Genomic DNA, 71,101 nt, shown 5'->3' with positions numbered 1-71,101 from the left:
AATCCTGTCTGCTGAGGAGATTGAAACCTGAGGATCTCGGTTCAAAGCCAGGAAAGTCAGTGAGTCTTACTTCTAGTTAACTACCAAACAGCTAGAAGTGGAGCTCAGTGGTAGAGTGCCAGCCTTGAGCAAAAAAAGCTTAGAGATAGCACCCAGGCCCAGAATTCAAGCCCCAGTACCAGTAAACATAGACACACACACACACACACACACACACACACACACACACAAAACAAAGTTTTGCTTGAATAAACTACCAAAAACACATCTACAAAGAGAAAAGGTATACAAATTAAGTGCAAAAAAGAAAGGAGAAAAACCACAACATGGGGACAAACCACAGGAGTGTGATTGCCCACTAACTGATGTGATTTTAAAACTTACATAAAAAGTTCCCTTTCTCGTAGAGGAGGAAGGAAGGGGAATGTAGACAGTTTAGGGGAATCGTAAATGTGTGTGTATTTTTTTTTTTTTTAATGAGAGAACATACAATGGCCTGGGACAAAGTCTGCTGGGTCTGAAAAACAGACAATGGATTGTAAAAGATTCTCTTTGGGACCAAAATAGAGTACAATAGAGTGTGACAGAAGTCTGTGGTGGAGTGTTGACAGACTTCAGTCTTTGTTCCTGCAGATATGAGCCTAGTCTCAGGTTAATAAAATTTCAGTAAGAAAACCAAAGGCAATTGTGTAAGTGCAGAAATCCTCTCTGTGCTGGTTCAGGAGAAACAAGGCAAGGTCAGAGGGCCTTTGATCAGGGGCTAGAATCTAAGGCCTCTTAGCATGCCAAAGCATCAGTCTTTGGAGTAGTGTGTGTGTGTGTGTGTGTGTGTGTGTGTGTGTGTCTGTGTGTCTGTGTGTCTGTGTGTGTGTGTGTCTGTGTGTCTGTGTGTCTATGTGTCTGTGTCTGTCTGCCAGAACTTGGGCTTGAACACAGAACCTTGTGCTCCCACAAGTTGCTCACTTCAGGCTGGTGCTCTACCACTTAAGTCACAGCTCCACTTCCAACTTTTTGCTGGCTAATTGGAGATAAGAGTTTCACAAATTTTCCTGTCTATGTTGGCTTCAAACCCCAAGTCTCACTTCTCAGTCTTCTGGTAGCTAGGACTACAGCCATGAGCTATCAGTACCTGCATTTGGAGTCATCTTTTCTGAGTCCCACTGTATCTACTGCTTCTAGGCTAGTCTGGGCTATATTTATCACCTGCTTCAGGTCCTGCCAACCTCTACTGGCCTGTAGCACCAGTTTTCCTACCCACAGACCCCAGTGGAAGAGAGAGTGGGTCATGCCAACTGTGGCCAAGTGCTGGTTAGTAGGGAAAACCACTAATGGGGAGATCAAGAGGCCTATATTTAAATCTTGCCTCTGCATTGACTCATTACACTAACTTGGCCAAGTTGGTTAGTCTCTCTAGATCACAGTCTTCTTTCTTTTTTTATTTTCTTCTTCTTTTTTTTTTTTCTTCATTGGCCAGTCCTGGGGCTTGGACTCAGGGCCTGAGCACTGTCCCTGGCTTCTTTTTGTGCCACAGCGCCACTTCTGGCCATTTTCTATATATGTGGTGCTGGGGAATTGAACCCAGGGCCTCATGTATACGAGACAAGCACTCTTGCCACTAGGCCATATCCCCAGCCCACAGTCTTCTTTCTATCTTGCCAAAGACCCAGATCATAGTGCATGATTTTTCCTGGCTCTTTCAGTTCTGACTTTGAATGACCAGATGAATAGAAGAGCTAAGGAAGAAGGAAGAAGATCATCAATGCTTAGAGGTACAAATGCTTGGTCTGATAAGTACAGTTTGGGTTTTTCTCACTGATTGTATGAGAAGTAGCATGCTAGGTACCAAAGCAAACCTCAAGGTACAGAAGGAACATGAGATGAGGGTTGGAGGTAAACATGAGAGGGTCCCATCACAGTGCCTGCCCTCATGATACCCCTTTCAAGGGAGATAGTTCAGTCCATAACCCCCACCATCAGTGTAAGTACATTGGGCTGCGGGGCCTTTTCTTCCACTGTGGTCTGAATTGCTTGTGTCCAAATTGGTATATTGGAATCCTAATCACCATGTGGTAGTATTAGATGGTGGTAGCACCTTGGAGAAGTGATCATGAGAATGTGCCTGGGATCCATTCCCTTAGAAGAGAGTCCAGAGTGCTAGGTGACTCCTTCTGCAACATGAAGGCATAGCAACAGGAATCAGCCCCAAACTAGACACTCCATCTTGCCATGTGCCATGATCTTGGCCTTCCCAAATTCTGCAACTATGAGTAGTAAAATTCTGTTGTTTATTAACCCCTTAGTCTAGCAATGTGAACTGACAGAGATATTTCTGTGGATTGAAACAATTAGATGAACATTACTCAAAAACTGTCTGACAACCAATGCATGGAGGCAAAAGATAAGTAGATTCTACTCCTTTGGAATTTGAGTTGAGAAAACATGGTAGGACAATGGAGGCAAAGAAGTCATGATATGGAGAGAAGTGCAGAGATCTGAGCCTGCTCAAGACATTAAGCAGGGAAATTAAAGAAAAATGAGTCAGTGCATGAAGGGAAGCAAAGTCAGATGTTAGTTAGGAGTTGTATTAAGGTTGGGCTCTGGAAGTGAAAATCTATACACTCTTGCTGATGATGGTCCTAAAAGTTTCTGACCATCAGAAGAGAGAGAACACAAAATAAAAATTTCTAAGAATGTTTTTTCTTCATTTATTTAGTATTTGGGGGCGGGGGAGACAATACTGGAGTTTGAACTCAGCACCTCACACTTGCTAAGCAGATACTTTCTACTATCAGAACCACACACCTAACACCCCCCCTCCTCCTTTTTTTTTTTTTTTTTTTTTGCTTTTAGTTATTCTTTCAGATAGGGTCTGACATATTTTGCCCAGGGCCAGCCTCAGACCAAAATCCTTTTACCTCCGTCTCCTGAGTAGCTACGATTACAGATGTGTGACATCATGCTTGGCCCAGAATTCTAGTTTTAAAAGTTCATTAAAAGAAGGAGAGTACTTATTGGTAGGGTTTGGGAACTATCACACTAGTTTTATGTTTTTTTTTAACATGATAAAAGTATAGGCTTCTAAGCTTCTCCAACAGTTAGTGAAAAATAATAAACGAGTTTAGCAAGGCTATAGGATAAAAAGCTGATATTTTTCCAATTATATGTCTATATAATAGTGACACACAATCAAACTTGAAATTTAAAAAAATACCTTTAAAATCATATGTAAAAATGTTTATTAATATTATTAAGGTGATATACATAGGTGTTACAGTTACTTTTTGGATAATGTCATGCTTTACCTCACTGTCTCCCAGTTTTTCCCTCCCAGCCTCCCACACAAGTTATATAGTCCATTTTCAACAGTACTTAGTGAGTACCACAGCTGCATTTGTTCACCTTTTGTCCCTCCATTTCTGTATCCCCCTTACCCTCCCACAGACAGATAAATGAACCAATAAGACAAAACAAAAACAGTGACAAAGAATAAACCTCTTGTTTCCATTTAAAATCATATTTTAAAAGCACCAAAAACTTAGAGATATATTTAACAAAAAAAATCTATGGGGGCTGGGGATATGGCCTAGTGGCAAAAGTGCTTGCCTCCTATACACGAGGCCCTGGGTTCAATTCCCCAGCACCACATATACAGAAAATGGCCAGAAGTGGCGCTGTGGCTCAGGTGGCAGAGTGCTAGCCTTGAGCAAAAAGAAGCCAGGGATGGTGCTCAGGCCCTGAGTCCAAGGCCCAGGACTGGCAAAAAAAAAAAAAAAAAAAAATCTATGATGTGTTAGGTATTGTGGAGTAAATTATTCCAAATTACTTCAAATGAGCAGTTTTAAATAAGCACTTACTACCTCCATTCCCATAACTCAGAATCCAGGGACCGTTTCTCAGAGTGATCCTGGCTTGGGATATGCTGGGAATCTGCAATCCAAGTGTTGACCTGGACTTTAGTCAACCACACCTTCAGATGGCCGGAACTCCTCACTACGCAAGCCTCTCTCTTCACTGGGCTGCTCTCAAATAAGATTCTGTTAAACATCCTAAAATACAATTGGTCCTATGTACCTGTTACATACCCACAAATTCAACCATTCAGGAGTTCAATCATCCAGGAATAAAAAAACATTCAGGGAAAAAAATCACAGCTGTATTGAACTATGCAACGTTTACATTGTGTTAGGTATTCTAGGCCATCCTGAGATAATTTAAAGTATATGGGGAAAGCTGCGCACTGGTGGCTCATGCCTGTAATCCTAGCTACTCAGGAGGCTGAGATCTGAGGGTCACAGTTCAAAGCCAACCCAGGGAGAAAAGTCTCTGTGAGGGTCTTATCTCTAACTAGCCACTCAAGAACCAGAAGTGTGACTGTGGCTCCAAGTGGTAGAGTGCTAGGCTTGAGCAAAAGAGCTCAGGGACGGTGCTCAGGCCCTGAGTTCAAGCCCCACTATCGACAAATAAAATAAAGTCTATGGGAAGATGTGTATTGGTCATATATAGATGCTGTACTAGAAGATTTTATGGAAGGTTATTTGAATACCAGTGGCTTTTGAGTGTCCAAGGGAGTTCTGAAGCCAATCACCATGGATATGGGAAGACAACTATAATGCATAGTAGCTTACACACACACACACTCACATAAGCAGTTGTCTAGGCAAACATCAATAGTGCTAGGATTGAAAAAGTCCAGGCCAAATAAAGAAAAGACACAAAAGGCAGAAGCCATAAAAGAAAAAAAAAAGTGACATATCAGACTTATCAAGTTGAAAAACTGCTCTTTTGACAGACACCATTTTAAAAAATGGTTTTGTTGGGGCTGGGAATATGGCTTCACAATAGAATGCTTGCCTGGCATGCTGAAGCCCTGGGTTCGATTCCCCAGCATCACATATATAGAAAAAAGCCAGAAGTGGCGCTGTGGCTCAAGTGGTAGTGTGCTAGCCTTGAGTGAAAAGAAACCAGGGACAGTGCTCAGGCCCTGAGTTCAAGGCCCAGGACTGGCAAAAAAAAAAAAAACAAAATGGTTCTGGGTGCCCTACACTGAGGAAAGAAGGAGGGAAGGAGGGAGAGAGGGAGGGAGGGAGGGAGGGAGGGAGGAAGGGAGGGAGGGAGGGAGGGAGGGAGGGAGGGACGGAGGGAGGGAGGGAGGGAGGGAGGGAAGAAAGGAAAGAAAAGGAAAGAAAGAAAAGAAAACAATCAACTTTTAAAAAATAGACAAAAGATTTGAATAGCTTCTTCACCAAAGAAGATATATGAGTGGCCAATGCATACATAAAATATTCTTAAAATCAATCCTTAGAGAAATGCAAACTTAAACCATATGAAACAGTGTTAGACATATGCTGGAATGACTCAAATGACAATTATGGACCTTGAGAAGTTCAGCGAAGAAGTTGAAAATACACAGAGCACTTTAGTTGTTTTTTTTGTTTTGTTTTTTTTGGCCAGTCCTGAGCCTTGGACTCAGGGCCTGAGCACTGTCCCTGGCTTCTTTTTGCTCAAGGCTAGCACTCTGCCACTGAGCCATAGCGCCCCTTCTGGCCGTTTTCTATATATGTGGTGCTGGGGAATTGAACCCAGGGCTTCATGTATACAAGGCAAGCACTCTTGCCACTAGGCCATATCCCCAGCCTGACACAGAGCACTTTAAATCGGCAATTTTGTTAAATAAATTAGTTGTAATGGTTCTGGTATTTGTCCAGTCGAAAATAACCTATTTAAGATACAAAGATAATTACAGAGTTTGTCAAAGAAATAAATCATTTAAGGATCTCTGTGTTATTTGGGACTTTTGATTGGCATTTTGAACCTGTGACATTAGTTCATAGACACCCTAGACATCTGCTGATTAGGGGGAAATTGAATCATTCCACATTAGGGGCCTTTCTGTCCATCCTTCATGGGGCCCATTGTGAATCAGCTCTTTATGAAAGCTCTGGGATTTGACTTGGAGCTCTATGCATATTTTATACTAATCCCTCTTTGACTGAGTCAGGGTGAATGCTCAGTCCTTTGTTTCTTGCCACTAGAACAGGGTCTCTAGCACAGATTCTAGTTTCTGGCTAAGGATTAGGTTTAGGAAGCTTGGGTAGTGATGTGCATTTGTAATCCCAGCACTCAGCACAAGGGAGGTAGAGGAAGGAGAATTTCATTCCAGGCCAGACTGGGTTACAGAGTAAGGCCTACACAAAGCTCATGCTTATAATCCTAGCTACTCGAGGAAGCTGAGATCTGAGGATCGCGGTTCAAAGCCAGCCTGGGCAAGAACATCTATGAGACTCTTATCTCACATTAACCACCCTAAATGTCAGAAGTGGAGATGTGGTTCAAGTGGTAGAGCACCAGTTTTGAGTGAAAAAGCTAAGGGATAGCATGCAGGCCCTGAGTTCAGGATCAACAGAGAGGGGGGGGGGGGAGAGGGAGAGGGAGAGAGAGAAAAGAGCTGAGGATTGCAGTTCAAAGCCAGCCTGGGCAGAAAAGCCCCTAAGACTCTAATATCCAATTAACCATTAAAAAGATGGAAAGTGGAGCTGTGTTTCAAGTAGTAGTGAGCCAGCTTTGAGGAAAAAAAGCTAAGCGATTACTCAGGCCCTGAGTTCAAGCCTCAATACCAGAACACCCCTCCCCACCACCTCCCACAGATTATGGAAAACATAGTTCAAATTACTCCTCAAATGTGCCTAACAGATACATAGTAAGTGGTCAGTATGCATTGGTCAAATCTATGAATGAAAACTGGTTTAAACAAAAGGAATGTGCTCTTTGGATTCAGGTGGCTCAGGAATGTCACCAAGGATGTTTGGTGAGGCCGTAAAATGGTATTGTTTTTAAAGTTGTCCTGTGATTCTTTCATGTTGACAGGTAAAAATTCCCAGGTAAGCACTCCCAAGCAAGGCATCCCCAGCCCTTTAAGATCCAGTCCCAGGGCCCCCTGTGCAGCCATGTACCATGCCCCTTCCCCTAGATACACGGCCTCAGGACACTGCTCAGTGCTGCTTGAACATACTGAAGTTCCCTCACAGCCAAGTCTTCACACGAGTTCATCTTCCCATCTTCCCCCTCCTTTCCCAGGGAATGGCATCACATCCTAAAGGGCCCCAAATAAAGGCTGTTATCCCTAGGAAGCCTTCCTCACCTTCCTTTCACCCAGCCAGGCTGAACTCTTTCCCAAGTCTCCTTCCAGTCCAGCACCTACCATCACCCTGTAGCAGAGCACCTGTCACCCTGCCCTGTCATTATTAAGTACCATGTGCACCAGACAATTTGTACAAGCTGCTTTGTCAAAGCCCCCCTAAAATCTGTTGGGGTAGGCAATGATGATGATGATGATGATGATGATGATGATGATAGCAAAGACGTATCAGAGAAAGTCAGCACTATGCCTCTACCTATGTTGCTAGACCCTTTTGTCTTTACCGCAGTCCTGTGAGGTAGGAATGATTATCATCATTATTTTTTTTAAGCTTCGAAAAATTTTGTTCATGATATTTTCTTTGTTAATTATTACCAGAATTCCCCCCCCCCCGTGTGTGTGTGTGTGTGTGTGTGTGTGTGTGTTGAGAACTGGACTGTGTGCTATCCCTAAGCTGTTTTGCTCAATCAAGGCTAGCCATTTACTGAGCCATAGCTCAGATTCCAGAGTTTGGGTGGTTGATTAGAGGTTAGCGTCTCTGGACTTTCCTGCCCCGGCTGGCTTCAAGTCATAATCCTCAGACCTTAAGTCTCCTAAGTAGCTAGGATTCCAGGTATGAGTCACAGGCACTAGGCTGTAAGGCATTCTCCTGGATGAGGACACAGAGGCTCAGAGAAATCATTTGTATGAATTCACCCTACTAGTCAGTAGCAGAGCTACAAGCTACACCCAGAGCCTTGGACTCCAGGGCTCCCCGGACACTCCCAGATGGCCTTGGTTCAACCTTTGCTACTAACCCCTTATCCTTTTTCCACAGCCTTAGGATCTGGATTGTTTACAGAGTTTAGCAACTGCAAATAAGGTTAAGTTGCTATAAATATTTGTGTACACAGTTTTTGTAATGTTTTCATTTCCTTTGGGCAAATTCTTAGTCATGAGTTAGCTAGCTGGGTCATATGATAGATGTATGTTTAACACTGAAAAAAACTATCATATCACCTTTTCCAAAGTGGTGAGTTGGAGATAAGCGTCTCACTCAGCCTTATGAGTAGCTAAGATGATAGGTGTGAGCCACCAGTACCAGCTCCCTTGTGAATTTTCACTTATGTGCTCTACATTTTTGTCTTTCTATAAAGAGTGTTCCATTTTGTTCTGAGAAGTAACAAAATAAGGAAATTGTTTAAGTTTCTAAAATTCCTTACGTTTCTTTTTTGCCAGTGCTGGGCCTTGGACTCAGGGCCTGAGCACTGTCCCTGGCTTCTTTTTGCTCAAGGCTAGCATTCTGCCACTTGAGCCACAGTGCCACTTCTGGCCATTTTCTATATATGTGATGCTTGGGAATCGAACCCAGGGCTTCATGTATACGAGGCAAGCACTCTTGCCACTAGGCCATATTCCCAGCCCTTTAGGTTTCTTAATCTTTGGTTAGGTGGGACCAGAACTGCATTGAACAGTTCCTTTTATCCCCCTTCTCATTCAGTACCTTCAGGTACTGTTAAAGAAAAGACATTACCCAGATGCTGATGGCTCATGCTTGTAATCCTATCTACTCAGAGGCTGAGACCCCAAGCATTGGGGTTCAAAGCCAGTCCAGGCAGAAAAGTCTGAGAGGCTCCATGCTCATTAACTAGCAAAAGCCATAGTGGAAGCATGACTCATATGGTAGAGTGTCCCCTGTGAGCAAGGAAGCTAAGAGAGTGCAAAGCCCTGAGTTCAAGCTGTGGTACTGGCACAAAATAATGTCTCATGTTATCCTCACATCAACCACATGAAGTAACATCATTATCTCATTCTACAGAAGTGATTCTTGTGGTTGAACAAGAATTAAGTGATTCGTTCAAGATCACACAGTTGGAAAATAGGATTCAAACTTAGGTCTGTCTGTTTACAAGGCCTACGTGCATCCCACCGACCTTGCTAGGCAGATTACTGATTGAGCTTCAGGCCCAGAGGCAGATGCAAGCCAGGTAGACAGTTAGGAGATCAGGCCAAAATGAAGGAAGAGACCCAAAGTCTAAGAAAGTTCCCAGGATTCATTCTTGACAAGCCATCCATTAGATGGCTGAAGGTAAATCCTAAATCCTGATCTTCCCCTTTCCAGCTGTAGGATAAGCTATGTTAATGCTAGTAGACTCTGATTCTTAGTAGGTAACTTGGACTTAGAAAATGATAACTGCTCAAAAAAAATTCCATCTTTGTTTTTGGTAGGTAATGGTTGTTTCAGCTGGGAGGCTACAGGTGTTCATTTACCTCAAGCCCTTGCTAGGTAAGGCCGATAAGTGGAGAAAAGGTCAGAGGTGTCAGAGGACAGCTCCCTGACCACAGCTAGGGGAGGAACTGGCTGGGAGAGGCAGAGGCCTTAGAACCTCTGTGAGGAATCATCCTCTGACATTACAAAGAGATAAACCAGCTCAGGCTGGCTTCCCCTGGGCCACGCTGGTTATATTCTTTGCCTGACATCTGACCTGGTCAGTGCTGAGTCTGAGAGCCTGAGAGCACAGGAGGACTGCCCCAATTCTACTGATTCTCCACTGGAGCCGGGCTTGCTAACTATTGTAAAGGAGGAAAAACATAACAGCTCTAGCTTAGAGCCAGCCCTGAAATTTCCTAACAAGATCAGAACTCAAAAATAGCTATATTTTCAGAGCCAATTTTTCTGGGGTTTTCTAAGACCCTAATTGGCCTAGTGGAAGAAAAGTATCTGACTCCAAACTCTGGACTCACATTTTGGAGAAGGGAACATGCAACTCCAGCCCCGTCCAGCCGTCCTGCCTAAGAGGAAGGAAAACCCAGGACATACAGCTCAGGGTCTCAGCTCAGCCAAGCACTGAAACCACACCATAGAACACTTTCCCCTCTCCCACACCTTCCCCCTACATCACTGAAGACCTATTTTGCTAGAATTCCTTTTACGAAGCATATCATGCACAGTTTTCAATGTAAAAATCACCAGACATGCTTAAATACAAAAATCAGTTTGGAGAAACAGCAAGCATTAGAGTAAACAAGGAGAGGAGGCTGGGAGTACTGGACTGAGATTTAAAACAATTGCAATCAATACAATACATTAGTAGCTCTAAGGAAGAACAGTAGACCCCATGCAGCAACAAATGGGCAATGTAAGTAGAAAAGGAAAATTTAAGTGTGTGTGTGTGTGTGTGTGTGTGTGTGTGTGTGTGTGTGTGTGTGTGTATTGTGGGTACTGGGGCTTGAATTCAAGGCTTGGGCACTGTCCCTTAACTTTTTCACTCGAGGCTAGCCCTCTACCACTTGAGTCATAGCTGTGCTCCAGTTTTTTGGTGGTTACTTGGAGATCAGAGTCTCACAGATTTCCTGCCCAGGCTGACTTCAAACTGTGATCTTTAGATCTCAGCCTTCTCAGTAGCTAGGATTACAGGTATGAGCCACCAATACCTGGCCCAATCTTATTATATTAATAATCTTTAAAATCAATGTCCTAGATATGCCAATTAAAAATAGATAATCAGATCAAAAATTATAATTTATAAACATAATTACTTAATTATATTAAAGTGGTGAAAGAATGTACATTGTGGAAATATCACAATGTGATATCAATGTGTAGAACTATCACAATGAAAATATTCACACTATACAATTAATATGTGCTATAAAAATAAGGGTGAAAAACAAGGAAAAAATAAATGTCCTTTTATGACAAAAAATATAGCACTCGATTATAGGTTTTCTTCATGACACCCAATTTAACATGTAAAGAATAGAGAAAGATAAACCAAGCTAACACTAATCAAAAGAAAGTAGGTGTAACTATATTAATTTCAAAGCAAGGACAATTGTTGAGGACATTATATAAGGATAAAGAGGTTGATTGTACAAAACAAACAATAAAACCTACTCGTAACAAATATGTGTCTCACAACAGAACATCTGACTGTGGGGTAAAAACTGAGAACTCCCAGGAGAAAAAGATGAATCTACTATTACCTTTGAAGACTGTCACACCCTTCTGTCTGAAATGGACAGGTTCAGAAAACAAAAACAGAGTAACAGCATAGTTGAAATCAACAGCATCATAAATCAACTGGCAAAGACGGGAGGTTATAAACTAGTCCATCCAACAACAGCAGAATACACATTCCTGTCAAGCCCACATGGAACATTCACTAAAGTATACCACATTCGGGACCATAAAACACAGCTTAACAAACTTACAGTAGAGGGCTGGGGATATGGCCTAGTGGCAAGAGTGCTTGCCTCCTATACGTGAGGCCCTGGGTTCAGTTCCCCAGCACCACATATACAGAAAATGGCCAGAAGGGGCGCTGTGGCTCAAGTGGCAGAGTGCTAGCCTTGAGCAAAAAGAAGCCAGGGACAGTGCTCAGGCCCTGAGTCCAAGCCCCAGGACTGGCCAAAAACAAACAAACAAACTTACAGTAGAAATCCAATGTCTATTCTCAGACCACAATGGAATTAAACTAAGATAGCAATAACAGAAAGATAGCTTGGGGGAAAAAAAAAATCCCCAAATACATAGAGATTAGACAATGCATGTGAAAGCTCAAAGAAAAATGTCACTATATTTTGAAGTAAATTAAAAAAAAAATACAAGCCATGGATACATGGTAGCCACCACCATCATCGCAAGAATTATTATATCTTATTCTCTCGCCAAAGCCCTAATTCAGACATAGCAAGCACACCCTAAATTACCACAGCTTGGGTGACCCAGGTCCCAGCTCTTATCTAGCCAGGTTATGGAATCTTGGCCTTCTGAACTGTCATTATTCCAAAATCTCATCACACCTCAGGCTGGAGTCCACTGAGTTATCTTCGAGTATGGAAGAAATTTTAGGACCTTCTTATCTCAAGCATTTCCCCAAGGAGCTGATTTCATAACCACACAGTGAAACCAATCACCTGCAAGTGCTAGTCACTTTTAAACAGAAGCAGTAGGGAGCCAGCAGCCAACAATGTTGTTAGGGGGATATCTCTGCTCAACCACATGAAGACTCAGTGATCCCTCATGGATTCTTTCAAATGTTAAGATTTGGGAGATTCTGCAATTCTCCAAGATCTTAGGTCTAAGGATCCTTAGGTGAAATGATCCCCAAATTCCTACTTCTAAGGTTGTTTTATTATTGTTGTTGGTGGTGTTGGTAGTGGTGGTGGTGGTCCTGGAGTTTGAACTCAGGGCCTAGGTGCTATCCCTGAGCTCTTTTTGCTCAAGGCTAGTGCTCTACCACTTTGAGCCACAGCTCCACTTTCAGTTTTTGAGTGGTTATTGGACAATCTTATGGACTTTTCTGCCCTGGCTGGCTTTGAACTACAGTACTCAGATCTCAGCCTCTTGAGTAGCTAGGATTACAAGTATGAGCAACTACATTTGTCAGCTCTGGCCCCTGACATTTTAGAGGAAATTTCTCTTTGATCTGAAGAGACAGGCACATACCAGTACCCCCCCCACCTCCCACCCCCACCCCCCCGCCCAACTTCCTCCTCTATCTAACATTTAGGCTCTGTTTTGTTTACGTACTATGTTTAAGTTTGTAAGATCCCAGGGCACTGTGATTGTACAGTTCTTTGACTCCAGGAATCGAAGCGCATAATAAGATTTTATAATTCTAAGTTAACAGTCACACGGCCACTGTGTTTACTGCATACCAGACACTGTGCCAGGTACTTCAGACACCATTATTCTCTCCATGCTGCAAAATGTGGAAACTGAGGTTACTAAAAGTTCAGTCATCATCCCAGGTTTAGAGTAACAGGACAGAGCTGGGTGGCTGATGGTAGAACCTTACCCCTTCCTCTACTGCTCCCATTTCAATCAGCAGTGCCCTCTTGACTAGGTTCTCACAACCAGAAGCTCAAGGCAAATCTGCAATTCCATAGTGTGTTAAATCACATGACTTGTGCTGTGCTGTGTTGTATTAGGCAGTACTAGATGTGTTGTGTTGAATGTGCCATGAAACTATGAACTTTTCCTGTGTGTGTGCTGGTCCTGGGCTTGAACTCAGGACTTGGGCATTGTCCCTGAGCTTCTTTTACTCAAGGCTAGCATTCTACCACTTGAACCACAGCCCCACTTTTGGCTTTTATGGTTCTTGATTGGAAATAAGACTTTCATAGACTTTTCCTGCCCAAGCTGGCTTCAAACCGTGATCCTCAGACCTCAGCCTCCTGAGTAGCTAGGATTACAGACATGAGCCACTTGCACCCAGACACTGTGAACTCTTCTAGCACAAAGACTGAACCTGATTCAACTCTCTATATCATTCAAGGACTGACGCATGGCAATGCTTAAAGAATGACTAATTGGCCAAATGGGTTATAGGGAATGTGCTAGATTGTCCATGCACTCCGCGATTGCCATCCTGAGATTATGTCCTTTGGAGAGCTGGCAAGGTAGGCATGATCCTGAGAGTACCCCAGCATGTGGAGCCAAGCCAGAGTTCATTCTTGCCAGGAACTTGGAAACCAGGAGCAGAAAAGGGACTGGAGCAGCCTGAAAATAGGATCACAATGAAAAGCCTGAGGAGAACCTCCCATGAGAGAGGACCAGGCACAGTAAAAAAAAAAAAAAAAACAAGCCCCAGAGGTCCTTGGGTATCTGACTCATCTTTACAAGCAGCCATAAAAGGGAGGTAGTTATGAACTTACAGGCACTAGTCAGCCAGCCTCAGTCCTCTAGTGTGTAGTCCAGTGGCCCTTCTGATACCTTGCATGTCTGTGGGTTTTCCCCCAGGCGGGCCTTTATCCTGCTTCCTATGTGTAGGCAAGAGTCCTGCTGTGTACCTTCTAGAACCTTACACACAAATCCAGCTGCATTTGTCTTTGAGCTTGTTTTAAACCAAAGCCCACTAGTTCCTACCTGCCACAGCCTCCTTTTGGAGGCTGGGTGGCTATCAAACTACCCAGATGCCTTCAGTGGAGCCATCCCACAGCCCAGCTGCCCTCTCTACCATAGCCCCCCCCCACACACACACACACATTGAGAGGGGGACCTGTTAGCTGGCTGCTCTGCCAGACCTTTCCCTTACCAAACCTCCACATGACTATTCCAAAATGCAAATCTTGGGCTGGGGGCATAAGTCAAGTGGTAGAGTGCCCTCTATGAGCTAGAAAGCTGAGCCAAAGCCCTAAGTTCAAGTAATAGATAGAAAAAATCGAATAATTAATAGGTGGATGAATGAGTAAATAAAGAAGTGAATAGATAAAACAAAATGCACATCTTAATGGGTTCCCTCATAGCAATGGCTGTCTATTGCCTCGAGCAGAAAGTTCTAGTCTCTTTCTCCAGTACACAAGGCCCTTCATGAACTGCCCTGCTAACCTCTTCAGCCTCCCTTCCCTCTGCACCGTTGAACCTCACCTGTGCTTCATTCACTGCATACCACCAGCTCAAATGATTGTGCCTTTGCCCTTGCTATTTTCTCTGTGGCATCTTTAATCCCCTACTCATTCTTCAGGAGTCACCTTCCCAGAACACCCTGCTGCTGTGCTGGAGTTGTTTGATTATGTTAGTTTCCTCATCTAAGTATGAGGTCTATGGAAGGATTTATTTTGCCTTCAGCCTTATTCCATGGTTGGCTTATAGGCCCTACCTGCTGAAGAAAGGAAGAGATGAATGAAAGGTAATGAGTGGGCGAGAGAGATAATGGCATCTGGTGAGGATGTGGGTGGGGTTGGAGTGGACAAAGGAACATCAGGAAAGAAAGCTACCTTCCCAGGCTCTAAGGGCTGATGGCTCTAATCTTCTCTACCAGGGAGGCTGTGAACTGGGGATCAGGTCCAACATCAGCCTGGGCAGGAAAGTTCATGAAATTCTTGTCCCCAGTGAGTCACCAAAAAGTCACAGTGGATCTGTGGCTCAAGTGGTAGAGTACGAGCCTTCAGCAAAATTGCTCCAGAAAAAGCCCAGGTCCTGAGTTCAAGCTCTAGGACACACACACACAGAGAGAGAGAGAGAGAGAGAGAGAGAGAGAGAGAGAGAGAGAGAGAGAGAAGAAAAGAAGAAAATAACAGAACGGGCATGAAGACACAGGGCTAGCTCCAAGAGGGATGCAAGGAAGCTGCTCTAGATCGTCCAGCCCAGCTCTCTGCGGGGTCCATCCTGTACCTGAGCTCTGTGCTCTGAAATCCCCGGAATCCTTGTCATTTCCTCGTGTTTGTTGTTTCTGCTTCTCCTGTGAGGAAATGATCCTTGACCCTGCCTTTGGGAAGAGTTGCTCGGGCCTTATCCAAGATGGTCATCTTCTTGGTTGGCTAGGGGGTGGAGTGTGGGGCACCAGCTCCCTTAGGCATTGGGACCCTCAGGGCCTGGGAGCTAGGGTGGTAAGGCCTGGGCCAAGGCAAAAGAGATTGGGTCTATTGGGGTGAAGGAACAGGAAGCTCTAGAAGCAGGACCAGAGGCCCTCATGGTGCTGCTTGAGTCCCCTGGGTGGGCTTCCTGTCCTGGCCCTCTTGTACTTAGCCACATTCCTGATCACAAAGCCCTTCTTGCTCAGGGAAGCTGAGGGAGCCAGGACTGACTGAAAGCTTTGGGGGATGGGAAAGAACTGTGACTTTGCTCGCTAGTGTTTCTCCATGGCCAGGAAGGAGCTGAGCTGAGCACATGGTGGAGAGGCTCAGAAGCAGAAGGAAGGGAAGGAGGAGGGAAGGAAGGGAGGAAAGAAGGGAGGGAGGGAGGCAGACTATCTTTTATTGGAAACAGGGCTACAGAAAAGAAACGTCTCAAAGGCCAAGCTTGGTGGTGAAAGAGGCCACTGAAGCATGGGACTTCCCAAAGAGAAAGAGGAGGCTGTGATTAGAACCTCATTCCACACTTGTCAAGCTATCTGCTCATGCCTTTGAGGCCTGTGCCTTCTGAGACACCCCATTCTCCAGGGCAGGGTTCCCATCCCTGATGGGCAGCAGATTTTCCTGGGATGCTTTAAACAATGAAGGTTCCCAAGTCTCACTTGAGAAGTACTGGATCAAAACGTTGCTGGGTTAAATCTGAGACATGCCCCTAGTGATTCTGCCATATTGGCACATAGGAATTCCCCAGCGCTTTGTGGTCTGATCCCAGTGCCTCTGTGTAGCCTTGCACCTGACCCCTGCCCTCAACATCAGGAAACTTCTCTGAGTTCTTGAGACACACTCTCAGCTTCCTTTCTTATCATTTATCATCTAAATGATCCTTCTACCTTTCTCTTCTCTCCCAGAAACATCTATGGATCCTCCAAGGCCCCACTAAAGTATTGCTTCCTCTTGAAAGCCTTCTCCAACCAACCAACCAACCTTGTTTCCTTCCTTCCTTCTTTCTTTCCTTTCTTTCCTCTTCCTCTTTCTCTCTTTCTTGGTTCTAGTTCTGGGACTTAAACTGAGGATGCATGTGCTGTCCCTGAACTTTGGTGCTCAAGGCTAGGCTTTCTACCATCTGCACCACAGTGCCACTTCCAGCTTTTTTTTGGGGGGGGGGGGCTTGAACTCTGGGCCTGGGAGCTGTCCCTGAGCTCTTCAGCTCAAGGCTAGCGCTCTACCACTTGAGCCACAGTGCCACTTCCTGCTTTCTGGTGGCTAATTAGAGACAAGCATCTCACAGACTTTCCTGCCCAAGCTGGCTTTGAACCGCAATCCTCAGATCTCAGCCCCCTGAGTAGCTAGGATTATTGGCATGAGCCACTGGCACCTGGCTTCAACCTTTTTTTTTCTTATTCAGTCAGGTAGAGCTCTCTCATCTTTCCATCTCCCAGCACTTCTCATCACCCCATACCATACTTGTCACTCTGCCTCATAATTGTTTAATTACACTGTACTTTGTACAAGCTGTTATGCATAACCCTTAGTCTTTTCAGATAGACAGTGGTGATGATGATGATGACGATGACGACGATGATGATAAGGATGCGGATTATGATGACAATGAACGCTGACAATGATGGCAGTGGTGGTAAGGAGAAGAATGGTAGCAAAAAGCCTGCTCTAAGACTTCACCACCTGGGCTGGGGATATAGCCTAGTGGCAAGCATGCCTGCCTCGGATACACGAGGCTCTAGGTTCGATTCCCCAGCACCACATATACAGAAAACGGCCAGAAGCGGCGCTATGGCTCAAGTGGCGGAGTGCTAGCCTTGAGCGGGAAGAAGCCAGGGACAGTGCTCAGGCCCTGAGTCCAAGGCCCAGGACTGGCCAAAAAAAAAAAAAAAAGACTTCACCACCTGCCACTAGACCACTTCTTCCTCAATATGCCCCTGCAAGGTCACATCTATTGCTATCCAGACCTCTTCCAGATGACACTGAAGCCCAGAGAGAGAGGCAGCTTCATGTGCCCTAGCTTCCACTGACAAGTGGTAGACTAACTTGACCAGTGCTTCTCATCATACTCCCCAGGCTTAGACCCGTTTACAAATGAAGACCTCAAGGCTCAGGGAAATCATTTGCTCAAATCCATCATCCTCTTAAGTAGCAGTCTAATTTACATCCAAGGATCTCTGACCCCAAGGCTCCACACTCCCACATGGCCCCTGTGTAAACCTGCTATGTAGTCCCTGACCAAGCCTCTATTCCTGACCCGGCCAGGTTCTCCTCCTTTTTTCTCTTCCCACAAGCCCCCAGAGATTTACCTCCTCCTCTTCCTCACCCAGCTTCCCCTCTGACCTCATTCCCTACCCTTCCTGCCCCACCTTGATTCCCAGGAAGCCACACCAGCCAGGCCTCGTCTGAGGTCACAGCCTCCCTAGATCTAGCTTCATTGATGAGCTTCTCTGTCTAGCATTCCAAACAAAGCAGGCTGAGCGCCCTCCCCTCCCAAGGCTTCAGCTTCTCTGGTGGTAAGGTGGGGTGTATCCCTGGCAGCCTGTGCTAGAGGAGGCCCTGAGAGGATGACAGGACATAACTGTAAATGCTCTTGGTCCCACCCTGAGCATCTCACTCTTGAGCTGTGGCTAGGAAGCTGGTTACCACATTGGACAGGTAACCCTAGAGGGGTTACCATGCTCCTCCATGCCCCAGAAGCCGCTTCTAATGCACAGAATCACTACAGTGTGCTGGGCATGTCACTGTGAGGGCCTAGTGCTGGAAGGTTCTGTACACAAGGGTAGGATGTCCCCAAGAGAATGGTGGCCAGGGGCAAATGGCCCCTGAGTCCCTCTGGAGAGCCACATCCATGCACTCAGGCAGCTTTTCAGAGACTCCTATGGGAAACTCAGTGCTCCAAACTGGGTCTCTAGTCTAGCCATCCTGTTCACGAAGAATAGCTCTAATTCATCACCCACCAGGGAGACAGCCAGTTCCCAAATCTCCATTGAATCGTAGAAGGTGCAGAGCCCTTTACCTCCTCACTCTCTCCTTCCTTCTAAAGCCAGCAGAAGAGAACTGAGCCTGAACCGATCTCCAGCACCATAGCTTCTTTGCAAGGCCATCTCAGGCAAGTCATTTCCCTTGCCTCATCTATAAAGTGGGCAGGGTACACCCAACCTTTGAGGGTGAGGATCACTATTGTCAGGCACAGAGGAAGTACAAAATAGTCCTTAGAGCTCTCCAGGTCCTCGCTTTCTAGATGAAGAGTCTGAGGTTCAGAAAAGCTCCAGTACCTCTCCACAACCAGCAAGAAGCAGGCTAGCGTGGAGTCCAGAAGCCCTATGGACACACAAGAATATGGAAGGCATCCTCCAGTTCATGGGGGTTTTGTATTTGCTTGTTGCTAGGGATCAAAAACAGGGACTTAGATACTATGCTACAGCCCCCATGGAATTTATATGGTCTTTTTTAGGCCACATGGACAGACAATTTCAGAGTCAATGCTTCTTGTCCTGGATAGCCCAGACACAGCCTCAAGTCTTCCACAGTGGGCCAGAGAGAACAGGGCAGAGGAAGAGGGATATAGCAGACAAGGCCTGTGCCCTGTGCCCATCAGAGAGCCCACAGACTCAGGACAGGAAAGCAGTGGGCTTGTCCCCAAAGACTGCACAATAACGACAGTGACCTTCTGCCCCCTGCCAGGGACAGTACCAGCCTGGTAGCCTGAATCCATGAGTGTCACACGGCCTAGGCCTCATTGCTGTATTAGGGCTGCCTAATACAGTAAAAGACAATATTCTTTTTATACCTCTGGCTCTGAGCAACTTTGACTCTTCCTTACCTCAAAGACAGTAAGACACCATTCCTCAGGGATCCAACCAGTAAAGATTAAAAAGGCAAACCACAGTTAGTATTGACAAGAACCATAAAGGACAGGTCCCTTTACAGCTGGTAAAAATACAAGATGTGTAATTATTTTGAAGGGCATTTTGGTAAAGCCTTTAAAATGCACCTGCCTTTTGACCCTGTAAATGCTCGCCTACAGGATGTGTACTGAGTTCTTGGTACACAGTTTTCATTCATAGGATTGTTTGTGATTGCCCCAAGATGAAAACCACCTAAAGTATTTATCAATAAGGTGTTGGGGATTCACGCTGTCCTTCCCCTAGCCTTGGGGGAGTGTGTGAGGGAGCCCCTCCCACCTTCCGGCTTCAACCGGAAGAGAAGTCCCCACCCCTGGGGGGCGAACACGTGCGTGCCATCATGGCGGGGACTTCTACAGAGACCCAGCTCTTGGGGGCCTGTAGTCCCAGCCCAAAGAGGAAGTTCGTGACATCATCGTGACGGACATGGTCTTTAGCCTATGACTGGCCGTTTGGCCAGTCCCCCTCCTTTCCCGCCATTACCGTTATATAAACCCCCTCCCAATTAAATCCTGTGAGACCGGTTTAACCATCAGGCTGTCTCCCCGGAATTTTCTTCGCCCCTCGGACAAGTGAGGGGGAAAAAGGGATCCCAGAGGTCCCAACATATGGCGCCCGCGCGGGACAGGAACGCACGGCCGGGAAGTTTGGGGTCCAGTGACCCCACAGACTCGCTGAGTAAGTGGGTTTTCAGAGAAGAAAGTGCCCACGGTGGGGGGGGGGGCAAACACATAGAGAGAAAACAGGGATGGGCTCGCCGGGCTTCGCAAGTCCCGGGCCGCGGCGCTGGAAAGAGTGTCCGGCCATGGCAGCTTGGTGCTAGGCGTGGTGGAGCAAGGCGCACGTCCCACGGAGACGCGGCAGTGGAGCGCTGGGATGCGGCAGTGGAGCACTGGGAATGGCGGCGGGTGCCCTTGCGCACCTGGCGTTTCCAGGTCCCGATCTGGGAACCGGTGGCGGGGCGCGTGGAGAGCCTTTGGGCTCCACGTGGCCACGGGCGGGGGGGCCCCCACTCGGGTTCACAAGCGGCGGCATGCACTGGAGCCCACGCTGCCTCAAGCAGTGCCGGGTGCCTAGTGCAAAAATCTTTGGGCTGCCGAGCGTGGTGCAGCGAAAGGGTGCAAACGCTGCCAGAGCACAGAGCTGCGGCTTGGCGCCGGCGCCCAGGTAGCAAGAGCGGCAGTAGCACAGAGCCCAGCTCTGTGCTGTGGGCGGCGCTTAGTGGGGCAGCGTTCCAGGGCGCAGAGCATTGCGCGCCCCCTCCATCCCCAAAGCTTAAATGGCCAATCAGAAAAGCAATTTTAAGAGCGCTCAGGGTTCATATGTGTGTCTGTTGTCTGTATGTCTGTCTGATAAAATTTAAAAGCAAAACAAAATAGGTTTTCAACCCAATGTTCGGATGCAGGCAAATGTGTCTAAGAGAAACTCCATAAGGTTCAAATATGCAGCATGTGGTATAAGTACAGTGATGTAAAACCAGTGTGTTATTCTTTATATTCAGTGTGTTAAAAGTCAAGTGTATATCTAGTCCTGACAATTCTTTGGCATAAATTAAGATTTTACCTTCCCGTTTTTATCTCCTGTGTTCTCGTAAATTCTTAAGATCAAGAAATTGGAATCATTTCATACAAATGTGACTATTAACCTAAATTTTCCCAAAATTAAACATTTTGCTTCCTAGGATGCAGGTTCAACGCGTGTGCTAGCTATCTGTTTCCAAGCTGCCTGATTTCACTACTAACGATTCCTTGGTCTCTCTCTCTCGCATTGGAAACTGCTCAAACAATTTATAAATCTTGTAAAAATTTAAATAGTCCTATCATAAGAGTTACTCCAGGTTAAAATATCATAGTTATGTTGGTGGTCACAGAGCTAGCCATGTTCTCTAAGTGTTACAGCAAAACTTTAACAAGCAGTTCTTGGTCAGCTCTCAACAAGTTACTAATGGATTATCTCTGTTCTTTTCCTTATTGCTCAATTGGAAATAAAAAGGGCTTTTATGTCTAAAACTCCTTGGATGCAGTTCAAAGCCAGTCTGGGCAAAAGAAAAATCTCTCTAAAATTCCACCTTCCAGTTAACCGGCAAAGAGCCAGATTGAGAACTTGGCTCAAGAGGACCAGCAAAATGCTGAAAGCAGCACCGTGGCTCAAATGGTAGAGCACTAGCCTCGAACAGAAGTGCTCAGGGACAGTGCTCAGGCCCCAAGTTCAAAACCCGTAAATGCGGATAGGAGCACACCATCCCCGCAACAAGTGCTGGAAGCCCTGGGACTTAGCCAGTCCAGGAGACGGGAATGTGGAGTGGAGTGAGAGGAGAATGGTGTCATATCCTAAATGGAGCTGCCTTGTCTCGCCCTTTCAAAACGGATCAGAGCCGGAAAATCGAGAGAGGTAATACCTGTCCATTTTCCTTTTTCTGCCAGTTGTATATATGTATATATATTTATTTTTTGCCTCTGACTGGCTACGCCAAATCGATTTTCTATCACTAAACACTTCTTTCAGTCATTCCTCCTTACCTGTTCATTTTACAATTGGGTTTATGCTCCAAATGGAACTTTTCTGGCTTATGCCCAGGATATGTTTTATGTCATTCACGCCAACCAGCTCTGAGAACTTGTCAATACTTTGCCTGACCTTTTCAAAAGCTTCTTTTAACAGAATAAAATCTCTTGCTGAGATCACCACCTGGGAATTTGCCATTCATAGCCGTCACCCTAACACAGACCTGAACCCTGGAGGCCCCAGCCCTGGAAACTTCTGGGTATGCCCAAGATGCAGGAGTTAGCCGGAGGAAACCATAACACTCTCTGGCCCTAGTGACCATTCTCATGGTAATGATTGGAACTTTTGCCAGACACACTGGACGGTGCCAGGCTGACCAGGGGCCCTTGATTACGTTGCCCCGTTTCAGCAGGAAGTAGCTACAGAAGAAGAGACCTCCACCCATACTCCCTGCATGGTGCCCGCCGGTGTCATAATTTAAAAAAAAAAAAAAAGAGGGGGGTTAGCCCCCAGGATTAATTAAGAATAGTTATGCTTATAGGTAGCCCCCAGGATTAATTAAGGATACTTATGCTTATATTAAATATCAAAAAATTTTAAATCATCCCAAATCAGTGTGGGATGGGGCCTTGCATATGCTTGTCCAGATTGAAAAATTAAACCCAGAGCACCCACTCTGGAGAAATGTTTTCTTCTTGTTCTCTCCAGGAAAACAAGGACCATGTAGGACTTCTTCTGCTCTTCCATGGGAATATGGAAAGCCTGACTGCATACGGCAGGAGGCCGGTAGGAGGCAACCAAGCTTCCTTTCCTTGTTTGCTTTCTAGATTCTTTCTTGAGTGTCTCATGGCACAATGTTTTGCCTTGGCGATACTGCCCACAGCATCACACAAAACTAAAGAAATTTTGCATCGTGTTTCATCCTTTCCTCTCCCCGTGCTGCTAGACTTGGGGAGTCCCGTTGGAAACAAAATAGGAGCTGAGGGTTTTGACACTCAACCCCAATATTTCATGATAGAAATGTTTTGAACAAAGTAAGTGCAAAGGTTTAGCACCTTCGCTTCAATGTTTATAAAGAAAAAGAAATGTTTTACTAATCACATGTGTTTAAGTCACCAGTGGTGGACTACCAGAGATACCAGAACCTAAGGCTGCTCCTACCTCACCGCCAAAAGAGGAATGTCTGCACTTTTCCTGCACTTGGCGTGCAAACGAGCTAAGGACGACTTGTCTGGACAAAGCCAGACGGATGGCCACTTTACCTACCCCTTATATATCTTATGTCAGCATTTGCCTTATGCCCACATATGCCATGTGTTTACAGCACCCTCTGCTAATTTAAAAAACAAAAAAGGGGCAGATGTTGGGGATTCATGCTACCCTTCCCCTAGCCTTGGGGCAGGGGGGGAGGGAGCCCCTCCCACCTTCCGGCTTCAACCAGAAGAGAAGTCCCCTCCCTGGGGGGCAACATGTGCATGCCATCATGGTGGGGACTTCTACAGAGACCCAGCTCTTGGGGGGCTGTAGTCCCCGCCCTTAGAGGAAGTTCGTGACATCACCATGACGGACATAGTCTTTAGCCTATGACTGGCCGTTTGGCCAGTCTCCCTCCTTTCCCGCCGTTATATAAACCCCCTCCCAATTAAATCCTGTGAGACCCATTCAACCATCAGGCTGTCTCCCGGAATTTTCTTCCTGCATCGGACACGTGAGGGGGGCTGACAGGGAAGGGGATTTCGGCATTTCTCCTCAACTCAGCAAAGTCCACAAAGATACGCCTTACTCCTTCTGCCAGTGTGAGGGCTGAGTGTCTTTCATAGTTTAGGTTCGGGCATTTCCCCCAGGAGATAGGAGAAAAGGGGGTCCAGAGCGCCCCCCCCCCCGACAGTAAGGGATTGGCACAGTCAATGACAGGCTATCCTTTAGCCATTAAGTTGTGTTAGATTTAACCAAATGAATACCAAGGAGCAAGAATGTGTTGTCAGGGGAGGGAGGTCAAGGGGAAGGGAGGCAGACAGATGGAAAGAGGAAGGATAGAAGAATGCAGTCATAATATGTGTTGTACCTATGTGAAAAATGGAACCAGGTAAACTGTAGGGAAGGGTATGGTTGAAAGAGATGAGGAAGAATGATGAAAGGCATGACATTGATCAAGATGCAGTATACTCACAAACTGACATGTTGAATTGAAACTCCTTTATACAACTACTTGGGAGACAGAGGAAGATGTAACACCATGTGGAAATACTGGACCAGCCATGAGTCTGATGCATACAGCTTCATGAGTGTAGTGATGTCAGGTGACATTATAGGTAGGACAGAATTATCTAGCTGATCCAAAGTCCTGAGAAATAATAAATCCTTGATGTTTAAAGTTACTAAGTTTGGGGCAGTTACTGTAGAGTAGTGATTAGAAACCCACTAAAACACATTTGTTTCCATGTGGTAGTATCCATAGAGAGTTTACTGTCCAGTCATTGGGCAGCTCTCACAAATACCAGTATGCTCTAGGTGTTTAATAAATATTTATTAACTAAGTCAATATGAAGAGCCAGACTTTGAAGTCAGGCCCCACTTTACCACGCGAACCTGAGATAAGCAGGCCCTGTGAGCAAACCCAGGACAGGCTTATTAGGGCCCAGCCGGTCAAGAACTCTAACCACTGGGAATGCTTAACTCTAACTGCCCCCAGAATGCCTTGAGCCCTGGGCCTCGAGCCCTGAGCCAATCAGATTTGTACCCGTATCCTAATCTTGCTTTCTTGAACACCTGATTGCTGTAACTTTGTTTTTTGTCTTGCTTGAACACCTGATGGCTTTAACTTTGTTTTTTGCCTTCATAAGCCCTGTGCAATCGCAGCTCGGGGCTTCCTCCTAACCTCCACTGTGTCGGTGGGTAGGACGAGGCCCGAGTTGCAGCTCACTTGAATAAAGCCTTGCCTTGCTTTTGCATTTCAGAATGTCTGAGTCTCGGTGGCCTTCTTGGTGGTCGTCTCGCGACTTGGCATAACATTTGGGGGCTTGTCCAGGATAGCCCCAGAGACCCCTGAGACCACAGACTCCAAAGGTAAGAAAACAGCACTGTTCAATTGTCTTGTCCAGTAATTTATCTGTTTGTCTGTTTGTCTGTTTTGCTTTTGCTTATTTCTTGAAGGGGTTGTCGAAGCGGATGCGCTTACTCGGCAATCCTGGGGAGACTGGGGGACGCTCCAGACTCTCCACCCTTGAAGGGGGACCAAATTCTGCCTTGAACTTGGGTCCACTCCTTCTGCATCCTTGCAGGAGGTTGTGGGCCAACTTGGGTTCACTCCTTCTGCACCCTTGCAGGAGGTTGTGGGCCAACTTGGGAGATCTCCATCTCCAACTTGTAGCTTTTCTTGTTCTCAGGCCTGTGTGTTTTCCTCCTTTTGTATTGTATTGTTTTGTTTTTTGTAGCCTTTTGGACTGAACATCTGATCAGAGCTATGGGTAATGTTCTATCTTGGAGACTTCCATCTAGCCCCCTAGACTTGATCCTAGCTCACTGGAGGGAGGTTAAGGAGATAGGTCAGCACCAGAGTGTGGCCCTTAAGAAGGAAAAGTGGATCACCCTGTGCAAGTCAGAATGGCCCACCTTTAAGGGAACTAATTGGCCACACGAGGGGAGCTTGGACATAGGTAAGATCAGGATTTTGCAACACCTAATCTACACCCCTCGTTTGGGCCATCCAGACAAGAGAGAAACCAAGAAGGAAGAGAAGAAACTGTACCCACCTGTCCTCCAGGGAGGAAGCACGGAGGAGGAAATGTTTCCCACTCCATACTCCCCACCCCAGTTAACTCTACAAGAGGAGGACTCTGAGGAAAAGTTTCAGCTGTGCCCTCTGCTCCGGAGGGTCCCGCCCAGTCAACTCGCCAGCTCCGGCAGCCCAGGGCACGGACGCGTCAGCCCCGAGTCCTGACCCACAGCCGCCGACAGGGGCGGACGCAGGGCCAGCCGAAGCCATCCGCAGGTGGCAGGGAGTGACCCCACCGCGCAGCGCTGTCGTCTGTGTTGTTTGTAAGTCTGACAGTCTCTTTTGTGTCAAACATGCATAGCTCATTGGAAAGATGTACGGGTGACAGTTCACAATCAGTGTGAGTGTCCACAGAAAGAACTCTGGGGGGACCCCCCACCCAGCCTTCTTAAGCAGAAAATTATTTGGTGTGCTAAAATGTTTTACTAAGACTATCAAGCCCTGGAAAATGAGGCTGGAGAATGCTAAAATCATTTGTTAAAGGTTTTGTCTTAAAATTTGGGTGTTGCAGGAGTAAGATTGACAAAATACCTCTTGCCACTGGAAAATGTATGGCCGAATTTTGCGCGCTTTAAGATCTTTTGAATATGTATGTGTGTGTGCATGTGTGAGTGTGAACATGTTCAAGACTGTTAGTATGATGTAAAATTGAGTGAGTTTTAAGTTTAAACTCAAATAGTCATCAAGTTTGGGCATTACCAAATGCTTTAAAGGATTATTGCATTGTTTTAAAGAGGAACTATAGTTTAAAATTGTTTAATTTAAAAAATCAGAGCTAAGTGTCAGAAATTTGGATGTAAAGGTTTATCAATGTTAAAAAAAAACACAACTAAAAACTGCTTGGGTTTCTCAGTTCAAAGACCAATAGGAAAGGACAGGAAAAACCTGGGATGGGCCTGTGTGCCTATTCACAGGAGTGAGGGGTGATCTGGCAAAGGTGCAGCTTAGCTAGCCCACGTGGTGGCACAGGCCCTGGAGGGAATCCACATGGTGGGACAGTCATATGGGGGTGTCCATTCATGGTGGAAGAGGACAAGCAGGCACCAAGACAGTTCATCAAGCTCTAAGGAGTCAGGATGGAGATAGGCCATTCAGTAGGACAGGCCAATGGAGGCCTTTCTTCTTTGTTTTCAGATGAACATTGGAAACCTTGTGGTAAAAGTGAATGATTTGACTGGAATTTCTAAAACTGAGAGGTACTAAGAATTGGGAAAGTTTTTTGTTGTTGTTGTTTGTTTGTTTTTGGCCAGTCCTGGGCCTTGGACTCAGGGCCTGAGCACCGTCCCTGGCTTCCTTTTGCTCAAGGCTAGCACTCTGCCACTTGAGCCACAGCGCCACTTCTGGCCGTTTTCTGTATATGTGGTGCTGGGGAATCGAACCCAGGGCCTCATGTATACGAGGCAAGCTCTCTTGCCACTAGGCCATATCCCCAGCCCCGGGAAAGTTTTTTAAATGGTTGAAAAGTTTATCTGATGTGATTCGATTTCTGTGCTATTTTTGTAATTTGGATTTTAAAGGATATATATTAAACTAATGGGAAAAGGAATAAACTCTCATTAACTCTATGTATGTAGGAAGAAATGGCAAAATGGGCCAATGTTTCTCACTAATTTATTGGAAAGCTGAATGGATAAGTATTTCTAATTCTGTCATTGTAAGTATTGCATTAAGGAAAAAGTGTCATTTGAGTTCAAAGGTCTTCATCCTATATGGTAACTGGGACTGAAGAAAAAAAAAAAAAAAGAGGCTCTTTTGAAACAAGCAGCCCGTAGGCAAAGGCTGGCACCTGGTTTCAGAATGCCTGTAAGCTTCACAGCTTTTCCAATGCAGATAAAAGCCAAAGTGTTAGTGTTGAAGCAGAGGTTAGTAAAAAGGCTTTGGAAATCAAGAGTGCATTTATGAGAAATTTGGAAGTAAAATTGTCCTAAATAATTATTGTAAAGTGAGAAAAGGAGAATTATGGCTACCAAAATGTTTAATTGCCATTCCAGTTTCTTTGTAGGTTTTTTGTAATAGTTTCCAGCAGGCCTACAGAGAAGCACAGGTGATTCCTACAAGTTAGTTTGTCAAGATCTAATACTGGCCCTTAATAAGTTCCAGGTAAGAGCATGCTTAAAAACTGTTAGGTTTTTAAAAGTAGGTAGCCGGTAAAGGAGAACGCCACGCGGTATTCAGGCAGGAGAGAAAGTTTATTACCGAACTGCTGGCCTGTGGCCGAGATGATCCATGGCCGGAGAGAAGGGAGAGAGAGAGAGCGACCTCCACCCAGCCCTGCCTTATATCTAGGGCAGGGGCAAGGCCAGGTGGATTAGGATGTGACCTCAGGGAAAGGGGAGGTAACTGCCTCCAGCTCTGCAGGTTACCCAGGTAACTGGGTGGAGACTTAATGAGGTAGGGGTATCTACTTGGAGCCCTCAGGGAGAGGACCTAACAAAAACTACTTCTGTGTGGACCACCTTGTTGCTTTTAATTGGAGTAAAGTGGCCTCTTGTAAGACTCATTGATCTGAAATCTGCAGTTCAAAGCCAGCCCAGGCAGAGAAAGGTCCCTGTGAGAGTCTTCATCTCTAATCAGCCAGCAGAGTGCTGGGAACAGAGTCATGAGTCGCTTTGAAGCTCAAAGTAGTAGGGTGCTAGTCTTGAGCTGGAGAGCTGAGGGACAGCACTCAGGCCCTGAGTCCAAGTCCAGTGAAAAGTCACTCCTGGGACAAAAGTGGTGGAACATCCAGAGGCAGTAAGCCACTGCTTGGATGGCAGAGATGGTGTCAGATCCTAGAGTCACTCCTGTTTGGCCTTTCAAAAGTTAACCAAAGCTGGGAAGTCCTAGAAGAATAGTTCGTAAGCATGCCTTTCTAATGCCCATGTCTGTCTACTGGGCAGGAACTTGCCAGTCATCTGTGATAGTGGGTAGTAAGGGTAAGTTTGTCAAATGAGAGGAGAGTTTAGAATCCCAAACCCCCCCCCCCATCTACTCAAAGCCCTGACTGGTAGTGAGAATTTTAAGCTGATACATCTGTTCAGGAAAGAAAGCTTGTGGACCTGAGATTGTGTCCTTATTGAGATCTGTTAAAGGCCTGCAAAGGTAATGTAGACATTTTTTAAGTCCCAAAACTAAGTCAGGGAATAGCCACTGCACTGGGGATGGATTGAAAATTGCATTGTGTGCTTATAGACCCCAGAGTTCAGGACAGGTAGAGAGAATGAATTGGACTCTAAAAGAGACCTTAACTAAATTGGCTTTAGAGACTGGCGCAGACTGGGTGTCACTCCTTCCTTTTGCTCTGCTTAGAGTAAGAAATTTTCCCTATCAGCTTGGCTTTACTCCTTTTGAAATAATGTACGGGTATCCCACCCCCCACCCCATTATCCCTAGCCTTCAGACTGAATTGCTTGCTAATTTGGATGATACTGAATTTTTGTGTAAACTTGGTTATTTGTAGCTCGCGCACAAGAATATGTGGCCCCAACTTAAGGCATTATATGATTCTGCTTCTGTCCCTACCCCCCATTTATTCAGACCAGGGGACTGGGTGTTCGTCCGGAGGCATAACCCCAAATCCTTAGAACCACGATGGAAGGGACCCTACGTAGTGCTACTGACTACTCCCACCGCCCTCAAGGTAGACGACATCGCCACTTGGGTCCATTGCTCCCACGCCAGGCCAGCTGACCCCTTTGCCCTGGATGACGACTACCGTGGTGGAACATGGGAGGTCTCCAAGCACCCGACTCAGCCGCTTCGCTTTCACCTCAAGAAAAGAAAGTTAGACTGAATATTGTTATAATTTTCTTTTTGACTTCTTTCCTTGCTACCCAGGCTAATGTTGATGCTATTTTGGCAGCTCACTCCAAAGTGGAGTGAGCCCCTTATTTTGGCAACTAGCAGGAGTCCTGTAAAGTCCCATGCAAGAAGGCATTGGTAGTTTTGGGCTTGCTCAGGAATATGGGTATAGCCACCCAACCCTTAGAGCACAGTTGAGAAGTTCCTGTATTATTTTGTTGCTGACATTTGGATCTTAAACACTATACAGCTAATGGTAAGTCTGTATAGCTGAAAGTTAATTTCCAGTTTGAAGTAATCTTGCAGTCCCTTGGTAGAGTAGACTAAGGCTATAGGTTTCTGGCCAGGTAAGGTCAACGTCCCTCAGTCAGCATGAAGAAGCTACAGAAGATGGATGATCTTCACCCATCAGCCCCCCCTTAAAACCAAGGGACCAGAGTTGTTTTTGGTTACTACTTTGGGCCCTATTGGCCCATGTCTTATCCCTATATCATCCCCTAGACATCCAATCCATTGAAATGGACAGAATGGAGCCATGATTGGCTCCCAAGGTACCAAAGAGAAAAGGGGGAAATGAAGAGCCAGACTTTGAAGTCAGGCCCCACTTTACCATGCAAACCCCACTTTACCACGTGAACCTGAGATAAGCAGGCCCTGTGAGCAAACCCAGGACAAGCTTATTAGGGCCCAGCTGGTCAAGAACTCTAACCACTGGGAATGCTTAACTCAAACTGCCCCCAAAATGCCTCGAGCCCTGGGCCTCTAACCCTGAGCCAATCAGATTTGTACCCGTATACTAATCTTGCTTTCTTGAACACCTGATTGCTGTAACTTTGTTTTTGTCTTGCTTGAACATCTGATGGCTGTAACTTTGTTTTTTGCCTTTATAAGCCCTGTGCAATCGCAGCTCGGGGCTTCCTCCTAACCTCCACTGTGTCAGTGGGTAGGACGAGGCCCGAGTTGCAGCTCGCCTGAATAAAGCCTTGCCTTGCTTTTGCATTTCGGAATGTCTGAGTCTCGTGGCCTTCTTGGTGTTCATTTCACAACTTGGCACAACAAATAAACATCTTAATTAACACACATGATTTCCCTGCAAGGAAAGAATTTTTACTTAGCTAATACACATTTATGACAGAAAAATGCAATTACAAAAACAGAAAATAATAATCTTTTTCTTTTTTGGTCAGTCATGGGGCTTGACCTAAGGACCTAGGCACTGTCCCTGAGCTCTTTTTGCTCAAGGCTAGTACTATAGCACTTTGAATCTTCTGATCCGTAGTCAGATGCGTTATCCATTGCACCACTGGCCCACTCAACTACTATACCACTTTGAGCCACAACACCACTTCTAGTTTTCTAGTAGAGATACATGTCCCACAGACTTTCCTGCCAGAGCTGACTTTGAACTACAATTTTCAGATCTCCACTTCCTGAGTAGTTAGGATTACAAGCATGTGCCTTGAGCGCTCAGCAAAATAATCATTCTTAATTTTATTACCCACAGATATATCTGTAGAATTCCAAATACATTTACTTTTGAAAAACATGACAGACATCTATAGTTTTGGTTTTTTTTTTTTGTCTGTTTGTTTTGGCCAGTCCTGGGCCTTGGACTCAGGGCCTGGGCACTGTCCCTGGCTTCTTCCCGCTCAAGGCTAGCACTCTGCCACCTGAGCCACAGCGCCCCTTCTGGCCGTTTTCCATATATGTGGTGCTGGGGAATTGAACCGAGAGCTTCATGTGTAGGAGGCAAGCACTCTTGCCACTTGGCCATATTCCCAGCCCACATCTATAGTTTTGTAATCTACTTTTTCCATTCAAGAATACTCTAACTGTGCTGGGAATATGGCCTAGTGGCAAGAGTGCTTGCCTTGTATACATGAAGCCCTGGGTTCGATTCCCCAGCATCACATATATAGAAAACAGCCAGAAGTGGCGCTGTGGCTCAAGTGGCAGAGTGCTAGCCTTGAGCAAAAAGAAGTCAGGGACAGTGCTCAGGCCATGAGTCCAAGGCCCAGGACTGGCAAAAAAAAAAAAAAAAAAAAAAAAAAAAAGAATACTCTGACTAAGCCGGGTGATGGTGGCTCATGCCTATAATCCTAGCTAGCTCAGGAGGCTGAGATCTGAGGAATTCCATTCCAAGCCAGCACAAGCAGGAAAATGTAAGATTTCAATCAACCAGCAAAAACCAGCTAAAAGTGGAGCTATGGCTTAAGTGGTAGAGGATTAGGCTGGAGCAAAAAAGCTAAGAACAGTACCCAGGCCCTAGTTCAAGCCCCAGTGCCAGCGTGTGTATGCATGTGCATGTGTGTGTGTGCACGCACACACACACATAAAAAAAATAAATAACGGGCTGGGGATATGGCCTAGTGGCAAGAGTGCGTGCCTCGTATACACGAGGCCCTGGGTTCGATTCCCCAGCACCACATATACAGAAAATGGCCAGAAATGGCGCTGTGGCTCAAGTGGCAGAGTGCTAGCCTTGAGCAAGAAGAAACCAGGGACAGTGTTCAGGCCCTGAGTCCAAGCCCCAGGACTGGCAAAAACAAAAACAAATAAACAAAAAAAATAAATAAGAAACAAGATCCTTTCTGCCAGTAAATGTATATCTGTACTCACCATTTTTTTTACTGAATGCACATGTATCATGTGACACCCCATCTCACACAAGGACACTACTGGCCTTGTTGGTGGCCAGCCTGGGAGGTTACCTGTAGCAATCCCTTGCTTACAAAGCTGAAGAGCTCCTGGAACAATGGCTTGCTTGAAGTCACCCAGAAGACTTGCATGAGAGCTCAGAGGGAAGCAAACCTTCTTTCTCTGAGTTCCCCAGCTCCCAGCATTTCCCCTTGCTTAGATGCTAACGCACTGTGCTTGTTTCAAGCCGCCTGTGGAAAGGAACAGATCCACAGCTCTCAACATTTCTCCTCTTATAAAGCATGAGTCAGCTTCAGCATAATGAGTGAGTCAGAGGCAGCCAGCTCCCTGGAGAGAATGCACATGTGACTACCAGGTGGCATCAGGTGGGGGCTGGGCAGGAAGCCCTCCTAGAAGGACACTGGCAAGGTGGTAGCTTCCAGATTACAGGATGAGCCCTGTGCTTTCTTTCTGATCTTAGTTAGTTGCCGAATGGTGGATTCTAAAAGTGATGAGGTCCAGGTTTTGGAAATTCTTCTCTCTCTGTATTTCAAGCAAGGGGTTTAGCTGTGCCTCAGTTTCCTCCACTTGTCTTACCTTCCATACAAAGTAGAAGGGAGACACGAAGGTGTTTCATACAGGTACAAAGTTACATCAGCGGAAAGAGCACTCCTGTTCACCTCTCTAGAGGAATACAGTTCTGAGAACAAATCAGCCAAGCTGGGTGTTTGCTTTTCCATAATTCCCTGGACATCCTGCATCTCCAATCCCTCAAGTCTGCACACTGGTTCTCAGGGCCTCAGACTCAGTCCACATCCTCAATCTTCTTTTTTTCTTTTCTTTTTATGGATTTTAAGTTATTTAATCAATTTGTCCTATAATAAAATATATATCACTCATATAACATATATAAAGGAAAACAGCCAATATGACAAAAGGTATATTTTGCTTTATAACTGATACATAATAATGTGTCATTCCTATTACCAAAACTTGATGGTTAGTAGTTGAATTTTCTTTTCTTTTCGGTGCTGGTCCTGAGGCTTTAACTCAGGGTCTGGGCACTGTCTCTGAGCCTTTTTGTTCAGAGCTAGCACTCTACCACTTGAGTCACAGCACCACTTCTGAATTTTTCTATATATGTGGTATTGAGGAATCAAACCCAGGGCTTCATGAATGTGAGACAAGCACTCTACCACGAGGCCACATTCCCAGACCACATCTCTTGCTCTGTAAGTCACACTGACCTTGAATATAGGATCCTCTGCCTCAGCCTTTAGAACTCAAACCCAGTCTTTATGGAGGGCCTGCCATGCCATAGACACAGGGCTATGGCATGAATTCTTTCCAGATCCCTGTAAGTTCAAGATTATTGTGGGCACAAACCGAGGCCCACAGGATTAAGTAACTCCACGAAAATAGTAGCGATACCAGGGTGGGGTAGGACATCTGCTGGATTGTTCTTGCCTTCTTTCCTCCTGGGGCCTTGCAGAAGAGTTCCAGGGACTGCAGCAGGTCCTTGCTTCTCATTTCCAGAGATTCACAGAAAAACAACACATGGAAATGCAAGTGTCTCCCACCTGGAATAAATCATGCTTAGAGGACATAATAGCCTGGAAGCAGTCACCAATACCATGTTTCAAGTGTTTGCCATATGACCGTCATCCACCAGTCACATTCTTATTTCACATTTACAATCCACTGCGGAAACTGAGGCGGGTTAGCTCACATGCACACAGCTAGCAGATCTGTCTCTAAACCTGTCTAAACCCACCATATGCCTCAGTCACCACCTCCTCCTTTCATTTTTTAGTTCATTAACTTCTTAAGCATTTGTAGCTTATTTCCTAGTCCAGATAACCTGCTGGACCCAGGGAAAGCAGGAATGCAAGAACCCCAGCGCAGGAGAAGGCTTTATCTAAGGAAAAGATAAGGCTAGATAATTATAATCTAAGTGATAAGAGGCAGGCCAGAGTGAAGTGCTTGGTGGCCAGAGCTGAGTTGGGGGCCTGAATAGGCACTGCTGGTCAGTTTTTATTTATTTATATTTTAAATTGAGATATCAAAATTCCTTTGTACTGGGACATGGGGGGTTGCAAATTCCTTCCTCTTCTCCTTTAGAAAAATGGAAATAAAAACACTTATCGCATAAGGTTCTTTTTTTTTTTTTTTTTTTTTTTTTGGCCAGTCCTGGGCCTTGGACTCAGGGCCTGAGCACTGTCCCTGGCTTCTTCCCGCTCAAGGCTAGCACTCTGCCACTTGAGCCACAGCGCCGCTTCTGGCCGTTTTCTGTATATGTGGTGCTGGGGAATCGAACCTAGGGCCTCGTGTATCCGAGGCAGGCACTCTTGCCACTAGGCTATATCCCCAGCCCCATCGCATAAGGTTCTTGAGGGCACTAAATTAACTGAATTCAATCATTCGTTCATTCAACAAATATGTACCCAAACTCAGCATGTGCCAATTACTGATTTTAGTGATTGCAATACTGGAGGACAGAATGTCAGAAAGATTTTAAAGAATAAATAAACAAATTAATAATATGCATATGGAAAAACTGCAAAAAATTACAAGAGTGCACAGCCTAGTGTTGTCACAACTGCACAGCCTCTAGCACCCTGATGAAGAAGTTTATCATCAGGGCCAGGAACAGGTTGTGAAAATAAGATACTCCCTTCCAGTAAAATTTAAGGAGCTAGGGGAGTATCCTAAAACCTAGTTGTCCAGATAAATAATAATCTAATGCAATATTTTTGAAAAATTAATACAAAGACATCTATAATGAGGAAGTATCAAATATTTAAGTGAAAACAGGGGCTGAGTACTGATGGCTCACGCCTGTAATCCTAGCTCCTCAGGAGGCTAAGATCTGAGGATCACAGTTTGAAGCCAGTCCAGGCAGGAAAGCCTGTGAGACTCTTATCTTCAATTACCCACCAACAAGCCAGAAGTGGAGCTGTGGCTCAAGTGACAGAGTGCTAGCCTTGAGCAAAGATGCTCAGGCTCTGAGTTCAGGCTCCAGGATCGGCACCCCAAAGATAAAATAAAAAGCAAGCCAAGTGCTGATGACTTATTCATATAATCCTAGTTAGGAGACTGAGATCTGAGAATCTTAGTTGTAAGCCGGTCCAGGCAGGAAAGTCCATGAGACTTTATCTCCAATTAACCAGCCAAAAGCCCGAAATAAAAGTGTGGCTCAAGTGATAGAATGCCAGCCTTGAGCCAAAAAAGCAAAGCATGAGGCTCTGAGTTCAAGACCCAGGACTGGCACACATGTGCGCATGCATACACAGTAAATTAAAACAGGTTTAGTTACTATGCAGTGCTGAGTCACATTAAAGTTTAGGGCAAAGGAAAACAGCAGAACTGTTTATCTAGTCTCCAGTAGCCTTGCCCTGATTACCAATCAACTCCTTTCATAGCAGAGGTCTTTCCTTGGTGGAGAAGCTTCTCCAAACTTTTTTTTTTTTGGCCAGTCCTGGGACTTGAACCCAGGGCCTGGGCACTGTTCCTGGGAAGCTTTTGCTCAAGGCTAGCACTCTACCACTTGAGCCACAGCATCACTCAGGCTTTTTCTGTTTATGTGTACTAAGGAACTGAACCCAGGGCTTCATGAATGAATGCTAGGCAAGCACTCTACCACATTCCCAGTCCCTTCTCCAGACTCTTAGTTCCACACATGCTTTGCCTGTTTTAATACTTTAGATGTATGCAACCACACTCCTTTGTACGTGGCCTCACCATGATGTCCATGACATTAGGTCATGTTGTTGCATGCATGTCATGGAAAGAGGTTTAAACGAGGGAGAAAGGAAGACAGTGAAGAAAGCGGTAACATTGTCCAAAAGAAATGTACTTTTTACCTGACTTATGCAACCCCTGTGTATATCACCTTTAGAACAATTTTTTTTAAAGAGGAATGAGAGAGGTGCTCAGGTGCCCATTTGGACAGAGCAAGGTGGCAGCGGGTGGGAGGATCCCAGTGGTAGCAGGGCAGCAGCTGGAGCCTACACAGTAAAGAGCGACTGTGGGGAAGGAGAGAAGGGTGAGGAGCCCAACAGCACTTCTGTGTGTGTTTTGGGGGTGGTCCTGGGGCTTGAACCCAGAGCCTGGGTGCTGTCTCTTAGCTTTTTTCACTCAAGACTGGCATTTTACCACTTGAGCCATAGCTCTCCTCTTAGGATTTTAGTGCTTACTTGAACATAAATAGTCTCACAGGCTTTCCCACCCAGGCTTTAGCTCTGAACCATGGTCCTCAAATACCAGCCTCCTGAGGAGACAGGATTACAGATGTGAGCCACTGGCGCCAGGCTCCAATAGCTTTGGCAGGGCAGAATCTAAAGGATTGGCTGGTTATTTGGAGATGGGGGGTGGGGCAGAGTCAGAAAAGATGCCAGTTCTCTGGCTAGGGCAGTTTAGAGGAGGCACCTGTAGGGTGGAGACCAGGAAGGGTGAGGGAGGGAAGACGATGATGAGCTTAGATTGAAGCATAGCCGGGGGAGGCATCTGTGGAACAGGCAGACTGCTGGACCAACGAGCCTGGTGCTCAGGGGACAGGGAAGGAGAGACAGGATCCTGCAGTCTCTCCAGCCAGCACCTAGCAAGCAGGGGGTGTGGCATCGCTGAGAGCACTCGCAGAGGGCCAAGGAAAGGCACCAAGTAAGCGTGCAAATCAGAATGAAAATATCAAGCATACAAAGCTGTCCTGCCTGGTTCAGCAGGCCCTCCCAGAGTTCAGCACCAGGTGTACCCGCAACCCTGGAGGATTTGAGTTGCAAAACATCCTGCGGATTAGGGGCTCTCCCATCCCGGCCTCTGTCAGTCAGCTCCCCTCCCTCCCCCGCCCCCCCCCAACTCCGCCCCAAATCAGCTGCAGCTTACTCAGCGAAGCCTTTACTCTGGGCCCGCCAGGGACACTTGCCTTTAAAGGCAAAAGGGCCTTTTCCAGGCTCCACTTACTCACTCCTGACTCCAGGGCTGCGAAGGACCCGCCCGGCATCGCCCCGCCCCATCCCTCAGGCCCAGGGCCGCTTTCGTGTGTGTAGACACGCACCAAGCAGGCACCCGCATAGGCATCAGTGCACCTGGCACCTCCCAGCCAGTCCCCAGGAGATTTTTTTTTTTCTTCTCCTGACTGTCTGGGGCTGGAGTAGCTTGGCAGCAACTCAGAAATTCCGAGTTCCTTCCATGGCTGAAGTCGGCCTCCAGAAACAAAGCTGCCAGTGTGGGCCCTGGAGAGGGGACGCAGGAGGCAGCTGGGAGACCGATGTCTTCACACGCCCTTTAGAGTCTCAGGTAGGGGAGGCTTTGGACAGGCTGAAATTTCTTCTGCTCCTGTTCCTGCTCAGCAACTCTCCAGGGCTCCCTATAACCTATGGAATCATGTTCGGACTCCTGCACCTGGGCCTTTTTATTTATTTATTTATTTAGGCCAGTTCTGAGCCTTGGACTCAGGGCCTGAGCACTGTCCCTGGCTTCTTTTTGCTCAAGGCTAGCACACTGCCACTTGAGCCACAGTGCCACTTCTGGCCATTTTCTATATATGTGGTGCTGGGGAATCGAACCCAGGGCTTCTTGTATACGAGGCAAGCACTCTTGCCACTAGGCCATATTCCCAGCCCCTTGCACCTGGGCCTTTGGGAGCCTTTGCCATCCTACCTCTTCAGCCTCTTCTCCCTCTTCCTCGTCCATACCACCTGGAGCCACTTAATGGGCCCTTTGGCTTAGGCTGCTAATTTTTGTTTCCTTTCTAGACGTCTGCCCACAGTCCCTCTTTTACCTCAGGCCAGCATGGATGCTTCTCTTTTTTCTGCCACCCCACCATCCCCAGGCTTAGCTGCTCCCTACTCTTCACCTTAACCACCCCCTCCCCAGTTAAATTCTGTTTCCAAGGACTCAGTTAGCAAAATAATATACCAGTCCACTGGAGAATCTAACCTCTGATCCAGTGTCAAAAGCTTCTGATGACTTGGCCTCTAAGCGATGGCCTCCAGGGATCATAAAACAGAGAGAGGACACAGAGAGAAGCCGCCAGAAAGTGGAATTCCAAGCAGGCAATGTGTGTGTGGGGGGGGGGGGGGGTCTGTGTTTGGGCAGGTAGGATAAGGTGGGGCAAAGGTAAAGCTGCTTTCCCGGCTAACTCTGCTTTGTCCTCCAGTGCTACCCGGACCACGAGATGGGGATTTGCCTGAACTGCTGATATCAAGAATTAGTAGATTTATTTGGATAAACCTACTTCTCCCCCTCCCTCAGGCTGACCTAAGAGGGGACTCTAATGTCCATTTTATAGATGTGAGTCTTGAGGCTCAGAGGAGAGCAGGGTTGTATTCAGGGAGGTCTAGCAAGTATAGTAGACCTTGTGGTAGGAGGTCCTAAAGGAGATGGCTGTTGAGAAAAAAAACAAAACCCATGAGTACTCAAGATACATAATGTTCAACGCAGGGTTACAGATTCTTGGTTCACTTTTGATAACACTGTTCAATGTCTACCAGAGACATTCAGCCTTTAATAGACAGAAAAACACAACTGTCAAGAACATGGAACTGGGCTGGGAATATGGCCTAGTGGCAAGAGTGCTTGCCTCCTACACATGAAGCTCTTGGTTCGATTCCCCAGCACCACATATACAGAAAACGGCCAGAAGGGGCACTGTGGCTCAAGTGGCAGAGTGCTAGCCTTGAGCGGGAAGAAGCCAGGGACAGTGCTCAGGCCCTGAGTCCAAGGCCCAGGACTGGCCAAAAAAAAAAAAAAGAACATGGAACTGACTAGAGGTTCCCCACACTAAGCTGTTGGATGCACATGGGACGGTAAATGTTTTGTGTTTTGAAATTTCCTTTGAATTTATTTGACCATGCTTGGTGAAAGCTATGTACCATAAGTCTGTGAATATGCCAGCCAAGTGCAAGTGGCTCACACCTGTAATGCTGCAATGCTCTGACAATCAATCGAGGTTTAAAACCAGCCCAGGCAGGAAACCTGGTGAGACTCTTACCTCCAATAAACCACTGAGAAGCCAGAAGTGAAGGTGTGGCTCAAGTGGTAGAGTGCCAGCCTTGAGTGAAGAAGCTTAGGAACATGCCTTAGTCCTGAGTTCAAGCCCCAGTATCGACACATACACACAAAAAAGCAGTAAATAAATCTGCAAATAAAGCGGTCTTTCTATGGATTTCAGAACAGAGATTTCTCAAGTCTAAATCTGGAGTCCCATCCTTGATCTCATGATACAATCTAGAATGACTCTCTGACTGTCTGCTACCTTTGTACCTCCTCTTCTCATGGACAAAAAATAACCTTCCCTTTCAACTACTTAGTGAGCTCCTATTCAGCCTTCTAAACCATTTTCACCCACTTCCCGAAGGGCTCTCCCCTCCCTCTCCTTCCCCTTCAGTACATGTTCTGCTCCTCTAGAAAGACTTATCCTGAGCACTCCACCTGGGTAGAGGGGCATGCTCATCTTCTCTCTTGGTGCTGCTCCAGTTTGGGGGCTCCTTTAGACTAACCATAGATTTTTATACTTTCGTGTCTGAGAAAGACCAACACAAAGCTGGCCTTGGAGAGTGTGACCCACGGGTTGAGTGGGGCATACCTTTGCCTGAGAAGCCACAGGCTACTACCTGTGTTTGCGAGGGCTTGGGGAGGCCAGGGAGAGACTGAGCAGGGAGGTAGCAAAACCTGAAAGAGGGAAGGAAGTCTAAACTGTCTGTGCCATCTGGACAGACGGCAGTGGAAGAGGCCCTGGAGTGAAGCTGGGTAGCCACTCACTCACTCCTCTGGTCCCTCTTCCCTTGCTCTACTTATTTGCCTTTGTCCCAACTGCCGATGGTGCTCTCATTCTGGGGACACAGTCAGGGGACAGTAGTAAACTCAGGATCATCAAGAGATAAGGGTGCGAAAGACCCACTTGATGGAGTCAGTGGCACTTCCGGAGAAGCACCTACTCCTGGGTTGATTTTGGCATGGCAAGGTAGACCAACCTAGCCATCTGTGGGGGCCTGAGGCCTGCCGTGAGGAGTTAGGTGAGCTGGGCCCCAAGGAAGGACCTTGATGGCTAGGCTTGGGCCTCGGTCCCTCCACAACATCAGATATACAACTGAGCAGGAGAATGACACGGTCTAGGATTCAAGAATGAAAGACCAGAGGAGATAGACAGCGGAGGAGGGAAAGGATGAGGAAGTCAGGAAGATGTGATGTCCTCTGACACCCTGGTGACACCCTGGTGAGGAGAGACCCTGGTAAGCGGTCCCAACCTCCCAGGCTTAGGCCTTGAGAGAGGGCAGACACCAGGGCCCTGGGCAGGGCTGTGCTCAGAAAGGGCCTGCTTTCTTCCAAGACAAACCAGAGTTTCGGATTGAAACCCATCCCACCATGATCCCTTGCCACAGGAAAGGGACCGACCCTCGGCCTAGCCTAGGATTTTGCCCAGCTGTTGAGACTGTGGTCTCTCCCCTCCAGGCTCTAGAAAAGGAAATTAGGTTAAATCATATGACCACAACACCATCCCTCGGAACTGTGGACTTACCTTGTGTCAGCGCACACTAAACACTTCATGAACTCACCTGGAAGTTGTAATTCTTCCTAGCGCTTGGATTGTGTTGTAAATTTCATGTCATTCAGAAGAAAGCATGGATCATAGGTGTGGCTAGGGCTGGTGTACAGATAAAGCGGTTTCACACCAAGGTCCTCTACATCCTTAACCATTCAACCTCTCATGTCCTCACATTTGGGTGTCACCTTGAGTTGATTACCTTGACGGTCAGAAGTACAGGAAGACCTCAAGGAAGAGGTAACTTTACAGCGGGAGACAGGTAGACAGGGTGTTTTTGGCAGAGAGCCCACCGAGTGCAAAAGCCGGGAGGCGCTTCACTGGGGAACAGGAATGTGGAGGGTAGTAAGGAAGAGGGAAGGGAGCACTCCATCCCGGAGCAGGCCCTCCCATAGTCTCTCTAAAATACGTAATAGGGCTTTCCACGTTCCACGTAAGAGACAGGTGTAAATACTTGGTAAATGTTAACTCACTTAATCTCCCTAACCACCCTAGAAGGTCGTGTGGCACGACGATCTCCAGCTTAACAGAAGTTATTCGGTGGCACAGTGAGGAATCTAGAGTCTTTAGCTCTTGAGCGCTATCCTGCGAGGCTGCCAGTTTGCTTTCCGGCCAAGCACCAGCTCCTGCGTTTTGCCAGAGGCCACGGAGGCTCAGAGAGGTGCGCACACTTGCCTAGGGTCACACAGCGAGCGCCCCCACCGGTCCCGAAGCACTGGAAGTAGACAGCCAGCCAGTGCAAAGAGGCAGTCAGAAATCCTCCCCCCTTCGCCCCCTCATCCCCACCCCTCGGCCCCCCTTCCCCCGAAGCCACGCCCCGGACGTGTTGGGCCCCAGGCCCCGCCCCAAGGCTCTGCCCACAGGCCAACCAATAGCTGGGGTCCTATAAACGCTCGCTGGGCGAGCTCCGTGCGATTAGCGAGAGGTAGCGCCCGTGTGGGGTAGGTCTGGGTCTGCGGGTCCCGGAGCGAGCCCACCAGGGAGCGAGAGGCCCAGCGACGGGAGTCGGAGTCGGAGAGTCTCGAGACCCGAGCGGAACCGGAGCCGGAGCGCACCGCCCGTCGCCGCCCGCGCACTCGGCGCTGCCAGAGCCACCGGCGCCGCGCGGCCATGGAGCCCAGCAGCAAGGTGAGTGGCGCGCCGCGGGCCTCCCGCCGGAACAAAGCGGGGACCCGGGCGGACCTCCGCGCCCGCGCCGCGCGCCGTCCGCCCGGGGCCGGCGGCGCGCCTCCCCGAGCCCGGCTCGGAGCCGCTCCGGGAGCGCGGCGGCGACGGGCTCGGGATCTGGGGAGCGGGAGGGCGCCGCGTGCGTGTTTGGCGCCAGCACCGAGTCCCCGGCTTCCTTCCGGAGGCGCCGCGCCGTCCACGCGGCTCGGCAGGGGCCGGGGGACGCAGGGCCCCGGCGCGGCACGTCGCGCACGACCTCGGCGGCCGCGGCCCAGCGCCGGCTCCTCCCGGTGCGGGGGGGGGAGGGGGCCCGAGCGCGGCGCCCATTGGCTGAGCGAGCCGAGCCCCCGGCCCGGCCCCGGCCCCGGCGCGGAGGAGGCGGGACCCGCCCGCGCGTCCCGCGGGACCCAGGCGTCCGCTCCCCGCGCCGGGACCCCGCCGTGTGCGCGCGGCCTGCCCCGGGCGCTACCCCGGCCCCGCGCTGCCGGCCGCCCGAGATGCCCGGGCCGAGGGAACTTCCTGCCAGCCGGGCGAGGGGGGCGAGCGTGCCGGGCACGAGCGCCCTGACTCTTCGAGCTTTGGCTGGGGGAGACGGGCTGTGAGGAGGCTCGTGGTCCGGCTCGGGAGGGTGGACAGGGCACCCTAGGGAGCTGCGGTCGCGAGTCTGGGACTGGAGCGGGGCCCTGGGCTGGAGTTGAGCTCCCGGAGCGCATCAGCGGGCCAGGAGCCAGGAACTAAGTCCTCTTTCGATGGGGCCCAGATCCTATCTCTCCCTCTCCCCCCCTCCCCCCGTCTCTCCTCCCTGTCTGTCTCTCTCTTTCCCTCTTTCCCTCTTTCCGTCTGTGAACGGGCTGATCCCGCAAGGGATCTTCGTGGCTCTGCCCCAGAGCGGTTCCTTTGCAGCAAGTATTTTTGAGCCTCCTCTGCTGTGCCAGGCATTGTTTTCACCCTTGTGGGTCCTTGCCTAGAATATTTTCCAAGGTATTTCTTAATTTTAAAATATTCTAAGAAGTTAAGAACTGGCTCATACACCCCTTTTCTTCCTACCTGGGATGGTAGGGGGCACAGGACTGACGTCCGAATTGCCCTTACCTATGAGCTGTTGGTGACTCCAGGTTGTCAGTGGGAAAAGGCCTCTCCATACCTGTTGAACTCTGAGGACTTGGGTTCTTTTTTGCCTCTTGGTTCTGGGGCCTGAGCCACATCTGGAGGAAACTCCACCAGTGCCTTCATGGCTAAGCCAAAGTAGTGGGGTGTAGCTAAGTGAAAATACAAGAGAAGCCATCAGCGTAGTGGCAAGGGTGAGACTCCAGAAGCCCAAATAAATGCTTAGTTGTGTTGTCTCTAAGCCCTAGCCGGCCACAATTTGTCCACTGAACTTGTTTTCATTTTTTTCTTCAAGGGGAAAGAATGGTGCATTTGACACCAGACCTGGGTAGTTACATTGAGTCAATTAATGAATACTTTGACTGCAGATAGAAGAGAGGAGAAAATCACCTGCCACTTACAGTTTACTCAACCTGTGGCTAAAATGTCTCTCAGTTTATCACTGACCACATAGCCCTAACGTGCTTGCTCGCCCTAAACGGAGCCCAGAGAAGGGAAGTAACTTTTCCTTAGAGTATGAAGGAGCTGAGCTGGATTTGAACCCAGGCCAAGGAGAAAGGGCTTTCATTCTTACATCCACTATCCCTTTTCACTGCCATGTCTTGGATTTTGGGCTGAGGGGAGAAAGTTTGCCTAACTTCAAGGGCACCTGTGCTGTCTAGCATGAGTGCTATAGTAGTAGGTGGGTGATTTTCACACAATGGTTTTTCCAAACCCTGCACTACTCCTCCATCAGTAAATTGTGCTGGAGTGCTTCCTTCCCACAGCTAAACTGTACTTAGAAATTCATGCATAGAAAAAGGCAGAAGTTACAGTAATATTTTTACCCCTAAACCTGGAATGAAGCCCCTGCTTTGGAAGTTGCTGGAGAGCCTGTCTCATTTGGTTTGTTGATTCTGCCATGTTTCCTTTCATCTCCTTTGAACAGGAAACCCACTCTACAGCCTTCCCAGTGTACCCCCAGCAGTAGTGAGCTAAATGGAGTAGGAAGTAGAGGGGGAACAGGTGGGATTTCCTGGCCAGCCAAGGCTTTTTTGCCCACCATTTCTCCTGGGCAGCGGGTAAGATGAGGCCTCCCTCAGGATGTCTCACCTCTGCATTTGGGCCAAATCCACCTAGTCCTGGATACCCTCTACTCTAATGATTAGTGTCTGTCGTCCAGGCGAAGGAGAAATTGGAAATCTTCAAGGTTTCTCAGCCCCTGGTACAGAGAGCATAGGTGTTGGTAATCTGCAATGAGGTTTTCAACCCCAATTTAGCTTAGTTGCCTCATTTGCAGACCAAGATTGTTCATATCGTTAGAATGTAAAGAATTCAGGGGGTAAAGTATGGGTGTCTTGCCCCGCAAGATGTTCCTTGCTTCTTGAGCTCTCAGGATATATTGTGCTCACGTGAACCTCAACCTCTTTTCAGAAGTCTGGCACTCTGGAAGTGTGAGGTGGTTTCTTTTTTTTTTTTGGGGGGGGGGGGACAGAGGGGAGGAGAGAAGGTCCATGCTGTGAGAAGTATAATCAAGTAAATCATGAAAGCTCCTGCAGGTCATTTCTTCCCAGTAGGGGTTTGTCAGGAAGCTGGTATGCAGTGAGAGTCAGACTCAAAATGAGATCAGCTGGTATGGCTGCCTACCTGGCTTTAGGCTTCTTTGTTCCCAGCTACCTGCCTAGCGAGTCCACTCTTAGGAAGTTTGAAAAGGTCTTTCACAGAATGAGGGGTGTAGCCCATGGTAGGACACTTACCTAGCATGTGAGGCCCTGGGTTCCATCCCTGGCACTACAAAAATAAAGAGGAAAAGTGAAAAACTGTCACATTCATCATCTTCCTGTGCTTCTCAGCTTCAAGGTTCAATGAAAAAAATGACCTTATCAAGGTCACACGTTGAGCCTCCCACCCTAAACCACCTTTCTCAGGGTGACATAAAAGGATAAAGGAGAGTTGCATGTAGACCTTCCAGCCGTTTGACTGATGGGGAAACTGAAGCCAGTGAAAGGGAGAGACAACTTAGATCTGCCAGAAAAGATTTGAGGTTGAGTTGAGATGGTGTTAAAGAAAAAGAGAAATGCTTCTCCATTCCCCAGAGTTCTGTGACATCGTCCACCCACCTCAAACAGAAATTCACAAGCCTGGGATTTCCTAAGCCTTTTCTGGCTACAGTAGGAATGTGAAGGTTGTGTTAGATAGAACCTTTCTGTTAATGGAAACCAATAGTACTGTGGCCTGGGTTTTTTGGTGTCTTCAGTTTCCTTCTGTGTAAAAGGAGGCCTCACCAAACCTGGATGTGGTAAGACTGGCCTTGTGCTGGTGGCTATTTAAAGTGGTAAGACCCTTTGCTTGGCTAGGATGGCCATATAAACAATGTAAACAGCCTCAAGATAATCCTTTTCCTATTCTGAGCCATCCAGGGATTCCACCCTACTTGCCCCAGAGCTAAATCCCCGATAATCAGCTTGTGGCTTCAGGGGGAAGCTCAGCTCTGTCCGGTCCTGCTGATCACAGAGTGTCAAGGTCCAGAGCTCTGCTCCAGCTCCAAGGGTACTAGCGCCCCCTCCCCTCCATGACTGGTAGAGTTGACAAGGCCCTGGACAAAGCTGAGAAACTGCAGCAGTTGGGATTCACAGGCATGAGCCTACAACCTCAGCCCTCACCTTGCTCTTGGGCATAGAGATGACAAAGCCACTCAGTCTGGTAACCAACGTCCCCAGAATGGTAGAGGCCAGGAAGGCTCCTGGTTGGACTCCTGGACTCAGAGAGGCTGTGTCCAGGCTGGCAGACCCAGCCCTGGCTACCAAAACAGATCTCCAATTGTTACCCCCTCCAGGGGAGGGATAGAGTGAGAGGGGTGGAGTGAAGCCTGAGGCTCTGTCATCCAGCCACCAGGCCTGGCAGTAGTGGATGCATAAACATTGGGGTTTTGTGGTAAGGGAGCCAGGGCCTCCCAAGGTCTCAGACTTGGATAGGGAAAATGTTCAAGGGTTCATTCCCTAAACCATGTTGCTTGCTGTGGCCTCTCCAGCGCCTTTATACCTTGAAAGAGGAGCGAGCTCTTGCTGAGCCCCAGATGACAGAGGCTTTGGTTACAGAGGTCTCTGCTAGATACCACATCTGCCCAAATGCCATCTCCCCTGGCCTGGAATATGAGAATCTTAAGGAAAAGGAAAAAGCTCTGCATTTATTCAACCTTTTAGGCCAGCCACCAGTCTATGGGAAGGGTGTCCCCAGCCCTCATAGGGATAATGCTCCCCTCTGGTTCAGGTGCACTAAAGCTAGCCAGGAGCACAGGGCCCGTGCAGCAGTCTTGGACATGTGCTGGGGAGCCAAAGTAATTTTCAGTGCAGAGATGGGCGTAAGGCCCTCTGCTGGTGGAAGAATGGGACTTAATGGGAATGGGGGCAGCTAGAGGAAAGAAAGAGCTTCCTCAGCACCCCCACAGCATCCAGCTTCTCTGAGCACCTCCTCCTGCTCTTGGCCTGGGTCTTCTTCAGCTCCCTCCCAGCACGGGCTCTCACGGTATGCCAAAGCCACCCTCCAGGGTCCTGGCCCCAGATGTCTGTCTGTACTTCCCTGAGCTAACCCCACCACTCCCCTACAGGCTTGGTTGGGTTCTTCCTATGGCATGGCTATGAATGACATGTGGCGGCCATGTTATTCACATGGCCAGAAGTGGCCATGAAGTTATATAATGTCCACCTATAGCATGGTGGTGGCAGCCCTCAGCATGAGCCAAGCTCCCCGAATGGGGGCTTCCCACCTCCATAAATAGCCGTCTTCACCATCCAGTGTTGTGGGTGGCATCAGCATGTAGACACTCCTTAAGAGGTCCTGGCTGCTGTTTGGGGGCATGGTCACAATCCTCTTCTCCATTAAGTCACTCCTCCCAGCCTACCAGATGCAAAATAGGTTATAAAGACTGTTCCCCCTCCCCACTTCAGAACCATAAGGCACACACACACACACACACATACACAAAAACCCTCTGTACTCCTATGTTCTGTTGACCTTTCCCCTGCCCATCCCATGCCACGCACAGCTGGGCCTGCCTTTCACCATCCATGCCCCTCCCCAGTGCTGTGTGTAGGTTAGGGTATGTATTGGTGTCATTTTTTTTTCTCCAGTGGACATTTATTTATGAAAGACTTGACCTGTCTGTGGAACAGCCTTTTACCTCCCAGCGGCATAAAACCTTAGGTGGAATACTCCATTGTGAATCACTATTTGCTCCAACATTTCTGGTGCCAGCGTCTGGGGCATTTCAAGCACTGGCATTGGAGCTGTGTCCAATAAAACTCTTAGATATGACTGGAAAATAAATGGATAAAATTTTTTTTTAAAAAACCCAAGAAGTGGAGCCATTTAAAGAAACATAAAAGTGAGAGAGTAAATGCTTCCTTCCAGTTAACAGAGATCAGAACTCACCTTCAGAGATCTTTTTGTGCATGCATAGAAATATGCCCATAAATTTTTGTTTGTGTAATTGGTTTATACTTTCTACAGGGTTAATGCATCCAAGTCTTCCAGGTCCTTACAAGCCAGTTTCCACACACACACAGCAAGTGTCATTGTAAAAGTTCATTAACTTGCTTTTCTTTACAGGAAAATGTACATTTTATATCTATTTTACATCTATCTTATTCCTTTTAACAACTCACCATAGGGCTCCAGTCCATACAGATGTGTTGCATTCTTTCAAACAGCTACATACCACTCAGACATGTCCCACCATGATTAGTAAACCACACCCCTACACTTACTTTCTTCAGACCTCTCTCCACTGATAGATTAACATGTATTTTCCCCCCTATTCTGGCCCTCAACTAAAGTATCAAGTTGCACAGGTAGGGATTTGATTTAGTTTATTGCGAAGTCCCATTGACTAGGATTGTTGGAGGAACATGCATTCAGGCATAATCTTTTACTTAGTAATATCATAGGAAAGCTTCGGTTTTGGAGAACAGGAAAGTTCTTAGGAGAAAGTACTTTTATAAGGTCACAAAAGGGGAGGAGCCAGTGACCTTTGCATATGTTTTTGTTTTTGTTTTTTGCCAGTCCTGGGCCTTGGACTCAGGGCCTGAGCACTGTCCCTGGCTTCTTCCCGCTCAAGGCTAGCACTCTGCCACTTGAGCCACAGCGCCGCTTCTGGCCGTTTTCTGTATATGTGGTGCTGGGGAATCGAACCTAGGGCCTCGTGTATCCGAGGCAGGCACTCTTGCCGCTAGGCTATATCCCCAGCCCATTGTAATTCTTTTTTTTTTTTTTTTTTTTTTTTGGCCAGTCCTGGGACTTGGACTCAGGGCCTGAGCACTGTCCCTGGCTTCTTTTTGCTCAAGGCTAGCACTCTGCCACTTGAGCCACAGCGCCACTTCTGGCCATTTTCTGTATATGTGGTGCTGGGGAATTGAACCCAGGGCCTCATGTATACGAGGCAAGCACTCTTGCCACTAGGCCATATCCCCAGCCCGACCTTTGCATATGTCTAGTGTTGTCACTATAATTTTATTGAGCTGAGCTGGGGTCCATTTTACCTCTAAATAAGCACCTTTTCAGGTGTCCAGAGCCTAGTTCCCAGTAGCCCCCCTAGTCCATGCACACAGCCCATCTGTATATATCACCTCATCCTGAATGCCTTTTCAGTTATATAGGAAGAGCAATGAGTTTTTACCTGAAAGCCTTCGAAAAGCCTGCACAGAATGCACAATAGTTCAGGATTTGGGAGTGTAAAGCTCCCAAATTGACAATTTTTCTATAAAGGGCTGGATAATAAGTATTGTTGGCTTTATGGCCCCAGGCTGCCTCAACCACTAAGCTGAACTGTTTGTTATATGTTGTTATATGTAATACAAATAATAGGTACATAAATGAGTATGGCTGTGTTCCAACAAAGCTATTAATGGCCCTGTAAATTTGAATTGAAATTGTTTTCGTGGATCACAAAATCTCTCTCTCACACACACACATACACACACCCACACACACACACATATACATACACATACACATACACACAAACCCCAGTCACCCAGAAATGGTAAGCCCATTCCTAGCTGGATTTGACCCTGTGGGGTAGTTTGCCCAACCTTGGCTTAGAGTGAAATGCAGCAGTATCTGAAACCTTCCAGAGCTAGAGCCTAGGCTGCCTGTCTCAGTTTAGAATGGACAAAGCCCAGAGAGTTGCTGGAATGGAATTTGACCTACATAGAAAACAGGTAGAAACCTTGTTTCCTTCACAGACCAGTACTCGGAAATGGGGGGGGGGCGGCGTGAGACACAGACGTGACCAGGAAGGATATAGAACTTGGCATCTGAGGCACCTCCATTCCTGATTTGAAGCTAAACAACCTAGCTGTGGGTAGGAGAAACCTCCTGATTTTCCCCTTGAAGTGGGAGCAATCTCTCCCCAGAGCATGGTGGCTAAATCAGGATGTGTGAAGCAGCCCCTGGCAGAGCGCCTACCACCTTGCTGGTGCTGCTGATAAGGCCCCAGCTCCCTCCTCTCTTCCCCCTTTCCAGATTGACTAGCAACTTATGCCTTCAGGGCCCTCGCCCAGTGCCTAGGCTCAATCATGCAAGAATTCTGGGAGGAAATGGCTTCCAGTAGAATCAGTTCTTAAACCTGAAGGTCAGGCTTTTGGGGCTAGGTCAGAGGCTAAAACACTGCCTTTTCTTTGCTGAATAAACGGAGTGCTTGTTCTCAGACTTTAGGTTTCCTGTCTAACAGATGAGGGTTGTGTAGCAATCTGCCATATTGGGGGGGGGGGAGGCTTTTTTTCTCAATCCTTAGAGCTTTGTTCACATTAAATCTTATAAATGAAATATAGATATATATGTGTGTGTGTATATATATATGTATAATTTTTTTAAGGGGGGAGCTGCCATGGCTCCTGCAAAGCTACTTGACCAGCACACCCTTGACAACAGTGCAGGAAGCAGTGGGAGCAGGACAAGGTAGAAGCAAGCAGTGGATGGCTGGCTGGATGCAGCCGGCTCAGTCCCTCCCACAGGAAATGCCCTGTCTCCAAGTGGCAGTGCCACATGCCCTCCCTCTGTCAGTATTGACTGAGAACCTGCTGCAGGCCAAGCCCTGGCGGGGAGAATGCTAAGCAGAGGAAGAGCAATACATACATGGGGTCAAACGGCCACAGCTAAGCCATCATCTATGATCACAGTGTGTGGGGGGAGAGGTTGGTTCCAAAGCTAACACCTCACCAATGGCTCCCCCAGAGAAGGAGGCTCTCAGTGGGCCCTCTGAATTAAGCTCAATTAGAAGAGGAATGGTGAGATGGAGACAAGATAACCCCCTGTTTGCCAGAGGCTGAGCCTAGGTGTTAACTTAAGGCCCTTCTCCCTTTCAGGATCAGGAGCCTGGATTCAAACTGGCCTCTCTGACTCAGTGTCTTCACTGCAGCCCAAGTGGGCTTGGAATAGAGGTTTGGGGGTGCACATAGCCTGTTCCCACTTCTCAGAGCTCTAAAGTGGCAGAACTCTGTTCTGGCACACACACACACACACACACACACACACACACCCCACTATGTGCACAGAACCTGTTTTGCTCTTAATCAAATTAAGAAGTGAGATTTTTGTTTTACAATTGCCCTCTGCTTTTTCCTACTCTGGATGCAAAGACACTAAATCAAGGTCCCACAGTTAAGGAGTTCCCACTTGGAGTAGGAGGTGAATGTTAAGTTGGAGACTGCAGAGGTATCAAGCACTTGGGCCTGAAAGAGCATGAAATGTTCTAGATGATAACCTCATTCTCAGAGGGTGATGACAGGGCTGTGGAGAGAACCAAGACTCTTAGGTTTTACCTTGATCCCCCATCCTTTAAAATGGCATCCAGAAGGAATCCACAAACTATGAGGTTGGTATCTAGCTTGCTACTTAAGTAAATGCATGTTGAGTGAATGACTTTTACTTCTGATTTCAGATTCAACCACAGGCTGGTAGTGGCAGAAAGACAGTCATGGCCCCATTGAGCATTGCTTCCCATCCCAACCTAATCAAACATACACTGTTGAGAACTCTGCCAGACCCCATGATACGCACCAATATATTTCTTGATTATAATGATTTTTGTTTGTTTTTTGGCTGGTTCTGGGGCTTGAACTCTGGGCCTAGGCACTGCCCCTAAGCTTTTGTGCTCAAAGCTACTATTCTACCACTTGAGCCACACCTCACTTTCAGCTTTGTATATTAATTGGAGATGAGGGTCTCATGGACTTTCAACTGCCCCGGTTGGCTTTGAACCTCTGTCCTCAGATCTCAGTCTTGATTCCAAGTCCAGTAGGTTGTGGTGGCCAACGAGAGTGGGAGCCAGGGGCCTGTGACTGGTCTCAGTGCATGCATTCATCCAGTGGCTGGGATGGACCTTGCTCCTTTCCTATAGCTTACAACAAGCCTTGAGGAATTGATGAACACCAGTTTCTTAGTCTGGCTGTTTTGGTCCCTTGTTCTCCACTCCCCCGCCCACCCCCCCACACACACACACTGCACATACTGTTCTGTCTACCTGGAATGTAGTCTTGCCTCTGGTTTCCCACTTGGCAGACTATGTTTGTCCTTCACACCCCAATTCCAATGTCACCTCCTGGGAACTCATCTTTGATTGTCCCCAGGCAAAAATAGAAGTTTCCCTCCAGGGTTCCCTCAGTTCCCTGCACCAAACTGGCCTCACATTATCTTTGTCTGCCTCCTCACCAGGACCCTCTGGTCCCATGCTTCCTGTCAGGAATGGGGCTGCTCCTTTCTGAGTCTCAGCAGAGACCATGTGGAGTATAAGTGTGTGTGTGTGTGTGTGTGTGTGTGTGTGTGTGTGTGTGTGTGTGTGTGTGTGTGTGTGTGTGTGTGTGTGTAGCATGGGTCATTGAGTCTAGTGAATTCTACTGTAGCAGCCTGCCTGGGTGAGTGTGGATCTAACTCAGGATTAGAAGGCAGGTTTTCTAAAGTGAAGTTTGACCTTGACCTGCCAATAGCCAAGTCTTGCTGAGGGGTTTGTCCTTGGCTCCCAGCAGCCCCCACTCCCAGTCTAGCTTCTGGCACCTGAGACATCCGGCTTAAATAAAGCGGGCCCTGAAGTAGAGTGCTGGTCTCATACAGATTTCTGCAGCCTCATGCACTGGGGTCTACCATCAGTTTTGCAAGGTTCATGGGTCATCTTATCAATTTTCTCTTAATATTTTCTTACAAATTGCTTTTGTGTAAGCAGTATGAAATTACATGTATTTACATGGATGAAAAATTTAAAAACATGCTAAGAGTATAAAGTGAAATCTATTTACCTTGCCACTCATCTCCCCAAGCTACATCACTACCTTTCCTATTATCTGTGTGTGTGTGTGTGTGTGTGTGTATGTGTGTACGCGTGTATGAGTGCGTTTGCACACATGCCAGAACAAGGCTTGAATTTAGGGCCTGGGCACCAAAGCTTTTTTACTTGAGGCTGGCACTCTACCACACAAACCACAGCTCTACCTCTAGCTTTTTGGTGGTTAATTGGAAATAAGAGTCTCACAACAGACTTTTCTGTCCTGGCAGTCTTTGAATTGTAATCTTCAAATCTTAGACTCCTGAGTAGCTAGGATTACACGTATGAGCCTGGCTCCTATGCATTCTTTTTAAGTAGGCATGCATATTCCCCATTTCCTCTAATTTTGATGTGTTTTGTATTTATACAAAAGGTTGCGAACAATACATACTGCTCTGGAGCGTGCTCTTAACACTGTCACTTGGAGGCTGTCCCAAATCAATACATAAAGAATGAACTATATTCAGTCTTTAATTACCATTTCCTACAAGGGGAGCAGGAAATGATTTTCTGTTTCTCTCTACTTTAACCCTGTTATATAAAAATAAGTCCTTGCTATAACTTAAAAAAAAAAGAACTTACTGTAGTCCATTATGTAGCTGTGCCTATCACATTAAGTCATTGGTTTGCATTGTTAATTCTAATATGTGCTCTACTAGAAAGATGCTTACCTTGCATACATAACACCACACCAGGATACCCCTGAGCTAATAATGCATGTAACTCACCAGACATAAAGCCCAGCACGTCCCAGCACGTGGAAATTCTAGATGCCACCATTTGAACCCTTCTGCCAATGGTTAGTACCTTACTAGAGCCTCTTTTTCAGTCGCATTGGTCACTTGATGGCCTGAAGCTTGTCACAAGCTCATTGTGCATTCGATACAGAGCCCTGAAAAAGAGTTGAGAGAAGGGAGACTTTGTGTAGGTGGAGCCTTTTGACTATCTAGAGCTAAAGGGCACTCCATGGCAGAAGGACAACCCAGATGTGTAGGATAAGTGTCCAGAGGCCAGCCAGAGAAGGGTAGACAAGACATGTCAGTGGAAGGTAGTCCTCAATGTTCTAACATAGAATGAACTCTGAGCTGTGCACTGGGGGTAGCCCAAATCTCCCTTCCTCTTTCTCAGCCTGGAATATGACAATCATGAATTTGATAATATTTGTTCTTCAGAAGCTCTACTTAGAACAAGTCTGATTTAAGGCCTGCCCAGCACTATCTGCGCCAGTCTCTAGCGTTGTGTCAGTCTTGAAGTCAGCACTTTGGCAATCCTCCTTGGCTCCCTTCTCCCACAACCAGTTCAGGACCTGTCTTGTCGTATTTCCTGGCTGAAAAGAGTACTCACCTTTGTCTAGCCAGCAGACATCTCTGGCCTTTTACCTGTGTGTAAGCAAGGCCCTTTTACCTGCTATTCCTTTCCTATAGCCCTTTGTCCTAAGAAACACTTCGCCTGACAATTGTCATTCACCTGTGTCCTGTACTGTTCTCGCTGGTATGTCAGCTGCATAATAGTAACCCTAGAAGCTCTTGGTTTGACTGGCATTGCTGTCAGGAGCACAGAACGTGGGATCCAGAGCCCCGAGTTCCCAGCCCCAGTTTTGCTCTGGAACCCTGAGTGACTCAAACTAGTTTTGCCCTCTCAGAGCTCAGGAAGGGGCAGACCACATCTCCAGTGCTAACTAATGCGACTTGCCATTTTGCAGACAAATGTGGAAGATGGGGAGACAAGTGGGAGAGGTGACCATCCTGCCAGAGTTCTGAGGAAATGGGCAGATGGGCTGGAATCAGAGGGCAGCACTTTTGGGTCCAGATCCAGAGCCCTTCCTCCCATCTGGCCTGCTACTTTTACATAATGTGCTTCCTCCCTATGCGCGGAGGGTTGGTTTTTGGATCTCCAAGAGGATCTGGACCCCAAATATTCCCCCTAGAGGAATGAGACCCCAAAGAATCAAACCTGCCTGTAGAGAAAAGACTGATTCTTCTCTCTCCCTATGAAGGTGTAGAAGTCAGCAGGGCAGGTTTGGGCACCTAGGGTCCGGAAGTGGCTGAGTTTCCTGGAAGAAGGGCAGTGTGTTACCAGGAGTCAGGCAAGATATGTGCACACGGGAGCCTGCCAGCCTAGGCCCTGCTGCAGTAACCTGAGCCCAGACATGTCTGTAACCATGTGGTTTCTTTCTCTGCAGAAAGTGACGGGCCGCCTCATGCTGGCTGTAGGAGGGGCAGTGCTTGGATCGCTGCAGTTTGGCTACAACACTGGAGTCATCAATGCCCCCCAGAAGGTGAGTGCTGTACCATCTTTGGCCTACAGATACCAACTTGCTCTGCATACCACACACACACACACACCCCACCCCCAAGATGCCACCTGGGTATCTGTCATTGACACCAACTTGCCATCTGCCTCCCTAGGCAGGGCCCATGGAATCCTGGGGTCTCTACAGATCGTGTGGACCAGTTTCCTGCCCAGTGCAGCCATTAATAATGACCAAAGCAACACTCAGTACAGGGAGGCTGCATTAATCCGGTAATGTGGGCCTCCCAAGGGCTTTTATAGAGTGTAGCTTCCTTGAGGTTCACTGCTGTGAGCAAGGTGGGCTGGCAGCCATCATCCCTTCCATCCTACAGATGGAGAAAATGACCGGAGGAGAAACCTGCTCGGTGTCACCCACCACAGAGCCAGTGTACACACACACACACACACACACTTCGCCATCATACATAAGTTGTGTTCACAATCCATCCACATACAGCATACTCCCTTATAAAGCATCCGGTTCTAGGCTGAAACTGCTACCTCTCCCTAGAGGCCTTGTGCCAGTCAAAGCCAAAAATGGCATCTTTCCCTAGGGAACCACAGAGAGTGGCATCTTGAACAGGTTTCATTCTCCGCAAAGCACATCCCAGATCTGCCCTTACTTGCTCACTGGAATATCAGACCTGGAAGGGACCCTAGTGGTCACTTCCAGCCCAGCCTCTTGAATAGAGAGGAGACCAGGAAAAAGGGTTCAGCAGGAAAAGGGGTTGTAGCAGTCTTTCCCACACCAGACATTGGCATGGGTTTATGAGGTTAGATGGTGACTTCCCTCTATAGATAGGGGAACTGAGACCCAGGTTACATGGCTAGTGAATAGTGGATGCTCTTGTTTCTATGGCCTCAGGCTGTCTTCCTAACCAACTGCCTTGCCATTTAAAAAGTTAAGGACTGCACATGAGAGCATCTGCTGTCCATGTGGGTGAGGCTAGACAGCGTAGCTAGCTTTGGGGGACCAGGGGCCTGTTGTGGGAAAACTGGACAGCTTGTAGAGTCAGAACTGGGCCTCTTCCAAGTAGGTGGGGGGTGGTTGTAGGGACCACACCCACTGCTATTGAGCAGGTCATCCGGAAGGCTTGGCCTGCTGAGTCATACTGAGAGCTACAGAAGATCTCATGGGACTTTTCCAGGCTTGCTTGACATGGTGGCTGTGGACCTATACTTGGAACAGCCAGCCCCAAGCCCTGCTTTTGCTAAAGGCACTGTTTGTGTCAAGATGTGTGCTCTCTTCTGGAATCTTTTATTTTTTTCTGATGGTCATAAGGCTTGAACTCAGGGCCTAGGAGCTGTTCCTGAGCTCTTCTGCTCAAGGCTAGCACTCTACCACTTTGAGCCACAACACCATTTCTGGTTTTCTGATGGTTAATTGGAGATAAGAGTCTCATGGACTTTCCTGCCCGGGTTGGCTTTGAACCACAATCCTCAAATCTCAGCCTCTTGAGTAGGATTATAGTCATGAGCCACCAATGCCCAGGTCCTTCTGGAATCTGGATAGAAAGTCTACAAGCTGAGGAAACTAATTGAGCTCTGCACATTCAAGCCCCCTAAGGACCCCCAAATTCAGATCTAATTGGTCTGGGACACTGTTTGAACATCAAATCTAGAAGCTTTCAAATGGATTCTGATGCACAGCCTAGGTCAAGAACTACTGGATTAAGCAATGTCTTGTTGGTGGCCACCATGAGTTAGTAACAGAAGTTAGGTTAGAGGAGGTATTTCTGGTTCTTGGAACAGGCCAGGATAAGCAGAGGATTTGGAAAGGAGGGAAACAAAATGCCCAGAGGAAAGAAGCATATGTTGAGTAAGGGTGAATGCTTTCATATGTCAATAGGTGGGTCCAGAGGAGAGAGGGAGAGTTTTGAGGCCATGGCAAGCCAAAATCAGACCACGAGAGCCATTGGGAGGAGGTTCGATTTGCAGAATGGCCAACCACCAGCATGCTGTGGCCCAATCGGAGACGACACGTGAGGGCAGACTTTATAGGACAGACAACTGGGATCTATGGAGGGCAGGCAGGATCAGATTTGCATCTTAGGAAACAGGTTGAGGCTCCTTGTGTGTTATGGTGGGTCTGGAGCAGGGGCACTAGTAAGAAAGCTACTGATACACTCATGACCTAAAAATGGACCCTGGGAAGTAGTGACAGGATATCTGCTCACTAGTTCACCATGCAGGAGAGAACGACGGCTTCTAGTTTTCTGGTTCTAGATGTAAGGCAGAAGCCGGCAGAAGAGGGGCTGGCAGGTGTTGCAGGATGGCAGGATTTGAGGTGGTGATGCAGCAGCACTGCACATTAGAAGAGGCACACATCTGGGTCTGCTTCTTAGACACACATAGGTTGGAGACAGGTAGAGGATTGGCATTGGTATCCAAACGAGTATGGAAGATCTCCCAGAAAGCCTGCAGGGTCATGAACACCCCCAAAGGACACCATAGAAGAGGAGCTGATACCTAATCTCCAGGGACAGAGTCTCATAAAACAAAGGTGCGGGATGTGAGGTCTTGAAGGGCAAGGGTATTTGGCTAATTCACTGCTGTGTCCTGGGTTCCTAGAACAGCACCCATAGTAATGGGCCTGATGAATGCAAATGAAAGAATGCTGTCAGATGTCCAGAGCTTGAAGTGGACTGTTGGTGAATGAGGAGGAGCCTCATGTTGCAAAGGCTGGCTTAGGCCAAGCAGCACGAGCAGCACATGGAGAAGCCTCCTTGGAGTGGGATGAAGAGTGAGGGGGATGTATAAAGAGTTGAGGTGGCCCTTCTCTAGAGATTTGGTGGAGAGGAGAGAAAAGAGTCCATAGTGATACTTGCTTGCTTTCCTTCTTTCTCTTATTCTCTCCTCCCTCCTTCCCGTCTTTTACTTCCTTTCTCTATTTCTTGCATGGCTGAATGCCAGTGGCTCACACCTGTAATCCTAGCTACTCGGGAGGCTGAGATCTGAGGATTGCAGTTCAAAGTCAGCCTAGACAGAAAAGCCACAAGTGGAGCTGTAGCTCAACTGGTAGAGAGCCAGGCTTGAGTGAGAAAACTAAGGGACAGCACCCAGGCTCTGAGTTCGAGCCCTAGTACAGAGAAATACAACACACGCACGCACATTTTTTTTTTTTTTTTGCAGATGTCCTTTGCAAATATGTTGTAAAAAATCAGCAGGGGGAAATAGAAAAGATACAGAAGTGAAGACAGGAGTCCTGCAGACTCCAATGGTGTTGAAGCAGGAGCTGCATTTGGCCAGAGGGGCTATGACCCTTCTGAAGATGAGAAGCAATCTAAAAGGAAGTTAAGTTCTCTAGGCAAACCTTAGAGCTTCCTCAGGTTAGAAGAGCTGAGCAAGGTGTCACAGGAAGAGAGGGGAGCCACACAAAAGACCCAGCTGAGGCTGTAAACTGAGTTTATGGAAACATTCCGGGATACCTGTCCAAAGGTTGCTTCAGAAACCAGCCTTTGGAACACACTGAAATCTAGTGGTGTTTCTGGGCCAAGCATGGAGGTCTGTTTGTAATTTACAGACATCTATATCATATAGGCTGGCCAGAGTTTTTCCAGTTGGGAGCAGATTGCAAGTGTTTAACGTGTGGACAGGTGAAAGTAGGAAAGCCTGTAGAACAAGACAGTGACCACCATTCCCAGGTAGGAACTAAGTTGTTGTAGAAAGGCACAGTGATTTGATTCTGCCAACACTCATTCAACAAGGGCCACTCTGTACGAGGTCTTGTCCTCGACAGCAGAGGGACATAGCAGAAAACATGCAGGACACATCCCAGCCCTCAGAGCTGCCCTCCTTCTTGCATGATATGAATCAGGCTCTGTCCTTGCCCGCGTCCCCAAGTATCTGGGAGATTGGTTCCAGAACCACCCCCTCCACATACCAAAATACTAATTTGATTTTAACCATCATAAAGTACTTGCACATAACTTAGGCACATCCTCCCATGTACTTTGGATCATGAATCATTTCTGAATTACCTCTAGTACCTAATACTATATAAATGTAGTGTCACTAGTGTGTCTATTGTTTAGGGAGTGACAAGGAAAAAGGTTCAGTACATACAGGTGCAGTTGTTTTTCAAATATTTATGATGCCCTACAGACACTGTAGGGCAACTGTATAATTCATGGAGGCCTTCGGAGCTGAGAGCAAATAGGAGGAAATGAATGGTGCTAGGGTGGGGGTGAGAGAGAGACAGGAAGGTCTTTGTGAAGAATTTGGCTGCGTGGTTAGACCTTGCAAGGGGGAGTTAGTTCCACAGGGAGGTTGGCCAGGTATCCAGGCAAAAGGGACGGCATGTCCAAAGATGCAATGGTATGAAGTGTTACACTGCTATGGAGTTGGCTGGCCTCTGCACGGGGCACCCCAATTTCCCAGCTCTGCTCCAAAGGGCTTCTCCTAGGAAGCAGCTTTGGGCAGGCCCTGGCTCTCTGGGAAGAAACGTTGCCCACCAAGGCTGGAAAAGGCTGCTCATTACCAGAAGCTTGTTCTCTGCCACAAAACAGGCCTGAAGGGCTTCCTCTTGGAAGTGGTTAATTAATCATGATATTATCTTAAATGTTTACACAGAACCTACCCTTAAATTACCTCTTCTCAGCAGCCCTAAAAGGCAGGCTGGCTGAAACTATCTTCCCAAATAGAGAAGGGCATCCTGGCCTCTCTACTGGGGTACTCTATACTGCATCCCCCGCCCACCCCCCGCACCCAGTGGCACAGTCTCCACCAGCAGTGACTACAGGCAGAAACCGGATCCTCACCAAGGGGCAGTGTCCAGCATGTCTGAGAATGCGGCCACCGGCACAGCCCTCCTTGTTTAACAAGGGAGGACCCCAGTCCCTAGAGATGAGGCTGCCTTGGTGATGGAAATGAACTGGGCTGAGCTAAACGCAACACCTGCCTTTCAAGTAAGTCTTCAGCTGAGCTGGGCTCCTTTTTCCCATTACCACCACAGACTTATCTTCATGCCAGACATGGACCTAACATGGTATTTCAATTGTTCCTCATAATAACTCCATTATGGAGTTACCATAAACCATGTTTTACAAGAAACTAGGGTACAATGGTGCTAAGCAACTAAACCAAGGACCCACAGGTAGTTAAGTGGCAGAGCTGGAAGCTGAATGTAGGGAGTCCGGCTCATCTGTGCCTTTGACCTCTATGGAAGCTGGGCACTTAAGCAGCCATTCACACACTCACAGCTGTCACCCAGCCTCGTCCCTTATGCTCTGAGTTCAGAGCTGACTCAAGCTCAGTCATTTACCAGCGTCTCAGCAGTTCCCCAGTTTCATAATTCCGCTACACCATCACATTCTGTCACAGCCCTATCACTTTAAGCTGCTTGGTTAGATTCATGGCTGTTCTTCAGCTAATAAGAATCCTTTCTCCAGCCCTGAACTGGGCACCAAGGACACAGATGACTCAAGCCATCTGCATTCAAGTTTAGTCTAGAGCAAGTGTGCAGTACCCCAGCTGTCTATAGACCATGAGGACACATGGACCAGAGAAAGTCCTTCTCCCCATACAGCAAGGTTTCTCCACGTTGGCACTGTTCTTTGTTGTTGTTGTTTTAACTGTAGAATTCTTTGGTATTGAGTTGTATACTCTGAAAGTTGTGGAGAAGCATCCTCAGCCTATACTCACTAGATGCCAATGTAACAGCAAAAGAATGTCTCTACACATGAGCAGTTGTCAGGGGGTGGGGCGGGGAGGCACTGTGATAGGAAGGAGGGCTTGCTAGAGGAGGGCCTGCATTCACTGCAGGGTGACTATGTGTAAGGTAAAGAAGCTCAAGCAAAAAGCGTGTAGGTTTTGGGTGTCCAGGTCCTGTGGGAGTGTGGCTGTGTCTGCCAAAGGAAGAGTACATGAGTCACAGTGTGGGGGAGGAGACACTTCATCCTGAGGGCTGGGAAGGGCTCTGCACAGGGCTGCTACGGTGAGGTACCCACCTCTACTCAGCATACCCTGGAGGCCATGGACCAGGGAGGAGGCTGCCAGGGCCAGGGAAGAGGCCTTGGTTTGGAGATGGGCCCTGTTGGGATTCCTCCAGGGAAATGGCCTGGGTGGCCTGGTTCTCTGTTGTGGGCTACGGCCATTTCTAGCTTCAACCTGGGCCTCTTCCCCCAGAGAGAAAGGCCCCAGAGGATTCAGCGGGTGGGGCTATCTGTCCAACCCCACCTGGAACATCTGGTTCTGAATTCCCAGCTGACTGGGGGTATGGCTGAATTACTATGGAGACATAGCTCTGGGCTGAACCAGGGGAAGGGAGACATGAGGGCCAGCTCCAACTGGAAGGGAGGAGATGCTGGAGATGGGGGTCAAGGCCAGGCTGAGGGAGTGAGCTGGACAAGCTGGCCCTTTCCTCCTGAGGAAGGAAAGGAAAGCTGACCGTTTAACCCTTTCATCCCTTCAGAATATCAAGGAAAAAGGAAGGAGGGCTGACAGAAAGTACTGACTGCTGACTGACTTGGGGATCTGGCCCCGGGGAATCTTGCTAGGGATAGCATAGATCTGCCTCCTGGGGTAGAGGATCCAGGGAAAGACCAGTTAGGTTACTAGACAAAGGTCTTGGCAACAGGATGGGATAGGTCAAAGGTCAGCCTATAGATACTGTCCAGACATGGAGAGGAAGTGAGAACTTGCTCTATGGGCAGTCAACAGGTGGCCCTCACCACAGTCGCCTGGGCCTGGTAAAGGGTGGCACGGGGATTCTTAGGATGCCCTTAGCCATATGTAGGCTTCCTGTTCTTCTAGGAAAGCTTTGGGTGAGATTTTTTCCTGCAAGCCTTCTCCCTGCATGGAGCAGCCCTTACCCCATGTTGTCAAGGGAGTGTCCACCCTCTTACTCAGTAAAGATCTTTTTTTCTTTTCTTCTGGGGCTTGAACTCAGGGCCTGAGCACTGTCCTTGGCTTCTTTCTGCTCAAGGCTAGCACTCTGCCACTTGAGCCACAGTGTCACTCCTGGCCTTTTCTATATATGTGGTGCTGAGGAATTGAACCCATGGCTTCATGTATACAAGACAAGCACTCTTGCCACTAGGCCATATTCCCAGGCCATCAGTGAAGATCTTAATGTATGATATCACGGATACCCTATCAGCTCTTTGCAGGCCAACACCATGACAACTTCCCCCTTGAGCTGACCAATAGCCTCCCTTGTTCCAACTCACCCAGATCCCTTTCTCATCTCCAATAAACAAGTCTGAGCAGCAGAGGGCTGGTAAGCTTAGAGGAGCTAGCCCTGGGTGAGATTTGCTTCCCCTGACTTGCCCAAGACAGAGGAGCGCCCCTCCCACCCTGCCCCCTTACCTGAGGATGGGGTGCCTGAGTTCTTATCAGCTATCTCTACCCCTCAAGAGAAAGTTAAGACCTGGGTTGTCAAAACAGAAACCTCATCCGCAGCCTCAATTTACATTTTCAAATAAGCTCCATTAATTGATGTGGCACCATTTTAAAGGGGTAGAGAGCCTCTGAACCTCAGAAAGTGGGGGAAACCTGAGCTCTATGGAATACACAAGGCAAAAGTGAATATGATGGTCAAGTCCTGCCTGGGCTACAACATAACCAGACCCAAACAAAAAGTTGGGTGTTGGTGGTCCACACACCTAGAATCTCCAGGAGGCTGAGATCCAGGATACAGTTTGGAGCCAACCAAAGCAGAAAAGTTCTTAAGATTCCATCTCCAAAGTAACCAGCAAAAAGAAGGGCTTGGAGGAGTAGCTCAAGTGGTAGAGTGCCAGGCAAGCAAGCAAGCAAACCAAGCAAGCCCAAGCCTCTGAATTTCAGCTCTAGTACCAACAAAAAATGAAAACAAAAGCCATGAGGAGCAATCAGCCCACAGACAGATGTCTTTCTTTATCCCCAGTGAGAATGCTATGGACAACATCACCCTAGCACCATGCTTGCATGTCTGGTTACTGATGGTAGGTCAGGGAAATTTGGGCCTTCAAAGGGCTGAGACACTTATCTATACAGCTCCCTTATCCAGAACAGCTTGTTCTGTGGAGCCTGATAAATGTGGCATTACACTTCCCGGCAGCTCTCCTCTGGAGTTAAGTTTTATCCCTTGAAAAACATAAGTACTTTGTTTTGTTTGTCGAAATCGTGTCTGGTCTCTGCCCTCAGCAGAACCAAGTATATCTAGAAGAGCCTAAGATCCTTTGTTTGTTGACTGACCCTTTCCCAGGTGTGTCCACCTGGTTCTAGTCCCTGTCTAGCTCCTCAAACTCAGGGAAACTTGAGGCTCGATCTCAGAGGTAGGAGTAACAGCATCCCAAGCAGGGAGGGTGGGGGTGCGGAGCAAAGGTTCAGCCATGCACTGAGGGTATATAGAAAGTTGAGAACAGCAGGTAGGGAGACAGGATTAACTTCTAGCAGGAGCTTAAATTTCCTGTCATGCCATGAAGGCTTGGTTAGTCTTCATCGATAGTCTGTACTGCCTTACAGGGCTGGTACCATTAGGTAGTGGGGTGACTTTAGTGTACCCCAAACTGTAGAAGCACTATAAGAGTATTTCCCAAACTCCCCATTAGCAATCACTGAATCAGGTCCTGTCATGTGCCACATGATGACATTTCATCAGTTGATGGCAGACTAGTAAATACCCAGTTCTGGTCCCATAATATAATGTAATGGAGCCGGGGTATAGAACATTGGGCCAGCATATGTCAGAGTCCCCTGGGTCCCATCTCCAACACCACAGATAAAACAAAACAGAACTTCATATGGCCTAGCAACAACATAACCTCATGATGCAATCAATATTCATGTCTGATGCTGGTGAAACTAAACTTAACTGTGCTACCAGTTATATAAAAGTTTAACTCATACAAGTGTGTACAATATCCAGTACTCTAACTATGATAATAATAATGACTGATTTGTTAGTTTATAGGTGTACTCTAGTTTTTATTATCAGGGCCTGGGTGCTATCCCTGAGCTCAAGGCTGGTACTCTACCACTTGAGCCACACCTCCAATTCTGGCTTTTAGTGGTTAATTGGAGATAAAAGCCTCACAGACTTTCCTGCCTGGGCTGGCTTCCAACCACAGTCCTTAGAAGTCAGCCTCCTGAGTAGCTAGGATTACTGGCATGAACGCCCTCGATGCCTGGTTATCATTATTTTAGACTTCATTCTTTCTATTATAAAACAAGTCTGTTGTGCTCCAGCAGCAGCAGCAGCCTCACACTTCTTATGTTTACCATGTCTGGATTGCAGCAAGAGGCCATGTGAATGAGTGACCTAAACTGTGTAGGTTTGTGTTTAAAGTGCACTCTGTGATGTTTGCACAATGGAATCATCTAATAACATCTCTCAGGAAGTATCCCTATCGTTAAGTGATGCATGCCTGTTACTAATATCTCCATTTTTAGAGATGAGGCAGTTGAAACAGATGGAAATAACTTGCTCATGGCCACACTGGAAATGAGGAACAAAGCTAGGATCTAAACTTGGTTGCCTTCAGATTGAGAACCCAGGGTCCTGATCGCAGCTCTGTCTAGCTTCCCTTTAATAGCAGAATGCTTAAGGATGCCCATTTCTAGGCAGTCTCACCCAGCCCCCTAGAGCCTGGCCTGAGGTGTCTCTAGACTTGGAACAAGTTGTGCATATGGTAGCAGAGCAAGAATAAGAGTGATTAGAGGCCAAGGACCCAGCATAATCACTGAGCTATCTAGGGACTTCCTTGATTTCTCCATTGGCTAGGCCCTTTGGCTTGGGAGGGGACAGGAGGGACAAGGGTAGGGATGATGAGGATGAAGATGTATGCCGCCTGGTGTGCATGAGCTTGCTGAGTACATTGGGGATATCGGGAGGGGTTGTAAACTGTAAAGGTGGGGGGAATGCCCAGAACCCTCAGGCTAGTGAGCATATCCATGTGTGTGTGAGACAGGATGTGTGCACAGAACACTGTTTCTCTGCACGTGGGGCCGGGACTGGTTCCATGTGTGCTGGGCGGGTCTAGCTAGTCCTGTGGCTCTGGGTGTGTGTCAGTGATACCAGAGAGTGTGGTGAGTGTGCTGAAAACCAGTGCTGCCTGTCCTGACCACATCCTGGGCAACTGGCCAAGCCCTCCCTGGGCTGGGGGGTGGGACAGGTGGGTGGGCCTAAACCAGGATAGGTATTTCAGTTCCTGGAACTGCTTCCTTGTCCGGAGCCTGTCCCCAAGCATCCCAGCTGGTCACCTGGAGAGGGGAGGTGGCCATAGGTCCTTCAAGGTAGTGCTTATAGCCAGCCAATAAGGGAGCTGGACCTGGGAGACAGAAATCATGTGAGTTGGTCATACCAGGCTCTAAGTGCAAAGCATTTCCCACAGACTGGCAGGCTGTCCATCCCGCTGTGTTTCCTCTTCTCTCACAAGGCGTAAGGGACAGAGAAGGTCCAGAGGCAGGAGCTGGGGCCCTAGGGAACCACTGTTAGAAAAGGGGCAAGTAGGAAGAAGCATTTTCTCCCTGTACCCCTGGACTGTGTGCTGTGCTCCTAAACTTACTCCGTTCATTTGCTTGCTACCTTCTCTGCAGCAAGTTGTGTTTTTAAATGTGAATTTATACCTAGGGGAAAGAGTGGGAGCTGGCTCAAGTCCAGCCCTCATTTCTCACTCAAGGAAACTGAGGCCACAAAAGGGGAGGGAAGCCAGTCAGGTGTGGTGGCAGACATCTGTAATCCTAGCACTCAGCTGAGTGAAGCAAAAGGGTCTCAAGTTCAAGGCCAGGCTGAGCTACTTAGTGAGCTCCAACAAAACAGGGAAGATGGAAAAAGGTTTTTGGACAGCTGGGCATCTTATGTTCAAATGAACTTCTGAGGCGGGGGCACATGGGCCTTGGCCTTGCAACTCACACAGGCTGCTTCTCTCCTGCAGGTGATTGAAGAGTTCTACAACCAGACATGGGTCCATCGCTATGGGGAGCCCATCTTGCCGGCCACACTCACCACACTCTGGTCTCTCTCAGTGGCCATCTTCTCTGTCGGAGGCATGATCGGCTCTTTCTCTGTGGGCCTATTTGTTAACCGTTTTGGCCGGTAAGCAGGGGCTCTGGCTCTGCCCTAGGGGAATCCATGCCCTCCCGCCCTGAAGACCCTGGGTAGGGGTAGAGGGTGGGAGCCACTTCCCTGCTTGTGGTGGGATATTCTATCTGTGGCCCAACCCTTGGAGAATCAGGGGATCCAGGAACCTGCCTGACCTGTGACTCACCCCTAGGCGGAACTCCATGCTCATGATGAACCTGCTAGCCTTCCTGTCTTCTGTGCTCATGGGCTTTTCGAAACTGGGCAAGTCCTTTGAGATGCTGATCTTGGGCCGCTTCATCATTGGTGTATACTGTGGCCTGACCACAGGCTTCGTGCCCATGTATGTCGGGGAGGTGTCACCTACAGCTCTTCGTGGGGCCCTGGGCACCCTGCATCAGCTGGGCATCGTCATTGGCATCCTTATCGCCCAGGTAAGTTTAGACCTGCCTGTCCGGCATGGTCCTTACTCTGTCTCAAGCGTTCATCTGTAGTTCAGCAGAGCTCTTAGCCAGACATCTGAAGCTCCTTCAAGGTGAGGTAATGGCAGGCAGCTCCCAGAGAACATACAGGCTGTCCCAGCCAAAGAGCAAGATCCTTGTCCTTCTCATTCCCTCCGTCTCACTCTGTGTCTCTAGCCACAGGCAGCTCCACTGTTACATCAAAATGCCTGTCTCTGCCTGCCTCAGGCTTTCACATGTACTATACCTGTCTCCAGAAGTTTCCTCCATTCCCATCTCTAAAAATTCTCCTGACAATAACAGCCCCATGCTCTGCTAGACACATTGGTAGCCTTGTCATTTGTCCTCCCAGTAATGGAGGAGGTCCCACTTTTCCCCGTGTTACAGATAAGGAAACCGAGGCTCAAAGAGACCGGGCCTCATGTTAGCAGAAGAGCCTTTATGACCAGTGCTCTTTCCCTATGGGAAAGGTGGGATGGCCTGGGAGGAGGGGCCGGGGCAGGGGCGCTCACGGCCCCTGGTTCCCCCAGGTGTTCGGCCTGGACTCCATCATGGGTAACGAGGATCTGTGGCCCCTGCTGCTGAGTGTCATCTTCATCCCAGCCCTGCTGCAGTGCATCCTGCTGCCCTTCTGCCCCGAGAGTCCCCGCTTCCTGCTCATCAACCGCAACGAGGAGAATCGGGCCAAGAGTGGTACGGGCCAGGCCCTGCCCTCCTCCCTGTACCCTGAGCCCCGGCCTTCTTCCCACTCTGAGCCAACCCACCTTCCCTTTGGTCTCACCAGTGCTGAAGAAGCTGCGCGGGACAGCTGATGTGACCCACGACCTGCAGGAGATGAAGGAGGAGAGCAGACAGATGATGCGGGAAAAGAAGGTCACCATCCTGGAGCTGTTCCGCTCGCCCGCCTACCGCCAGCCCATCCTCATCGCTGTGGTGCTGCAGCTGTCCCAGCAGCTGTCGGGCATCAACGCTGTGAGTGCCCCCACCCACCCCTTCCTGTGGCCCCAGCCAGGCTCAGGCTCAAATGACCCCAAGGGAGGTTTCCCCTTCGAACCCCAGTGCCTAAGGGGAATGGTGCAGTGTCCATCTGTCTATCCAAGAAGCATTTGCCCTCTTCCCTCACCTTGTGTCCCACCCCACTGATACCAAGGCAGGGGAAGGCCCCAGTGCCTAGCCAAGCCTCAACGGTGTTTCTGTGTGGCAGGTGTTCTATTACTCCACGAGCATTTTCCAGAAGGCGGGAGTACAGCAGCCTGTGTATGCCACCATCGGCTCCGGCATCGTCAACACGGCCTTCACTGTCGTATCGGTGAGTCTCTACTTGTGATCCATCAGCAGCCAGTTTGAGGCCTTGAGGCCTTGTGACAGAATGACAACATTGGCAGGGAGCCAGGTGTGTGTCACATGCTCCCCAAGTGTTCTTCTTTCACCCTCCACTACTTGGGAGATTCATTTCTCACATTGCACAGCTAACACCGATGTGAAATGGCAAATGCTGTCTTAGGCCACGGCTAGGATGCTCAGCTGTCTGGTCTCCAAGGCCACCACTAGCTCTCCACTCCTGTACTGCTGTTGGGCTCTGGAGCTGGCTCCGGCCCTCAGCTGTCTGAACCCCAGGGGAGGAGGCTAGGCTGTTCCCCAGCTAGTAAAGCTAGCTTCTGGGTAGGTGGGTTCCTCTGACACTCTCCCTGCCCACAGCTCTTCGTGGTGGAGAGAGCCGGCCGTCGGACCCTGCACCTCATAGGCCTGGCTGGCATGGCAGGCTGTGCTGTGCTCATGACCATTGCACTGGCATTGCTGGTAAGTAGCCACACTCTGGAGGATGAGGCAGGGTGGGTGGGGGTCTAGAAAGGCTAACCCTAGTTCTGCCACCCTGGGCTTGGACTGGACCTTGGGCTCTTGAGGTTTTCTCTCCCGTCCACTCACATGCTCTCTTGAAGTTGTGGTGGTTTCCTGACAACAGTACCACAAACCCCAGACTCTGGAGGATCTCATCTCGTCAGGGAACAGCCTTACCAATATCAACCCTTCAGAGCATTTAGCTATATCCTCCTTTTTTATCATAACCAAATAAAATATTATCCTCCCCCACCACACAAGTCCAGCAACATGCAATTCTCATGCTATCAGCTACTGTAGATATACCTTGTTTGGAATACTCAGACCCCAGGGTGCTTTGAATTGCATATACAGGGCTGGGAAGATGGCTTAGTGGTAGAGTGCTCACCTTGAATTGCATGTACATAATAAAGTATCTTAGGGATAGGACCCAAGTCTAAACCTAAAATTCATTTCTTATGTACCTTCCATATATACACATTTGGACAGTAGCCTGTCACATGAGGAGTGAAATTTTCCACTTGTAGATTCAGATCACCAGCACTCAGAAAGCTGCAGCTGGGGAGTATTTATTCATTTAGGAGCATTTTAGATTGGATTAGGGATGTTCAACTTGTATTCCTCTTTCAGGGAGGAGGAAATCTCTTTTGAGTTTCATGTCACATAAAGACCAAGGCCCGGTACTAACTGGGCTTGAGTCTGCTGGCCCCAAGTCTGTCACTGACCACTGTGAATTATACCATACCCTTACACATAGACACACACATCTATCTGGACAAGGAAAGCACCTTGGAAAGTCTACTGGTTGCATGTCTTTCTGACATGCTCAAGGAGAATGCTTACACACAGAATCATATGTCTGTTCTTTGCTAGCCTGAGCTAGACACCTTATAAGTTGAGTAACATGAAAATACCCACCATCTTTTCCCAAATGTTCTTCTACATCCTCTTGCCAGAGGGAGACTGCTCCGCAGCCACATGTAGGAAACCTCAGGGGCTATCTTAGCACCTCCTGCATATACTACTACCAGAGGGGAGGACTCCGGCTTGCCACCACCATAAAGGACATCATTTAAACAAAGAAACTGAGATGTAGCACAGTGTGCCTATAGCACACAGCAAATCTAGGACCAGCCAGCTCCCCCACCCCCGCCTTCTAACAGCTTCTATTTCCTCTGATGCTATCACACTCCAGCCTAACCCTCCCCTATCTTCCTCTACAGGAGCAGCTGCCGTGGATGTCCTACCTAAGCATCGTGGCCATCTTTGGCTTTGTGGCCTTCTTTGAAGTGGGCCCAGGCCCCATCCCATGGTTCATTGTGGCCGAACTCTTCAGTCAGGGTCCCCGCCCAGCTGCTTTTGCAGTCGCTGGCTTCTCCAACTGGACCTCAAATTTCATTGTGGGCATGTGCTTCCAATATGTGGAGGTGAGAACCCCCCATTGTCTGTCCTCACTGAGGACTCCATTGTGCCGTGCAGGGTTCTCTCGGCATTCTCATTAGGAGACATGCTGAGGAGAAAATTAAGGCTCAAAAAGAAGCCAAATTACCTGGCTGAGAACACTGACCTCAACTCTAGATTCTTCCCTTACCTTTGTATGGCATTCCTGGAGTCTGCCTGACACAGGCCAGGTGTAAACAACTTCACTTAATCATCATAGCATCCTGGGTGGCCCTTGGATAGTGTTCCATAACAAGTGCCCATATATAAAATGACATATCCAAAGTGCTTTACCTAGGATGTATGTGTAGGGTCATGATTCCAACCATGTCTGTTTTGTTTTTGTTTTTGTTTTCCAGCAACTGTGTGGTCCCTACGTCTTTATCATCTTCACTGTGCTCCTGATTCTGTTCTTTATCTTCACCTACTTCAAAGTTCCTGAGACTAAAGGCCGCACCTTTGATGAGATTGCTTCTGGCTTCCGGCAGGGGGGAGCCAGCCAGAGTGACAAGACACCAGAGGAGCTGTTCCATCCTCTGGGGGCTGATTCCCAAGTGTGAGGTGCCCCATACCACCTGCCCGGCCTACTCCCAGCAGTCCCAAGGATATTTCTGGAGCACAGGCAGCTGGATGAGACTTCCAAACTGACAGTTGTCAACTGAGCCGGGCTTGGGGCTTGTTTCTTCAGCCAGCAACGATATCCAGAGAATATTCAGGACTTTAAAGGCTCCAGGATTTTAACTAAAGCAAGACTGTTGCTCAGATCTATTCAGAGAAGCAACAGGTTTTATAATTTTTTTATTACTGATTTTGTTATTATTTTTTTATCAGCCAATCTCCTGTTCCCACAACCCAGGCTTCACCCTGTACGGCCGGCCCAGTGTCTCAGGGTGGGGACCAAGCCCTGTCCAGACACAATGCCTTCTTCGCCAAGATAATCTGTAGGGCTGGACCTATGACCAAGGACACACTAATCGAACTATGAACTACAAAGCTTCTACCCCTGGAGGTGGAACAGTCACCTCTTTCTGCAGGCCTGGACTTCCTTGCCCTAGGAGTCAGGTTTCATTTTAGGATTTGCCCATTCCTATCTCTTCCCACCCCTTCACTCAAATTAATCTTTCCTTGCCTAAGACCAGTTGGAAGCACTGGAGTGCAGGGAGGAGAGGGGAAGGGCTAGACTGGGCTGCCAGGTTCTAGTCTCCTGTGCACTGAGGGCCAGACGATCACCACCATGAGAGAAGGGCCGTAGGAGGCTGAGAACTCACTGCTGAAGAAGACATGGACACTCCTGCCCTGCTATGTATAGATGGAAGATATTTATATATATTTTTGGTTGTCAATATTAAATACAGACACTAAGTTATAGTCTCTCTGGACAAACCAACTTGTAAATACACCAACACACTCCTTCTGTAACTTACCTAAACAGATATAAATGGCTGGTTTTTAGAAATATGTCTTTGAAATGTTTGTGGATTGAGGTTGGGGGAGGTTTGTGTGGAAGACGGGAAAGAAAAGCAGGGTATAACCAATGCAATGACTTCAGAGATTTTGGCTCAGGATCCTGTTCTTTCAAATACTTATGTTCTGTGCCTACTCCTTTAGAACCCTACCTAGAGAAAAACCCAAAGTCTTCAGCTTGGCATCCAAGGCCAAGATCATATAGAGTTGGTGTTCAAAAAAGTAACCCAGTGCTGGCAGTTTGTGCCTGTACTCCTAGCTACTCAAGAGGCTGAAATCTGAAGATCAATCTCAAAGTGGGAGGAGGGGAGTTCTGTGAGACTTTTATCTCCATTTAACCAGCAAAATGCAGGAAGTGGAGCTGTGGCTCAAGTGGTAGAGTTCATGCTCCAGTACTGGCATTAAAAAAAAAAAGCCAAGTGGTCACGCCAGGCTAGCGCACTGTCTGGAATGTACAGTAAGTAGCTGATTC

General features: G+C 47.8%; 1 protein-coding gene and 1 long non-coding RNA gene across 2 annotated transcripts; one reads left to right on the top strand and one right to left on the bottom strand.

The window, feature by feature from the left end:
• The first annotated feature begins 41,448 nt into the window (after positions 1-41,448).
• Positions 41,449-70,621, top strand: Slc2a1 (solute carrier family 2 member 1). The gene is made up of 10 exons (XM_048351078.1): positions 41,449-41,690; positions 54,314-54,409; positions 65,280-65,440; positions 65,619-65,859; positions 66,417-66,579; positions 66,671-66,858; positions 67,091-67,195; positions 67,585-67,686; positions 68,949-69,152; positions 69,525-70,621. Exons 1-10 carry the CDS (start codon positions 41,673-41,675, stop codon positions 69,723-69,725), a joined length of 1,479 nt encoding a protein of 492 aa, XP_048207035.1. The 5' UTR covers positions 41,449-41,672; the 3' UTR covers positions 69,726-70,621.
• On the bottom strand, positions 47,629-48,405 carry LOC125355039. The gene is made up of 2 exons (XR_007211584.1): positions 48,292-48,405; positions 47,629-47,842 (listed from the first exon to the last, which is right to left on the bottom strand). It is a non-coding gene; the product is annotated as an uncharacterized LOC125355039 (long non-coding RNA).
• Positions 70,622-71,101: the final 480 nt, after the last annotated feature.

This window comes from Perognathus longimembris, chromosome 7 (assembly GCF_023159225.1).
Source record: "Perognathus longimembris pacificus isolate PPM17 chromosome 7, ASM2315922v1, whole genome shotgun sequence".
Taxonomy (NCBI): Eukaryota; Metazoa; Chordata; class Mammalia; order Rodentia; family Heteromyidae; genus Perognathus; species Perognathus longimembris.
Note: the sequence above shows the minus strand (reverse complement) of the source record. Positions and strands in the feature narration are given on the sequence as shown.

Coding starts and splice junctions, on each gene's coding strand:
- Slc2a1 (XM_048351078.1), top strand. Junction 66,580..66,670: donor GGAGAATCGGGCCAAGAGTG/GTACGGGCCAGG, acceptor TGGTCTCACCAG/TGCTGAAGAAGCTGCGCGGG. Junction 67,687..68,948: donor CCATTGCACTGGCATTGCTG/GTAAGTAGCCAC, acceptor CTTCCTCTACAG/GAGCAGCTGCCGTGGATGTC.